The sequence below is a fragment of the Lissotriton helveticus genome, chromosome 5_1 (assembly GCF_964261635.1).
Source record: "Lissotriton helveticus chromosome 5_1, aLisHel1.1, whole genome shotgun sequence".
Classification (NCBI taxonomy): domain Eukaryota; kingdom Metazoa; phylum Chordata; class Amphibia; order Caudata; family Salamandridae; genus Lissotriton; species Lissotriton helveticus.
The window spans coordinates 1,044,026,698-1,044,098,786 of NC_136065.1; the positions used below are offsets into that span (position 1 = coordinate 1,044,026,698).

The window sequence follows — 72,089 nt, forward strand, 5'->3', positions numbered from 1 at the left end:
TTATTAAGCAAGGGCGATACATTATCGCCGTTTTTATCAACAGGAAACTGCAGCTAAAGCGGTGATAATGGGCTTGATAATATGCCCTTGTGAATATAGAAGCCCAGGTTCTGGTGTTAACCTGGACTTCTAGGGAATTCACAAGGGCATATTATCAAGCCCATTATCGCCGCTTTAGGGGCAGTTTCCTGCCGATAAAAGCGGCGATAATGTATCGCCCTCTCTTGATAATATGGCCCATAGTTTTAGTAAATACACATAACACACTGTATACACTTAAATCTATAGTGAATTAATATGTTTTACCTTAGTTCCCTTATTTAAATCAGGAACTTAAAGGACAGCAGTAGAATACCCACTTCAGTGTAATGCTGTATTGTAAAGTAACATATTAATTGGGAAATGGGTTAAAATAGGAAGCTTATGTATAATTTCACCCCTGTGGTTTGTCCACCTTTGCTAACTCTTGTGACTACCCATGCTTTCTGGTGAAAAAATAAATATCAGCAAAACTTCAGTGTGCCGCTCTCTCTCCCTTATAGGTTTGCCAGGGCCAACTATCAGAAGAGTAGCCGGTCCCAAGACGAATCCTCAAATCAGGTGAGATGGGATTATGAGCAAAAATAAATAAAAAGGCAGCACAACGCGCTGTTTACCGTAACCATGGATAGAAGAATTAACTTCTCTTTTTCTTTCTTTGCAGGATATCAGGAAGTCCAAGGAGAAGTGTCTCGAGGAGCCACATGAGAGACGCCCCGACGGAGGAACACGAACGCCGACCAACGCGGAAGTGAGGGGCCGCGACGCACTGGAAGTGATGTAAGGAGGTAAGAGAAAGCTAGAACGCGAAGCGCATTCACTCGGGAAAGGCAGCACTTTAACTTGCCCGATCTATCCCTGCACATGCTTCCCCATTGGAGGCCATCATTGTAGTTCTAGAGCCTCCGCGCCGGCAATCATGACACTTAGAGCTTAGTGTACGCAAAGCGCTGGGTAGAAAGGGTGCAAGTAAAAAACACGTAAGAGGGCGGCAGATGTACAGCAACGAGACCACAGAACAAGACAGGCCACAAAACACAAGGTTGAAGTATATTGCACAGAAAACATGCCGAGCACAAAGCACGCGCACCCGACTGCCACATACCACAGAGTACACGTACAGCATGCAACGTTGATATGGAAGTCATTCAGGCGGTGGTAGCGCATTTAAAAAGGGTGAAACACCTGAGTACACGTAAATCAAGTACCAGTAGAAGAGAGTACACAAATGTTAAGCACACAATACAAGGTAAACGCGGAGCACATACAACACCGAGGACACAGAATGGGTGAAAGAATGCATGGGCGTGGAGTACGTTAGTATGATGGGGAGAAAGGGATGAGTGGATCTTAGTGGACGAGAGCTGGGGATGAACTAGGGCAAGAAGGGGTGATTGATGGCTGGTGGAACAGGGAATGGAGAGTAAAGAGGGTGAAGGTGAGTGAAGGAATGGGCGTGGCTTTGAAGGATGTGGGGAGGTGGTAAAGGAGGAGATGAGGAATGAGGGAGGTGAAGTAGGGCAGTGAGAATGGGACGGGTAGTTAAAGGAGCGGGTAAATGCACAAGGGGAGGGGCGTGGAAGTGAGATGGGGAACCAGTGAGGGTTGTGGAGGCAAGATAGGATGCAAGCAAATAATTGGAGTGTCAGGGGCAAATGAGTACGGGAGGGCAGTGAAAGGGAGTACGGGAGGAAATGTGTGAAAGAGAGTTAGAATACATTTTCAGGGTGAGGGGTAATGGGGTAGTGCAAAGTGGTTTCGTAGAAGCATCGTGGGAGAGGAAGTTAGGGGTTGTGAAGTGGGCAGGAAAGCATCTACAGCTGTGGGGGTGAGGGAGAACTTAAGGGGATAGAGGGAAGCCAAGGGGGGGCAAGGCAGAGCCGAGGTAGGAATTTGTGAGCGGAAGTAAAGATTGAGGTAACATGAGTGGGCAGGGGGAATGAGGGTGAGGGGAAGCCATGTGGGAGCATTAATTGAAGATGTAAAGGGAAATCAAAATGAGAAAAGAGGTGGAAGTGAGAGAATATGGATGTGAAACTGCTGGAGAAGGTTGAGAGGCTGCGTGGGCAGAAGGAGAGGAGGGAGGCATGGTCAGAGAGGAAAGGTGGGCAGTGAGAAAAACAAGCGTGAGCGCTAAACTGAAAGCGACCGTGCTGTGTTTAATGATCCATGACGAGGAATGCAGCTGGGAAGCTGCACTGCTGCTAGCTACCGACAGCTGGATATCTTGGGAGCGAGGTGGGGAGTGAAAAAAACAAGCGTGGCCGCTAAACTGCAAGTGACCGTGTTGTGTTCAATGATCCACAACGAGGAATGCAGCTGGCACCCTGCACGCCCCTGCTCGCACCCGACAACGGGATGCCATGGGAGTGAACATTTACAGAAAAGGTGGAACATGCACCCGCCTTTGGCCAATTGCATGCTTTCATTTTTTAAAGCCACACTCAAAGGCCAATAGAATGTGTGGAAGTTGAAAAACCACACTGACAAGTTTCGAGAAAGTCTGGAGTGATTCCAAGAGGCCTCCACATAAAGCAGCGCATGGGCGCTGAGCTAGGCTCGACCTGAAAAAAGTTTTGAGAAAGTCTGGAGTGATTCCAAGAGGCCTCCCCATAGAGCAGCGATTGCGCGCTGCACTAGGCTCGACCTAAAAAGTGTTTTTGAACAGGTCTCCACCAGCGCGTGATTTGCTAAGGTTTCAAGCTTGAATTATGAACTAGAGCTTTTTCAAGGAAGAAAGATGAAGAGATATAGATAATACAAGGTAAGTTGAGTCCATAGGTTTGCACCATTTTATCAATCGGACCATGAAAAAGTCATCCTAGCTGATGTTCTGGCAACTCATGAGGGTGTGAGATGCCAAGGAGGATGCAAATTTACTCAGGACTCAAATACCTAAGTCTGGCTGACTTAGATGTTAGAGACAGAAGTAGCTGATAATTAGTTAGGCCTCAATAAATCTACATATTCCACCCTGATGCCAGAGAATGAGGCAACTGAGGGTCTCTATTATCCTTGTTAGATCACATATCCAAGTCATTTCCATGTTAATGTAGGATTCCAAAATGGCAAAGAATTGCTCAGGTCTTAGCTACTAGTCCACAATGGAGTGAGATACTTCTTTAAGGTCCATCCAAATGTGCGATGCTAGATGGTTGAGAATTGCTTGGGCTTCAGATACTAACATTGGTCCACCAGAATGTGATGTCTATATCGATTGAGTATTCACACAACTTAGTTTCCTGAACATGCATATCAAGACTGACTAAATACCTTGTTCTGTCCCTAATCCGCCCCTCCCCCCCTCCCCTCCCCACCAGCCATCCATCACCCTGTACGAAGCACTGGACTCTGATGTTAGCCAACTCCTGTGGATCGATTCTTGATCTTTGAAGGTAGCAGGGACTTGTGCGCTTACTAAAGTCTGTACCCAGAAAGTCCAGCATAGAGCGCCAGTCAGCCTCAAATACTGAGTAACTATTCACAATGTTTAGGGACAGTTTCTCCATCACAAGAAATTTCCAAATTTTCAGAAACCCATCACTGGTAGCAGGGATCATTTCTTTTAGCGCTACTGAATTATACCTCCTTTTCTTGGATTACATCTGAAACTTATTAGGCCCCAGGGCACCTAGGTTGATTTCTAGACTCCACAGCAGAGCAATGCCATATATTTTATCCAGCATTAATAACACCTCCTACCACTATTGTAGTCGTTTTGGACATCTCCAGAAGAGGTACACTTGAGTGTTGAAATCTCTCCTGCTCCTGGGCATCACTGACTCCCTCCTCGGACCAAACATGTATTCTTGCCAGAGTATGCAACATCATTATGCAGTCCTGTATGTCTTAGCAAAGATGTCTTCCCGCTCTTCCGAGATCAGCAACTCTCCAAGTTCCATTCCCATGCCCTTGTGCAGGTCCATTTGTTCTTCTCTTTGCTTTGAAGTAGGAGCATTACGCTTTCTGTGATCAGGTGCCCAGTAAGACTCCATCCCAGACAGGACCACACAAGAAGACAGTCTTCAATGGGGTCCCAAGCTTTGGCAGCGCACGAGGTCCGTTATGGCCTATTTTACTCATGATTACAGTACTGTGACTAGCATGTAGTGATAGGCTCATCGATATGAATAATGAACTTCATGGTATAAAGGTTGGTGGGTATGTGTGCCAGATATACACTGTCACCTGTAAAATTCTACATTGTAAGAGGTGTTTTAGACCTTAAATGAAATTGTACTGGGCTTCTGTGAAATACGTGCAAGTTTCATAAATATACAAAATAAATATAAATATACAAGCCACCTCTTTTCCATCTAGTCATATCTGTATCAGTTGCTGCCTGGTGAACTTTAGCAGGAGCCACAGAGGTGCTTATGGTGTATATAATATGCTCACCTGTGTACTGTGTACCCAGAAACCCTGCGTCTTCATTTCCAGAGGCTAGACTGACATTCTCTAATGATGCTCTTATGAAGATCAATATTGAAATTATATAATTGAAGCAGGAAGACCTGGTGGGACACACCCCTATCCTTGGAATATGACATGCCCACTAAGTGCATGTCTTGTAACTTTACTTTCACCACATGTATTCCAAGGGCCTTCTTTGGGCCTTAAAGCAAACCATACCACACAGGACCATTCTATGAACACTCACTGCCCCCCTTAAGGGGAAAACAACACACTGATAAAGCTCAGTTTCTGATAAAGGGTCTCTATTGCAATGTCCGCACCCTTATCAAATAGATAGTTGAAATATGAGACCTCATTACCAATCACAAACCTGATTTATGTTTCTTCACTGAAACCTGGCTCAATCCTTTGAAAACCCCATGTATTCAAATCGCCATCCCCACAGATTACAATTTACTCAGACTAGACAGAGTAATAAAAAAGGGGGGGGGCATTGCTTTTCATAACAGAGTGAATGTCTCTTGTCTAGATATTCTCTGCGAGGATGGTATTGAGCTTTGTATATTTAGCCTGGAGGTTACTAAGGGAGAACACGGGAAGGGTGCCTTAGTCTATCGTCCGCCAGGACCCCAAAAATATTTTAGTCATAAACTCATGGAATACCTTGCCCCACAAGTACTTGCTTAAAAAAAACTTTATTTTGGTGGGGAACTTAAATTATAATGCAGAGTTGACCACAAATTTGGAAACCCAACTTCTTGTCTCTGATATGGAGACATTGGGGCTATCCTTGAAGGTTACCAGCCCCTCTCACACTTCAGGGCGCACACTAGATCTTATTTTTGCAAATGTCTTGGACCTTCAAGTTCATTCTCCTCTTCTCCTAACTTGGTCAGATCACTTCATGCTCAGTGTTCAGGTGTTTCTCAATGCAATATAAACCAGTAGGAACAATAAACCACAAGGGCAGATCCTCCTTCTTCTCTAACTTTCCTTCTCAGAATACATTTCAGAATCCTCCAACATCAATAGTTCGCTCACACCTTTTCAGGAGTCCTTTACTCAGACTTTGGATATAATTGCATCTTTAAGACCCACTCACTGCAAGTCCACGAGACCCCCTGCTTTATGGTTCACAGAGGAACTTGAGCAAGAGAAATCACTCTATAGGAAACTAGAACAGAGATGGCATATATATCATGGGTACTCACAAACTTTATTGGGGGCCAAATTTACAGTGTGGTTTGTGGCCGAGGGCAGCACCTGTGGGGGCGGGGTCAGGGGGGGCGGGGCTAGAAAAAAAGAAACTGTGCCCATGAGGTCGAACACAGGCCCCTGCAGCAGACGCATTAGTCCACTGAGCCACCAGACCCATCACACACACGTCTGTCTGTTTCTGTCTGTGTGTCTATGTCTGTGTGTCTCTGTCTGTGGGTCTCTGTGGGTCTCTTTCTGTGTGTCTCTGTGTGTGTGTCTGTGTGTCTCTGTGTGTGTGTCTGTCTGTGTGTGTCTGTCTGTGTGTGTCTGTCTGTGTGTGTCTGTCTGTGTGTGTCTGTCTGTGTGTGTCTGTGTGTGTCTGTGTGTTTATGTGTGTTATGTGTGTGTCTGTGTTTGTGTGTTTGTCTGTGTGTATGTCTGTATGTGTGTGTGTGTGTGTATAGGTGTGTGTGTGTGTGTGTATAGGTGTGTGTGTGTGTGTGTGTGGCTGTCTCTGTGTGTGTGTCGCTGTGTGTCAACTGACCTTCTACTTTCCGGCACTACCCTGGTGAATGGGGAATGCGCCAAGGCCTGAGTGTCTCCGGTGGCGCCACTCCCCGGGCTCCCTTTACTGTGAACTGTAGGACTACCGGATTGCACAAGTGTGCTGACAAGAGCTGAAGAGTAGGATTGGGCGGGTGGGGGGCCATGCTTTTGCTCTGGACCCCAAATATGTACAGCTGCGGATTATGGACACACTGGGGAAGTCCTAAACCACGCATGCCTTCATTGCCACACCTTATTCGATGTCCAAGAGAGGACTGGCTAGGCATTGAAGGGATGACATGCACCGGCCTCTGCTGGAATGGGTTAGGGGCATGGATTACTGTGTGGAGTTGGAAACATTTGTATTCAAGGAAAGGGGGGGGCGCAGAAATATATGGGAATATGGGCCCCCTAGATGCAATATAATAGACCCATGTACTGATCACGAGTGGCGTGCACCGTTACTATCTACCTAGATACTAAGGGGCAGGTTTACAAGGCCCTTGCGCCACTTTTGCTTAATTTTTAACATGGGAAAAGTGGGGCAAGGGGCTTGTAAATCTGCCGCTAAGTGTACCTACATGTCACTGGAATGGGAAACATAGTTTGATTCAGTAGTGCTGACTGGTTCCATGTATATATCCTGGCACTCCGATGTAAGGCCCTCTGGTGGAAGTTTGGTTTAGTATTGTAGATGTTGTTATGCAAAAACTAAGGGGCATACTAGCAAGAAGCTGCGACGAATATCGCAGAGAGTGCTTAGAGCAAATATTTCCATCGCCACCTATCGCTGGAATATATCACCATGCTAACGCTATATTAGCAACAATTAGCGCCATGGTGATATATATTCCAGCGATAGCGGGAGGGAAGGGCCAACATCGTGAGAAAACCAGCGATGTTGCATGGGAAAGGTGGAAAACCTACCTGATACGACCCTGTGGTCGTATCAGCATAACCCACCCCCCCATGTTTGGTATTGCTAAATCATGAAATTAGCAGGTGTTAAAAAAACGGTGATGACTCCGGTTAGCGCGACTTTTTACGCCGCTAACCGGGGCCAGGGCCTCCTTGCTAATAGGCGATAGGCCTGTTGGTCGGGAATGCCTACTTTGCATTTCATTAGTGATAAATATCGCTGACATGAAAAGCGGAAACTAAACCGGTCGCTTTCGTCAGAAAGCTGACGCTAACTGCTGTTAGCGACAGCTTGCTGATAGGGCTAGAAAAATATCGCCGCTTTAGCGGCAAAAAGTGCCACTGAAGCGGCGATATTGCCGTTGCTAATATGCTCCTTAATGTGTTATAAAAAAATTGGAAAATTGGACATACTGGTACAAAGTACTGAAAGGAAGATTTAGAGAAGCAAGGGAGAGTAATGTCAGGGGGAGAATGTCCTTCTTCCTGGGAAATAAATAGATGTTTTGGAAAAGCATGATAAGCAACCAGATGAAGTTTTTTGAGTCTTGCTGAAAGTACATGATCATTTAACGAGGGAGCTCCTGAAAGGTGTGGCCCAGGGCCAGATCCCATTTTGCCCAAGCCTTAAAATGCCTCTGCTGGGATAGTACTAATGGAACGTCCCAGTCCCGAGATGTTCTCCATAGGAGGGCTCTGCCTGTGTCATCGAAGGGTTTTGCAGAATCTTTGAAGCCCCTAATAAAGCAAGGAACCTAAAATGTCAATAATTTGCTGCGCTAACATAGAGAAGGCCATTGTGTTATGTATATCGTGTCACTAATTGCTTGAAAACTAGTTTGGTAATGGGGATAACCCATGATCTTGGAGTCCAGTGCTTTGCATATTATCTGTGAACATTATTTGGCACCTATGATGGATGTCAGAGAGCATATTTTATCATTATATGTAATGTAAAAGGGATCCTCTCTATGGTTCTGGTAGTTGGATATTTAAATAGAAGCTGCTGAATAATGAGCACAACCACTGGACCAGAAGTGTGAATCCTGCTTAAAGACAGCAACTGACACATCATTGGCACCAGGGGGGGCTGCTGGGTTACTGTATGTTTTTTAAATGATATCCAAGGGTGGGCTTGACTTTTCTCTTGACACAAATTCTTCCACATTCAGATACATATACATTTTATTATATGTTCTTTCCAAACTTCTGGTGGTACGCTGTTGCACCATCTAGCAATGTTTTTTTTTCTATGTTGTTAGTATAAGTCCAAAACTTCCCTTAATCTTTGCACTTTTTTTAAAGCACATTATGGTGAAAGCAAAGCATAATAGGACATGCACACCTGGTATCATGAAGTAGTAAATCGACAGAATTAGATTCCAAAAATGTTCAGTAAGCTACATCGTAAAGAAGCCGAATCACCAAACAAAAATGCCACATCCCCAGCACGCAGATGTACTCATGTAACCTTGTTCTGTCCTAAGGTGCAGTTCTGGGTAACTCAGGGCCAGGCGTGGGGCCGCATGCGTATGCCATTCAAGTAAAGTGAACACATTCAGGCTCCAAAGAATAATGTAACACTGGCAGTGGCGGCTGCCTCGGAACTGGGGTAGACATCTGACCATTTTTTTTTGTTTAATAATTTTTATTAAGTTTTCAGAAAAAGAAAGACATTATTAAACAAATGAACACATTGTGAGTAAAATATAATAATTAATATATAAGGACAAACCATGAGCAAATAATGTGAAAGAGAGAAACAGGAAAGAGATGGAGATAGAGTAGAGAGATAGAAAGAAAGAAAAAATTAAAAGAAGTAGAAATTGAGACGTAGGCGCATATGTAGAAAGATGAGAAGTAAAGGGTAGCCAAAGTAGGTCAGATTTAATTTTCTGAGAAAGAGTAAGAGAAGAGACATGAGCAATTCTGTGTTCATCACAAATATAGTTCCACCAAGTTAACAATGATAATTTAGAGTTATCTTTCCAGCAGGACAAAATCACCTTAAATGCTAGAGCAATAAATAGATCAAACAACAAAGAAAGTAGAAGCATCCAAAGCAGGTGAGGAGGAACCTAGAAAAAACTTTTTGCATTGATAATGGAATATTACATTGAAATATTTTCATACATTTAGACCAAATAGATTGCCAGAACTTCAATACATTAGAACAATCATAAAGTTGATGAAGTAAAGTCCCAGTGGACTCAGAACAGGATCAACAAAGGAACGAGGAGGTAGGGGAAAACTTGGAAATACAGACAGAGTAATACAAACAGGAGTAATGACAGAACATCTGCCCTATTTAACCTTGCCTCAAAAGAGGAGAACCAACTATTCTCAAAAGAAACTCTGGAGGTTTTTCCCACCCACAAGAAATTGGTTATATGTGCTTGTAAATCTATAAAGAAGGTGGGCGGTAAGGGTTGAGAGTAATGTTGAAAAATATACAGGAAACCAAAGAGGAACACAACATTAAAGAGTGCACCTTTTTTTTTAAAGCACATTATGGTGAAAGCAAAGCATAATAGGACATGCACACCTGGTATCATGAAGTAGTAAATTGACAGAATTAGATTCCAAAAATGTTCAGTAAGCTACATCGTAAAGAAGCCGAATCACCAAACAAAAATGCCACATCCCCAGCACGCAGATGTACTCATGTAACCTTGTTCTGTCCTAAGGTTCAGTTATGGGTAACTCAGGGCCAGGCGTGGGGCCGCATGCGTATGCCATTCAAGTAAAGTGAACAAATTCAAGCTCCAAAGAATAATGTAACACTGGCAGTGGCGGCTGCCTCGGAACTGGGGTGGACATCTGCCCATTTTTTTTTTGTAAAAAAGTAATACAAACAGGAGTAATGACAGAACATCTGCCCTATTTAACCTTGCCTCAAAAGAGGAGAACCAACTATTCTCAAAAGAAACTCTGGGGTTTTTTCCCACCCACAAGAAATTGGTTATATGTGCTTGTAAATCTATAAAGAAGGTGGGTGGTAAGGGTTGAGGGTAATGTTGTAAAATATACAGGAAACCAAGGAGGAACTGCACATTAAAGAGTACACCTCTTCCTGCTGTCGAAAGAGGCAGCCTGGACAATTTCTCCATTTCCCACCACCCTCCTGTCCAGCAGTGGGGCAATATTGAGTTCCCAGTACCTCTGCTGGGTGAGGGCTACCATCATGCCTAGGTAGCGGAAACTATAGCCTGCCACCCGCAAACGAGAGTCAATCCCCGCTCTGTCTATCTCCCCTCATATGGGCACCAATTTCGACTTCCCTCAATTGATGGTGAGTCCAGAGGCTTCCCCGGACATCATCAGGATCTCCATAAGCCGTGGAATAGTGTCTCAGGGTCTCTGAATGAAGAGGAGCATATTGTCTTCATAGAGGGAAACACAATTTTCTCTTCCCTCCTTCCACCAAAAGCCACTAAGGGGGCCATTATGATTTCGGGCGGGTCGTCACCGCTCGACCGACGGTGGCGATCAGCACGACATTTACCCCCCACTATATTACAATGGCGGGGGTACAGCGGCGGACAGAAAGACCGTCCGCCGCTTTAAAGCAGGCTGGCAATCGTTACAATTGCCTGCCATGCGGTCCTGGGCCAGAATATGGTGGCGATGCCTAGCAGGCACCGCCCGCCATATTATGATATGTGCGGATATCGGCCTTTCCATGGCGGCGATGCCGCCAATGAAAGGCATGCGGTCTTTGGCTGTGGGTGCCTGTTTCGGGCCCCCGGGGTGTTGGGGTGGTGGGGGGTGCACTTGGGGGGTACTGCATACACAAGGTGGCAGGCACCGCGCGGTGGCCTGTCACGTAGTGCAAGCCAATGCACAGCATGTATCTTTTGCATTGCGGCGGGTGCTGCTTACAGCACCGAGCGCCGCATGTAAAATATGTGGGATGCGACCGCCAGTGTGGCGGTCGCATCCTAATGGGCATAGCGGGACCGCCACACCTCTGGCGATCGGTCCCGTTTACCGTTACAGTGTTTGTCCGCCTGCCATCGTAATGAGGCCCATAGTCTGGGGTCCACCTGGATGAGCTCTGCCAGAGGCTCTATCTCCAGAGCGAATGAGCAATATTGGGAGAGCAGACAACTCTGCTGATTGCCCATTTCAATAGGAAATCTTTGCAATAGGGCTCCATGGCAGACCCTCCTGCAAAAATCAGCGCCAGAGGGTAGTTCTAGTACCAAACTACTCGGCGTGTTTTTAATTTTTGACACCAAGACTTTTGTCTGAACATTCCTTGAGTCTAAGTAGTCAATTTTATCTATCACGAACACTTGAGCACTGCACTTTTTTGAGGGACAGTATGGTCAGAATCTTGACATTGATTCCCGGCACTATAAGGCCGGATGAGGTTTTTGAGTGATCATCAATTCCCACATGATGAAATTCCACAATGGTGGGCTGATGGGAATTGTTCTAGCCTCTGTTACCCAACATCTTTTGCCCACCTCTGCATCCTACTGTTTCACAGTCACCTGTACGGATACATACCCTTTGTAGACCTGGTCTGCTCTTCTGTGTGTTATGTATTGAGAGTAGGGGTTTGTGTAGACAGGTCTTTAAATATTCCCCTAGACCATCCACATATTTTGTTTTTGTAGAACTCAGAGATTCATATACAATAGGGCTACCCACTTCCTGATGCAAGGTCCAAAGTGTATCTTTCGAAGAACAGCCAGAAAAAAGGGCCAGTGCACTGTATCAAAGGGCTGCTCTATGTCGACGAGGAGAAGTGCAGGATCACCTGAGAGTTCAACCGAGTGGGGCAATGCCAAATGCAGTGGACGGAGACAATGCCGAGCGCTTCTGCCCGGCAGTATCACTGTGGCCAGCCACGTAGCCAACACATTTGCCAGAATTTTCACCTCAAGGGTAATTAATGAGATAGGGCGAAACGACCCACAGCCCACCAGTGTTTGTCAGGTTTAAGAATCACTGTAATGGCCGCTCCCTGGAGGTCTCGGGGGAACCTCCTGCAAGTGTAGGCATCCTTAAACAGTGCCAGCAGATGTGGGATTAATAAGGAGGCGTACTTCTTGTAGAGTTCTAATGGAAACCCATTTGGGTCTGGGGCCTTCCTGGAGGGCATTGAGAAGATTGCCTGTTGTATCTCCTCGATGATGAGCAGAAGATGAAGGACTCTGCTTTCCACAGCTAAGATTGTTTGTAAGGGAATATCGTAGATGATGGGATTGTCCAGCTCTGGAGCAGGCGGATCGCAGCGTGCGTACAGGGCCCGTACATGTGAAGCAAATTCTCTCACCTGTAGGTTCGGCCCCCTCAGAGTAATGCTCACTGCTATCTGCAGCTCGGCGACCAGATTGTAGGGACAATTGACCTTCGCCAGCCAGTATATTAGCTTACCTGCCTTGTCCCCCATCTCGTACACACAACCCTGGGAATTAAGCCAGCTTAGTTTTGATGAGTCTAAAAGCTTATGCCAAAGGTCTAAGCAAGCTTGGATAAGACTACGTTGCAAAGACAGTTATGGGGAGACCTGAACCATCCGCCAAGGCCAGCAATCATGTCCTCAACACGAAGCAGCTTCCTCTCCCTAAGCATGGTGCACCCACTTATATATGAGAATGGCCGTCCCTGAAGAACCTTTTTCTCCCAGAGGCAGTATCCTTGTTAATTTCAAAATATTCAGTGATAGCTTCTCTGATTCCCTCTGCAAAGCTGCTGTCCAGGAATCACCATGCGTCTAACTGCCCTAGTCCCAGCTCCCCCCTCAGTCCACCCTGACCGTCAACAATACTGGGGAATGATCTGAAAGACCCCTGGGTAGGATTTAGGTCTGTGTAACAAATCCTGCATCTGAGGAGGTTAGCAAGAACTATCTAGGCAGGAGCAGGTGCCATGGGATAGGGGGAGTAGTATATGCATTGCCACTTGGAGTGGTCCTGCAGCCGCCGGGCGTCTACTTAACCCAGTGTGTCATGCCAGGATGGAAGGTGCCTGGAATGAGCAGCACTTGAGGTGGAGGGCGTGTCTGCCTCTGGGTCCATCACCACATCACCACATCACGTGAGCCTGCAAGGCAATGGAGAACATGGAGGGGATTGCTGATGTACTGTGCGCAGTATTCTAAACCACAAAATGCTTACTATATAGATGCACTCTAGTGCCTAGGAGTGCAGTTGGTGGCATGTGGCGCTTTACAATGACCATCCAGTGAATTGCATTTTTTTTGCAAGATATGAGATTCATATTATACAAGTTGAAAACATATCAACAACTTTCACTACTGCGTGCTGAATTGGCTTACAGAAAAGGCCTTAAATGTTGGAAACTTAGACCAGTCCACCAACTTAAGAATGCCCTACAATCTAGGTCCCGCACAAAAGGCCTTTCATGCTATCTCCCCTGAACACCCTGTATCTACTCCCACCAAACCCATCACCCCATAAATCCACCTGGTTAAGGTAGTGAAAGTTACTAGATAAACAACTTATCCAATGAAATTAATAATTGCTGGGTGTATGTTCTTAGTTTACTTTACATGATGCTTAAGGCAGTTTCCACATAGTTTAGGAGGTGAAGGATGATGGGAACCCTATAAAGGCAGAAACAATCCTAGTGCACCTTGTAATTGTAAAATGCACCCCTACTAAGAAAAAATGCACTGTAGGATTTTCCAGAGAACTGACTTTCAGGACATCAGGCATAATAACATAACTTGGCGGACAATGATTGAAAAGTAAGTTTGTCATCATACTTCCAGGATTGAACCAACTGTAACACCAGATTAACCTTCCACAGGGTAGAGTAACTAGGTTTAAATGGACTTCCATATCTGCTTCCCTTCCGTAATCTGCATGCTAAAGGATGTTCTCCATCTGGCCTCTCATCAACTTTCTAAAGATCCCCAGATCTGCCTTTAAGGCGCTCCACCATGTAGGTGCCAGATATATTAGGAGGCGCCTGGCCTTCTATGTGCCTTCTAGAACTTTGAGATCGGCTTCTTTGGCTATGGCTTCTGTTTCTTCCATCAGGCGGGCTAGAATTGGAGGTCGCTCTTTTCGATGCTTGGCACCTCGATGTTGGAACTCTCTGCCCGTCTCTCTAAGGAAAATCTGCAATTTACTGGTTTTTAGGAAGGAGCTGAAGACATGGCTTTTCACCCAGTAATTTTCTTGTCCGCCCTGCATCTGCCACAGACTTTTTATTTCTCTGGTTTTTGTCAAAGCGCCGGGACACTCCTAGGAGTAGCCGTGCGCTATAAAAGATCAGTTTTAACATAACATATTACTGACCTATACCCACTAATAGTCTTCTTGGATTTTGGACCCGCACTAAGGAGGCTAAGAAATTCAAGCCCCCTGTGAAATCTGATGAAACAGGATCCATACCATGTTTCATGCACCACCCTCTCCATATCATTCAGGGTTATTTTTTTAAGCCTTAACTGTGCCCTGTGCTCATAAGGCCTTATGTTAGAAAGGCGATCCCGGGGAGGCAGAAGATGTCTGACTGACCACCCCTAGGTCCACCCCTCCGTCTAGAAGTAGCCGAGCGTTATCGAGAGGCCTCCTGGGTGAGGGTCCTCTCCTAGGATCGTACAGCAGAGTAACCACACCACTACAAATGGACACCACACAAGAGGATAAGATCTTAGGCTTTATCAAGAATAAAGGTTGCTTGTCTTCAGCGATATTTACAGGCAGATCGAGGGATCTGAAAAGTCTCGTAAATAAGGGACAGGGTAGCGGGACAGTCTCAGGACTGGTGAAGGAAGGGATACCCTGCGCACAGCTCTCAATCCTCGAGCCGGGGGGTTCCGAGAGGTCGAGCCGCGGCAGTGCCAGCAGGACTCGACAGGTGGTCTTTAACGGATAGGGGGCCGCGGCAGCGCCAGCAGGCTTCGAGGTGGTTTCGGCGAGGATGGGCCGCGGCAGCGCCAGCAGGCTCCCAAGATGGCTCAGCGGAGGTGGGCCGCGGCAGCGCCAGCAGGCTCCAAAGATGGTTCAGCGAAGATGGACCGCGGCAGCGCCAGCAGGCTCCAAAGATGGTTCAGCGAAGATGGACCACGGCAGCGCCAGCAGGCTCCAAAGATGGTTCAGCGAAGATGGACCGCGGCAGCGCCAGCAGGCTCCAAAGATGGTTCAGCGAAGATGGACCGCGGCAGCGCCAGCAGGCTCCAAAGATAGTTTCAGGTTTCAGGGTAATGAGTTCTTCTCGGGGTCAGCCGCGACAGCGTCAGCAGGGCTCTTGACTCCAGGATACAACTGCCGTCCTACTCCAGGGCTGGCCCAGATATAGGACTGGAGTCCTTTGATGTCCGGACCCTCGCGCCTGGGGGGTCAGAGGGGCCGGGATGGTGGGGTCCAGACACCCAGCAGGGGGGTGGAGCCAGCGCACAGGGAGGCCGGAGGGCGATCGATACCAGGCGTCCGGGGACGGCTGGAGAGCCATCGAAACTCCCCTCCTCTTGGATCTGTTGAGTGGCCACTCTACCACCCGGGGGGATCTTGGTGCCTCGATGTCGGGGCTTCGCTGGGGCCTTGGCCGGGGCAGAGGCCACGTGCTCGGGACGTGATGGGGCCAAGATGGAGTTGGGCGAGGCCTCGTGCTCGGAACGTGATGGGCCCAAGATGGAGTCGGGCCTGTAGGGGTGGTCCGGAGTGGTAGCCGGACCGGCAGTGTTGGGGCATGCAGGGTTCGCCGTGTTCCAGGGGGGAGAGCCGTGGTTTGCCAGGGTGGTTGCTCTCGTCGGTAGTTCGTGTAGGGTCGTGCCAAGGGGGCGACCGTGGCTCGATGGAGGGCCGATGTCGTCCTGGGCCCGCCTTGCGGGAGGGGTAGGACCACGCCATGAGGCCGGGTCCAACACCTTATATATGAAAGCAGGCTCTGAAAGTATTGTGATGTCCATAAACATTCTGAGAGGTTCCATGCTACCAGGGTCAGATTGCTATGGTGGTATGAGAAAATAGTAGCAAACTAGTGGATAGTCTATCAAGAGCTCCAGAAGGGAGGGCTACCAAGGCTGTGACATCCAAAGTAGTGCTATCAAGGTGACCTTGCCAATTATCTGTGAATTTGAGCCTGGGTAATATGGCTAACATGGGTATTATGGCGAAAAAGGGGAATCATAATGATTTCTGCCAGTCCAGTCCTAACAAAAAAAAGCAATCATTGCTAAAGCTTCTAGATCTGGCCCCCACTAAAATACCTCTGTAACTAAGCTGTTAACAAGGGCGCAAACCGGTCTATATTGAAGGGTTTTGAAAACCTCACCATCCAGATGCCAGTCAATGCTGTTGTACAGATTCCTTGAATACCGGTCCACCCTCATGTTGCATGGTCCCAGAAGATACTCTGCACTCAGTGCTATTCCCTGGTGGAGACAACTTCCAAAATGCCTATGCCATTTCCGCCAAGGGTTTTGATCTTGTGCCCTCCAGTTTGTTTATATACCTGTCCTGACTGCAGTCAGATTGTCCATGCGTAGGAGGACCACACATCTGAACCTGTCTTTTACCAGGCACTGGACTGACAGAAGCTCTGAACAGTTTATGTGCATTGACAGCTCCTTTTTTAGACCTTCCTCCAGTCGAGAAGGTGCCACACTGTGGGCTTTTGACCGGGTTGTCGAATAAGCTGACAGACAAAGGGGTTCTTGGTAACGAGGGTTTTATTGTTTTGTATTGTTTCCTTTTCTGTACTGGCACTCGATAGAAAGGTAAGGGGGTTTCAGCGTCCTCCGCTACTTGTTTCGCTGTTCCCAGTCGATAGAACTCCCGGTGTCTCCTGGGGTTTGTAGGCCTTGCGTCCGCCGTTGTCGACTCTCGTCAGGAAGACCCCGAGAAAGAAAAGAAACCAATATTTAGGCAACGGTAAGGCTGCTAGATCAGGGTAGGGAAGTGAGGGATCACACGTGTTCTCAACAAATACGAGATAATAACGGTGCCGGTAAGTGAGGGAGGGGATCGGTGCACAGAGGATCGCTTGTGTCACGGAGGTTTACTCCACTTACGGCCCGCCCACCCCGAGAACCGTGACCGTACCTGTTCTAGCCACACTTCGTGTGAAGTGTGGCTGGGCGATGCGCCTTCCCGTTGGCCTCCCGGCTTGCCGCAGATGTCTTCGTAGGTCCGCGATCCGCTACCTCTCTCCACTTCTGCCTCCATCCTCCACCGTTCTTCTCCCGCCTCAGCTTTCAGATGTTCCACGCTCTCCTCCTCTCCCGATCTCCTCCACTGCTCTCCCGCCTCCAGCCGATGTTGCACGCTCTCCTCCTCTCCCGATCTCCTCCACTGCTCTCCCGCCTCCAGCCGATGTTGCACGCTCTCCTCCTCGATTGACTCCTTCGGTTCTCTGTCCTCCGTCCTCTTCCTCTCTGCTCCTCGCTCGCGCCACCACTCTCCGCTACCTCCGGGTGTAAAACACACATGAGTCTCCGTCGGGCGTTCCTTTACCTCAAATTGGTGGGCGGGCTCGGGGTCCAACTCCGCCCAGTTAAAGTAACACGGCTCCTCTCTGTCCTGTGAGGGATTGCACCAGTCGCCAGCCGTTTTCCAGGTATCGGTGTGCTGTGCAAAAAGAGGGGACACAGGAAAAGGTAAGCCAGGAGGGCCCGAGTCCGGGTCCTCCTCGTCACACACACCTAGCTCCCCATTCTCAGAGACTTGCATCTGATTTTGATAGTATCTGGGGGCATAAGAAAAACGGCTTAGCCGTTCAAGGAGTCTACAATGTTTAACCACCAGTTTATCTCTTCTTTGCCTCCAGATCTAAGGGAACCATCTTGGAGTACTCCAGACCCCTTTGTAAGTGCCCTATTTTTAATATCTGTAGCGCCCCATAATAAAGGGTTCCCAGAAAGATTGCTTGAATGTAAGATGAAAGACGGCCCACTAGTTTTGCCAAACTCCAGAAAGGCAACATCTTCATCTCCTGCTTGATTTCCTTCAGCTTTGAGTGTGGGAGTAAGAGAAGTTCCCTGTATGAATCTACTACAAACCCCAGAAATTCCATCCTTTTTATGGGGTGCAGGTCAGACCTTTCTACATTTATGATGAAACTCAACGTTTTAATCAATTCTATGGCTGACTGTACTTGTACCAGCAGTAGGTTCTTTTTTTGACACATAAGAACAAGTTACTTTCGGTAACTCTTTTTCTGGAAGAGGCTGTATCTAACCTCAGAATGTTCACCTTACAATGTTCCCCCAGGCGTCAGACTAGGTCAGAACACTTTTTAGCAGTACCCCTGCGTGCCCGTAGGTGGCATTCAGCAGCTTTGTATCTGCCATGTTACTATTTCCACACCCAAAACGCGAATCCACAATAGAATGATAAATGATCAGTGTGCAGGAGCTTCAGAGTGACGTGCCCATTTTGCAGAGCAGGGACAATGGGAGGGTCGGTGGGGAATCTGCAGTTAGAGGCTGTACCATAAAAAGCGTAACAGAGGTAAGTAACTTATTCTTTTCATAGTGATTTCTAACCGCTGATTACTCACCTTAGAATAGATACCTAAGCAATACCTCCCTGGAATTGGGTCTGCAAACTGGCTCAAACCAGGAAATCCAGGAGGACCGAACAAGCAAAATGCCCATCCCAACGGTGCCCAAGCAGTTGTGTTTCATGAATGTGTGGAGAGATGCCCATCTAGCAGCATTGCAGATGTCCAAGACAGGTACTCCGCATGCTAACGCAGTAGTAGTGGCCTTGGCCCTGGTGGAATGGCCCCACAAGCCCTCAGGATGCTGCTTCTTAACCAGAGCATAGCAGATCTTAATACAAAGTACGGTCCATTGAAAGCTTTTTCTCTTTTGCACAGCTTTGCATTTTTTCCACTCCTGAAAAAAAGCTAATCTTCCACTCAGTGGTCATTGGCACGATCAGTGTAAAAAGACAGAGCTCTTTTATGATTCAGATGGTAGAGCCTTTCCTCAGCTGTGTAGGGGCTTAAATGGGGTGCCTATAAGAAACACCAGGACCAAATTAAGTCTCATTGGGGTATGATGAAAAGGGGTACGAAAGAACAAATGTTGCATACCCTTAAGGAAACATGTCACAACAGGTGACTTAAAAAATGAGGGCTGATCCAACAACTGCAAAAAATGCCAAGATTGCTGAAAGATAACCCTTAATGATGCCCAATGCCTTGCCGGGCTAATGATAGCACTAACAAGAACACCTCTGACAAGGAAGCAGAAAGTGTGTCAACATGACAGGAAGAACACAAAGCCACAAATGTGTTCCAGCGGCAGGCATATACACTCTTTGTTGAGGGAAGCCTGGCTGTCAAGATGACATTACAAATCTCAGGAGGAAGATCAAAGGCATTCAACGGTTGTCGCTCAATCTCCATGCATGAGGTGGAGTTTGCGCAGTTTTGGGTGCAGGACTTTGCCTTTCTGCTGCGACAGCAGGTCCTCCCGAAAGGGCAGTCTGATAGGAAGACAGAGGCTCATGCTCAGGAGTTTGAGATACCAAACCATACCTTGCTTACTCGGGAACCGCTACGATGACTTGGTCTGTGATGATCTTCTTGAGAACTCTTGGCAGGAGAGGTATCAGCAGAAAGGCGTACAGGAGTCCCAGGTTCCAGTATACACAACTGGAGTTGAGAGCAGCAATGGAAACTCCAGGGTGTAGAAGTGCTGACATTGCCTGGTCTTGGTGGTGGCGAATAGATTGAGCCAAGGTATTTGTGCCACCTCCGGAAGTAGATGCCACTTGTGATCCACAAGGCAACGATGGCTGAGTTCGTCCACCCTAGCATTTAGAGATCCCACCAGGTGCTGCACAACTCAGAATACGTCCTGGTGCGCCAGTCCCATCCAGAGGTTCAGGGCCTCCTGGCAAAGGATGGGACCCAACAACCCTACCATGTTTATTACAATACCACATGGCGGTTTTATTGCCCATGAACACCTGAACCAGCTCCAGAAGGCTGATCTGGAACTGGAATTCCCCTGGAGACTAGAGCCCTCTCATCTACACCTCTTCCAAGTAGCCGCCCCAACCCAGAAGTTACGCATTAGTCACCACTGTCAATTCTGGGAGAGGGGTCTTCCACTGGTTAAATTGCAGTTCATCAACCACCACTGCTGATCTTTTACAGTCTCCCCTCAAATATGGGCCAGGTTGCAGAGATTACCCTGGTGTTGTGCCCCCTGGGACTTAAAATCCCAATGCAGAGCCTGCATATGCTATCAAGCATGCTTCACCAGCAGGATGTAGGAGGTCATCAGACCCAGCAGAGGCAGTCTCACAAAAATTCAAGACTGAGGTTGAAACATAGGGATCATAGCCTGAATGTCCCAGACACTCTGCTCCAGATGGTAGGTGCGGAACTGTGTTGTACCCAGAATTGCTCAGATGAAAGGGAGCCTGTGAGAGGTGTGACTTCAGCACGTTCATAGTAAATCCCAGCGAGTGTGAGAGGTTTGCTGTAGTCTGGAGGTGGGTGAAAGATGCCTGGGCAAGCCTTCCTTCAACAGTCAATCAATGAGGTAGCGAAAAACTGGTACCCCTAACCTCCCCAGATGAGCTGCAACCACCACCATCACTATCATGAACATGGGAGGGGCACTGGTAAAGCCAAAGGGGGCACAGAGAACTGGAAATGCTGGTGGCACCCACTTGCTGGAAGTTATTGCCTGCCATTGGGACATGTGGTACATGATCCTGCAGCCAATGATATGACTGTGTTGTATTGAGGACCCATTAACGAGGTTTTGAGGCTTCAGCAGCCAGAGAGGACAGGAGACTAGACAGTACACTGTGTATGGATCCCGGGTCATCAATAGGATCCGCAATTCTGGCCACGAAAGGACTGTCAAGCTTGATGGCCTGAGGGTTAAGTCTGTCAAGACAGGCTACGTCGTCCCTTACCTTGTCCTGTAATTGAAGCCTCTTGGATAACGTAGATGTTTTCGCAGAGACGCAAGGGACCAACTTCCCAAACTACTAACTAAAACCTTACTGACTTTAAAATAACAGCAAGATTTGAAACTATTAATTGGGGAGGAGGGCTGGTACTGGACGTTGACTAGTTGGTTTGTTCTTGCTGTCGACCTGCGAAACAACAAGCACCATAGGTATTACTTAAACGCCAACCTCTGTATCTCCTAACTATCCTAAAGTCTAAAACATTTACCTTTCTAACCTACACCTTTTGAGAGAGAGGGTTTTGTTCTCTAGAAGCGCCTACCTGCAATCAGTGTTGTCTTGTCTTCGTCCAGTGTTTCTTTGTCTTGTCTTCTTCTGATGGTCAAGGCGTCAGATACTTCTGGTTATTTGTCTAGAGCCGTCCCTTGATGGATAGTGTCTTTGAGATCTACCAAACAAGAAACCAATTAAAGAGTGTTCTTCCATATGCTTTCTTCCAGAATTTACACCCTGACTTTCACTTACTGTATTGCTTCTTATTTGCTTCTTTATTTGTTCTGAAAGGATTCCAACTATTCTCCTTGAAATTGTCTTAAGGGGTCTGGTGCCTTGAAATAGAACTTTACCAAAAATATCTTTCTTTTACATCACAGAACATAGAAATTATATTTAAAAGTGTAAGCATAAGCGAAGATTTGCACAAGAACACAAGAAGACATCTAGCGCTAAACACTTGTAAAACTGTAAACCCTTTTACATCACAATAACATCTTGTAATGCTGAAAGTCTTTAATCACGACTTGTTCACAACTTGTTCAGGCTCTGAAGTCTCTTTAGTTAACTTTCCTCAGATTCACAGGAAAGAGTTGTCCAAAAATTAACCTTGACCTTTCTTGCGAGGGGCGCCTTGAAAGATTTAAAGAAATGTACTTAGCTCTTGGTTTCCTTTCTTGGCTGGATTTAGCAGTAAAGAAGAATCACCGTGGTCATTGCTGACTGCCTGATCTCCGTCGGTTCTGGCAAGTTCCTTCACGAGCTCCAAGGCACGATCCTTCTTCGGTGCAAGGCGGAAGGCAAAGCATCTTCTAGAAGGCTAGGTGCGGTTTAAATAGGGAACCGCACCCAGCCGCACCCAGCCGCGCACAGGCTACGTGCGTGCGTTATATATAACACACAAATTCGGGAGGGCCTGAGGGACATTTAAAGACCTGCATAGGTTGTATCCCCCTATACTAATATATGAACAACCTAACAAACCTATGGGTCTATCATCTGAGAATCTAATCAGGAATGCAATTATATCTCAGCAACACATTGGTATGCTGAAAGGAAATCAGAGACAAGGATTCTGACTCATGGCGTCATACAGAAGATGGTTAACCCTGTGTTAGCAAAGTGAAAAACTATATTCGGATTCCCATCAATATCATGTGTGATCAATATTATCATTTTGTCCTCCGTCCTGGGTCTTGTGTCTCTAGATCACCGAGACAGCTATAGTACCCTCCACGGACTCGTAGTTCACATGTACCAACATTTGGACAACCATAAGAATCTGATCTGATGGGTGAGTGCAGTGCAACAACAGAAAAGTGCGTGAAATTTAAAATACCACCAACATGTTTCAGCCTTAACGGGAAATGAACCCTAGGCTTTCTTCAGGGCCTCTGTTCTTATATCTAATGCGACTGCAAAACTAGTGTTGGAGGCCTCCCCCTGTCTCAGCCACGGCCAGAGGCAACGCCGGACAGAGCGGGGTCTCACTACGCCAGAGCCAGGTCCAGGACGAGGTGAGGTCGCTTCCCCGGGCACACTGGGTCCAACAGAGGTACCAGGTGCCGAAGGAGTGAAGTTTACAGTTTATGGAGATTTATATCCTTTACTGTTAATAATGCATTACAACAATATTTTCTTTTAATTGAGTTTTGTCACCAACACTAGTTTTGCAGTCGCATTAGATATAAGAACAGAGGCCCTGAAGAAAGCCTAGGGTTCATTTCCCGTTAAGGCTGAAACATGTTGGCCCCTATGCAGATATTTGTTAAACTGCAGTAGTAATGTTTTGCGCTGTTCTTGGTTTTTAGTTAGGAAGGGATCTTGGCTGAATAAAAATATTATATATGAGATTCTCTATCCTATTTTAAATTTCACGCACTTTTCTGTTTTTGCACTGCACTCACCCGTCAGATCAGATTCTTATGGTTGTCCAAATGTTGGTACATGTGAACTACGAGTCCGTGGAGGGTACTATAGCTGTCTCGGTGATCTAGAGACACAAGACCCAGGACAGAGGACCATATGATAATATTGATCACACATGATATTGATGGGAATCCGAATATAGTTTTTCACTTTGCTAACACAGGGTTAACCATCTTCTGTATGACGTCATGAGTCAGAATCCTTGTCTCTGATTTCCTTTCAGCATACCAATGTGTTGCTGAGATATAATTGCAGTCCTGATTAGATTCTCAGATGATAGACCCATAGGTTTGTTAGGTTGTTCACATACGTGCGTGCGTTCCCAGCCAAGTTAAAAGCCAAGTTCTGGAACAAAGGCAGGCACTTTACCTGTATGGACGCTGGCATCTTTATTCATATGCAAAGGCTTCCTTACAGATACAGAATCCCACTGCATTTTCGGCCTCACAAGGATACATGAAAGGCAATACAAGAGCAAAATAATTAGAAAGATGAGAAGTACTGAAAACACACTATGCAACTAAACCCAAGGTTTTAATCACACAAATCACACTGATACTTGAAGCGTGCTGGGAGCACGGGAAAGGGGTGGGTTTTTTATGGGAATAACAAATCCCCTTATTTACAGTGGAACTAAGGGCTGTTTTCTTTAGTGCTTTTTGGGGGGATATATAGGAGATTTAGGGGGGATGTATAGGTGATTCATGACAGTTAAGTTTGGGATTGTGGATACCCATTTGTGTCCCGGCCATGGCCACAGGAGGGGCAAAGGGCTGTTGCAGTTGATGGTGGGAACCCAAGGAGAGACCAATCAATGGATCTGGTGGTGACATGACTCTCTTTGAGGCACTCTAGCACCATATCAGCCATGTCTCCAAAGACGCTGTCAAAGGGTATGTCTAGCAGAGAAAATTGGACTTCCCAAATGAAAACCAGTGGACCACTACCCTACCAGGCATGGCGGCAAAGTGCTACTGTAAGGGGCCATGGTCTGCCTAGTGAGTCAGTAGTGTACAGACCACACTGAATGGTGAACACTGCATCCCAGCCATCAACCAATGCCTGGTTGAGAATGGCCCAGCCTTACTTGCAAAGCATGGGCAGCAGCTGCGCAACTGAATCCCAGAAGGCATGGGAGTTTCTACCCAAGAGGCAGGCAGTGTTCACTGTTCTCAATGCTAAGCAGGTGGAAGAGAATATCCTCTTCCCAAAGGTATCCAGCCTCTTGGATTTCCTGTTGGGTTGTTTGGTAGGAAATGTCCCCAGGTTAATCTTGGAGGAGGTGGCCTGTATGATCAGACAGTCCAGGTGGGGTGTTGGTTGATAAAACTGGGTTCCCAGGAGCGGGACAGTGGTAGCAGTCAATGGGCCTGTGCACAGGATTGCCTATGAAGGGCTTGGCCCAGGCCCCGAGCAGGATAAAAGTAAAGGCTTCATTAAAGGGGAGAAGAGGTTCAGTGGGTGCTACGCTGGTTTGATGCACCTTTGTCACCGAGGGCAGTGTAAGATCCAGGACCTCAGCTACAATCCTCACCACCATGGCCAATGAAGCAATCTCATCCGTATCCACACTAAGAGGAAAGACTAGGCCAGTGTCAGGAGAGGTGTCCAGTTCACTGGCAGCTGCCAGTTACTCATTCCAGTTATCCTCAGCCAAGGGCTCTTCCAGGGGTTCTGGATCACCATAGGGATTCTCAGGGGGTGTGGCCAAGAGATAGATGGTTGACAGAACGTGGCCTTAGGGAGCTGTCTTCCCACTGTTTAATACTTCACCATCCTGCACAATGCATCTGCTAAGGGCGGCCTAATTCTGCAGCATTGCCCCCATATGACCGGTGCTCATGACTGAGGGGTGCCCCACTCTCACTTCTGGACAGCTGAGAGTGGAGTGTGCCCGGGAGCCTGCCAGGTGACCTCGCTGGGCCCCGGAGGTCCCACCGCATCCTATACTGCCAGAAGAGGCCTGCATCAGATCCTAGGAGTCCTGCTTGGGGCCCACGGTTCCCCTGGAGCAGGCCCGTGCTCCTGCAGAAGAGACGGTGCCAATGACTTGCCTGGGCACGGGAGAGCCAAGAGAAGGGAGCGCACCTTACTAGCGCTCAAAGTGGTTTTCCGGCCAGTGGCCTCCCCCGCATGACATGTCGGCCCCCTGGTTACTCCAGAGGGGGTGAGCGGGAGGCCCATACCTGAGAGCACAGACCAGTAAACCATCCGCAGGTCCTGAGTGCTTCCTGCAACCTGCTTGGAGCACAGCTGGCGAGCCGCTGGGCACCAAGTGACCTGAGGTGACAGCAGTGATGAGAAGTGCGACGGTGCCTGTTCTGGACCAAGGTATGCTCAGTGATGATATTGGACGGAGTGCTCGACTGATGATTGCTCGGGCAACTCCAGTAGTGCCTCCAGAGGAGTAGAACACCTGGTAGGTCTTCCCTCAGGGCGACAGGAGTCAGGGTGCCCTGGGGGCTTGCAGACCTTGGGCATGGCTGGGAGGTCGCTGCTGAAGGAGTGGGAGAGCTGACGGTTTGTACACCTGGAGGTCCTGGGGGACCAGGCCTCCCTGACAGCCTCTGTGAGAGGGGGTGGTTACGGAACAAGGTCCTCCCCTCCTGGTACTGACTGCACTGTCCCTGCTGAGACAGAGGGTGGATGGCCTCCTGTGATTAGGGTAGCGGCCTAGCATCTGGACTGTCAATTTGGGCCGCTCGCTGTTCTTTCCTAACAGCACTCTTCATTGGTTCCTAGCCTGCCACAAGCCCCAGCCTGTGACTGACCTCTGTCCACTCGCTGCGCCCGGCTTGGACCCTTTGGATGTGGATGTTCTGCCTTGTTCCTCTGCCTACCCTGATACGCAGGCCCTTTAGCATGGCTCCTTCCCGCTTGAGTCCTCCTGGCGCGACTGAGAGCATTGAACTGTGTTGAGGGTCAGGAACGTGATGACCGCCCTGCCTCTGACGCACCACGGGGAAAGATAGACCTCAGCGGCATCAGTAGGGGAACACTATCATGCAAGCCCACTCATAGACTCACTCGCCATGAGTGATCAGGACCCCAGAGCGCTCGCCAGTGTGAAAAGAGGAGCCCTCTCGGTGGCAATCTGTAAGGCTATCCATAGCTCTAGGGTGGCTCTTGAGGGAAAAATAGCAGGTGTCCCCATCAAGTTGAATTTGCTGTGAGTTGATCTCCGCAAAGTGGCAGACAAAGTGGAGAATACAAAAACCAATATCTCATCCCTGCAAGCGGAGATGCGCCAACTTAAGCAACAGGTCTCCCAGCTGACAGTCATCTCAAACACATTGGAACATTGAGTTGAAGAACCTGATGGCTATTCACACTCAAATAATGTGCACTTGTTGGGTTCCCTGAGAGGGTAGAGGGACAGTCCACAGGGAGATTTATGCAGGACTGGTCGAAACATACACTGCACCCCAGAGACATGTCTGATTTCTTTGTTAATAAACGGGCGCACAGGGTGCTGGTGCCTCCTCCTCCTCCGGGTGTGCCACCAAGGGCCCTCATCGCTAGAATCCTGAATTACAGGGATAGAGACACATTCTTAATAGCAGCCAGAAAGGCATCCAGTATGTGATATGAAAAACTGAACATTGTGCTCTACCACAACTACACTCAAAAGTTCAGAAGCAGTGTAAATATTTTTGGGAGGTGTAGAAGAATTTGCGCGCAATGAACATTAAGTACATGCTCCTTTAAACCAGGAATGCTCTGAGTTAATGCAGCAGGGATACCACACTTCTTTGAGCACCCGAGGAGGTCTGGTCATGGTAGGAAATGTCAAACAGGCTCCCTGTGCTTCCCTTGAGTGCTACAGACCCCTTCCACACCACACTAGATGGCATGGAGGTAGAAAAGCCACGTCTGGAAGAGGCAGCAGGATGCCACACGTATTGTGGTTCAAGATGATGGCACCAAGGAGTCCGCAGCTGCTTACTCCTCATTAGTGCCTGAAAACTGTTCAATGGGTCTCCCCCAGATGGTGAGGAGATGGATACTCCTTCCCAATGCATTGATGTTGTCCCGGTACTGTACTTCCTTAATGGATTTTCGCAATCTTATTGATTGACTAAGGGACCCATTTGCTGCTTTCTCACCTTCTTAGGGGTGGGTGGCCATTTAATACAGATTCTATCCAGATGATGGTTTAGAGGCAATGTTAGCTTTTTTCACTGCATCAGGGTAATGTAAGTGGCCCTGTGACTCCCACCGGTTTCTGGGGAGGCCTACATCCCTAAGCACATCTTCCATAATAATGAGTAAGTCCCAAATCTGTAGGCTCATTTCCTGTAATGTGAGGAGACTGGGTACATATAAGAAACGTTACAGGGTTCTCTCATTTCTCAAACTCACGCTGCTGATATCATCTGCATGCAGCAGACTCACCTTACAGATACAGAGGCCAGTAGGTTGGCTAAGAAATGGAGGGGGTGGGTTTACTACAAAAATTATTGAACCTTCTCAAGTGGTGTCTCATCTGGATAGCACTCGTTGTTCCGTTTGCCCTTTCATATATATGGAGGCGGATATTGAGGGTCGTTACCTGCTGATCCAAGGTAGACTAGATGGAGTAGGCATAATTATTGTTAATACTTAAAGGCCCAACAAAGATAATGGGCAGTTCTATTTGAAAGTACAGGAGGTCCTTTTGCTGTCGCTGGACAACCAGATTGCCTGGGATGGCAACTTTTAGTGCGCCCTAGACAGGGAACTCGATAGGGACACCCTACGATACAACACTAAGTCTACGATGACTTCATTGCCTAAGAGGTTATGGCACACCTGGGGCTCTGTGATATATGGAGGGACACTCATCCCACCAAGAAGCAATGCACCTGCTACTCAGATGCACATAATACATACAGTAGACTGGATTGCATTATTTTATCCACAAGCCTGGGGGTTGGGGTCCTTACAATGGATCATCTCTCTCGCTACTTATCTGATCATGTCGTTGGCCACTTTGAGATTGGCTGGCGGAGCCCTGCCTGACCGCCTGCAACCTGGAGGCTCTTTAGATCCTTGACGATGTGGAGAGCAGGGAGACAGTAGCGGAAGAGTTGACAGATTTATTTCTGGTCTTCGACGAGACACAGGGCCACTGAATGGGAGGCAATGAAGGCTGTGGAACGGGGATGTCAAGTTGGCTTCACGTGTGGGTTATATGCATCCTTTAAGCAGATCTTGTTCAAAGGGAGGGTGAATTGACACACATGCAGAAGCTTCCCCTGGATGATGCAGTGGGGAAGCGGGGGGAGAAAGAGGCACTACATCCTACCGCTATTTCCTTCATAGGAAGGGAGACAACTCTGACTGGTTGTTAGCTTGGATCCTTCAAGTGGAAATTTTCATCTCCCCATACTTCACCTTAAATCCCCTCAGGGTAGGGACGTCTTTACACAGAGGGGTATAGTGGATTTTTTCAACTCTCACTTAGAATGGGTGCATTGTATGTCTCACCCTCCTAACCTGAAGCAAGACCAAGTGGCTGTGTTTCTGGCCCCTTTGCTTCTCCGGCGATGGGGGGAGGTCGCTGTCATCGAACTCGAGGCCAATCTCAGGACACAAGAGGTTCGCCTGGCGCTGTGCCAGTTGCCCAGGGGAAAAGCGCCGGGCAGTGATGGCTTTCCGGCAAGATTCTATCATGCTTTCTTCCCCTCTCTTACCCAGCGCTTATTGAAGGTATACTTGGAGGTCAAAGACTCTGGTAAATGCGCCTCATCCATGAGGGAGGGCTACATCTCTATGATGCTGAAGCCCAGGGCAAAAGGCTCAGACCGTCCTCATATAGACTGTTCACGATGATCAAAACAGACACAAAAACACTTTGTAAGGCACTGTTCCTATGACTACGTCCAGATCTGGCAGAAGTCTGCCTGAGGGATCAGGGTGAGCGACGTCACTCACCTGGTGTCTCTTTACAGTGATGATACCCTTGTTACTCTCTCCCTCCTTTTAATGGGACACCTCAATGCCTTTGGGGAGACATCCGGCCTTCAGAATAACTTTGAGAAATCTTTGGTCTTTCCTTTGGAAGAACTTCTCTACCGAGACCTGGAGACTTTACAGCCCTTGCCTCTCCATTGGGAGATTCATTGTTTCCATTATTTTATTTTTAGGGGGAGGGCAGGTTTCATCTGGGACCAGGGCTGTTCCTACAACAGGCCAGTCTCATTTCTATAGTTGGGGGCTTATGGCCCTGCTTCCCCTGGTCACATCCCATGCATTTTGGGGGCTGCGGGGAGCACCATTTGGTTTCTCTCCTCTATAAGGCCATGACGGCTGATTGGACTTGCACCCAAGCGCCTGCACGTGCAGCTTGGAACAATGACCTGTGGGTACATTTTGAAGCTGCACAGCGAGTGAGAATTTGTCCATTAGTATGATCCATCTTGAGTAATGCTATGTCCAGACACATTCACTTCCATTTCCTGCACCGCACATACATAACACCTTTGCTCTTTCGTAAAAAGAACCCTGATCAGCCCCTCAGCTGCCCCTGATGTCGGAGTCCTGTTGCTTCTTCTTTGCATTCGCATGGAGTGCCCACCCATGCAGACATTCTGGATGAAATTGGTGCCACAGGTAAGAACAGGAGTTCTGTTAGATTTGGGGGTCTCTAGTTGGCACAGGTAGGTACTTGTGACAAATAGGGACCCTTGCCTCTAGTCAGGGTAAGAGGGTACACACCTAAAATAACCTCGGCTCACCCCCTTGGTAGCTTGGCACGAGCAGACAGACTTATCTCAGAGGCAGTCTGTAAAGCATTTGTGACTACATACAGTAACCCAGTGACAACACTTCAGATGGACACCACACAAGATTTTATAACAAAAATAAGTATACTTTATATAGATTTACCACAAGACCATAAACAACAAAAATACACAATACTGTTACTTTAAGATGGTAGTTTTAGCTTAGTTAAGTTCAGTTCTTAAGATGCAACACTTTGCCTCAATGTACCTTACGATGCGTTGCGCTTTCACGACAGGCAATGTCGTAGCAATGGGAATGCAGCAAAATTCAGGTGCAAAGAAATAAACACGTGAAGATCTTCCAGATGCGGCACGCTACTCCGGGATGCGAGAAGTTCTCGGTTCGATGCGTGGACTGCAGCGGCGTCACCCTTGTTCAGAAGTGTAACGGCAACAGCTTCAGCTGCAACACCCTTATCCCACATTGCGTGAAGCTTCCGCACGATGCGACAACTACTGCGGTGACATCCTTGTTCAGAAATGCGATGGCAGCAGCTCCGACGGCATCGGGCTTCTCGGGGAATGCGAGGCGCTTTCTACGATGCAATGCTATGGGACAGTTCCAGCGGCGACACCCTTGTTCAGAAGTGCGACGGCAGCAGCAGCGACAGGCTTCTTCCTCGTTGCGAGATTTCTTTTCTCGATGCGGTGCAGTGCGACAACTCCAGCGGCGACACCCTTGTTCAGAAGTGCGACGGCAGGCAGCAGTGACGGCGACATGCTTCCTCTTCATTGCGAGACGCTTCCCTCGATGCGGGGCAGTGAGACAACTCCAGCAGTGACACCCTTGTTCAGAAGTGCGACGGCAGCAGTTGCGACGGCGACACGCTTCGGCTTCGTTGAGTCGCGCTTCCAGCTCCTTGCAACCGCAGTTCCTCAGAAGGCCCAAAACAGCAGCAGGCATTTCCAAAAGAACTCTGGGGAGCTGGGGGTTGAAGTCTGTTGTCCCTGAGACCTCAGCAGGAGGCAAGTTCTTTTCCAAGCCCTTGGAGATCCTTCACAAATTGAAAGCAAAGTACACAAAGTTCCTTTCTCCTTCCTTTTGCAGTAAGGCAACCACTGCAGGCCAATCCCATAAGCAGCACTTCAGCTTAGGAATAGTCTCTCCTCGTTTTTTCAGGTTCCTCTCCTCAGTAAAGGTTTCTTCTTGTAGTCCAAAAGTGATCTAATTTCTTGGGATAAGGGTTTCAATATTTATACCCCAAAATCCTTTGTTCTCTGAGGGGAGAGGGGCCTTTGCCCAGTCCAAACCAGTTCTGAAGCACCCTGTTTACCAGACTTCTCCTTTCCTTCGACAGTGAAGGGCAGAAACATCAGACGCCCCACAGGAGGTGGAGCCAGCATTGTGGAAGGCAAGCACAGCCCTGGAGCACTTTGTTGTCAGGACTCCTTCTCTTTTTTCAGTGTGCAGGGCAGAGACATCAGCCGCACCCCAGGAGGTGGAGCCAGCATTGTGGAAGGCAGGCACAGCCCTATTCAAGGTTCAGGTGCAACTCCTCCCTCCCATCTAGTTACAGGTCTCTCTACTCACCACTGTGCTGACTCATCCTGTCTCTTGGAATCCACCAGCCCTGTCACTCACAAAACCAGACATAGGAATACACAACCTAGCAGAGGCAGGCTTGAAATGTTGGCAAGAAAATACCTACTTTCTAAAAGTGGTATTAACAAAAACAGAATATTAAAACCAACATTACTAAAATATGCATTTTATTATTCTGAGTTCAGGCATACTAAACTCGAACTTCTACCATGTTCTCTGAATCAATTAGGATTATAAAATGTAATAATTCTAACAGCCCATTCTGGCCTATGGAGAACAGGTAGCCTTGCAATAGTGAAAAATGAAAATGGCTGTAATTCACTATTAGGACATGCCACACACACCAGGGCATGTCCTACCTTATACTTACAATGCAACCTGCCCTTGGGCCTACCATAGGGGTGACTGATATGAAGAAAAGGGAAGGTTTAGTTACGGGCAAGTGGGTGCACTTGCCCAGTCAGCATGACAGTACCAGACTGCACGCAGGCTCTGCAATTGCAGACCTTAGACACATTTTACAAGGCTGCTTCTGTGGGTGGCACAACCAGTGCTGCAAGCCCACCAGCAGCATTTGGATTTACACGCCCTGGGCACACTCAGTGTTCTAGACTAGGGACTGACAAGTAAAACAAATAGCCAAACATGGAACCACTGATTAATACATCAATTTACAATAGGGTGCACTTGCACTGTGGCACTGGACAGCAGTGGCACAGTGCCCAAAGCATTAACGCCAGCAAAAATACATAATGCAACAGCAACAATGAAAGGGAGACCCACGCCAATGGTGCCAGGTCTAACAAGTTCCAATTCCACTTACTGAGCAGCCCACTGTTTGCTTCCTGGGAGACATCCTTAGACAGAAAGCCAAGAAAGGTGTGTTTACATTTTTACATTTGTTACTGTTACTAGCTATGGCGATAACCTGGATGCGTCAAGGTGATCCCAGCTTGGAGCCCTGGACGACAAATGTGACTTGAATAGGTGGCGGCAGAGGAGGTGGGGTTAAAAGTAAAAAAGAGTAGGCACGATGCTAAAGTGGGGGAAGATCTTGAGGTTTGGGGGGAGCTCTTTGTTGATTTTCTGGCCCTTGAGAGATCTAGGCAACACTCCTCCACGGATGAGGATGATTCCACAACCTCCATGGATGCCTAAATGTAATTACTGATATGTCTCTGCTAACCTGGTAGGACTGGTGTCACCCAAGCTATACCATTGACAATGGCAAATGAGATCGATATAAGTATGATGCTAATTTATGGATCTGTTAACGTATCACTGGCTGAATCTTCTGTGCATAGTTGGTGATGGCTGTAGCTGACTCGTTGGTCTATTGTTTGTACTGTTACATTGTACAAAGTCAATAAAAAAAGTTTTTTAAAAAACCACAAAAAAATAGGGATCCTCAGATCCTGCCCAATCGTATTCTTCACAGGGCCTGTCAGTAAAGGGAGACGCTATATCTGACCTGGATGTTCTTGGTCCATTTGACACTTGAGTTGATGTCGGATAATGCTGGTCGGGCTCTGTATTGGAGTCGTGTATAACAATGGGGTAGGCACCGCCAAGCGGTGAAGCAGCACCAGGAATGGCGCCACTGGAAAGGTCTCCAGGAAAGGTCATGGACGTACGACTGGAGGGGATCTGGATCCAGGAAAGGAGCCAAAGCGCCCAACTGGAGCCAAGTGCGAACCAACCAGCGGGAATCCAGGTGGGGCCTGAAGGTGCTCCAGAGGGGTTTGGCTGCCCATGTATGAGGTTCATGACCTCATAAAAATCTTTAAGCTATGCTGGGGTCGCTCTGGAAGGCTGTAGTAAGCTGGACTTGTTGCAGATGTCCCTACCCGTTTTGCCCCCATTTGAACTACTAGATGCTGTTTTTTTGACGTTGACCGTGCACTGAAGCATGCTAACCAGGCTCCAATGCCAGCGTTCTTTCCTCTAAACTGACATGTTCAATTGTAATTCAATTGGCAAGAACGTTAGCATCCTTGTAAGTCCCTAGTAAATGGTACCTAAGGCACCCAGGGCATGGGTACTAAAGAGGGTCCCTATGGGCTGCAGCATGTATTATGCCACCCCACAGGACCCTCACAAAAACTACATGCAGACTGCCATTGCAAGATGCGTGGAATGGTGCAAACTATTTTTGAAAACATGATATTGCACACTCCCTGTCTACCATGCCCAAGCACACTGCATATACTATATGTAAATCACCCCTACAGCAGGCCTTAGAGCCCTACACCAGGGTGGATTTATATTATATGTGAGGACATATCCGCATGAGCAGATATGGCCATGTGATGTCTCAGAGGTCAGGAACAATGCCTGCTCTGGAGGAAGGTGATCATATCTAATCCAGCAGGATGGCTAGTGAATTGACATACCAAGGCCAGAGGCTTTAAGGCCTCTTCCGCCTTTGATTTGTGACCCCGGCTTCCTCCAGACCTGGAGAATGCCGCCCCCTGTTCTGGGGCCCATTTGGTAACAAAGCAGGCCGGAAAATTAGCTAGTTAGTAAGCGTGTCAAACTATCAGACTAGGCACACCCCTAAGGTGGGTCACCTGCAATGGGCAATCAACGAAGGGTTTCACCATCTTGTGTTTGGTGAAACTAAGAACTCTGGATCAGGTTTATGGTTTATGGCAGCTCTCCACAGGAAGTGGTCATATAGGGGGTTTAGTCACCCCAGGGACAGGTAGCCTATTGGCTACTACCTTGCACTCCCCTTAACACCTCTAAGTTCAGTATTTAGGTGGTCCCTGACATCAGGGACCCAGATTTGTCTACCTGGGAACCAAAGAAGGACAGAAGAGAGCCGTCACCACGAGATCTGAGGACCTACCCTGTACTTTGCGCCAAACCCTGCCTTGCTGCTGGTACTTCGACAATTGCAGTGACCAAGCACGTCGAAATGCTTTGCATTTTCCTAAGCCCATGGAGGACTGTCCAGTACTTCAACAACAAAGCAGCATCTCCATTGGGGTGTAGGAGCCATTCCCCTGTAGCTGGAGGAATCAACCAAACTTACACTGTACATCGACTTGCTGACCATCGGGTCCACAGAGGTAGCATCTCGCCAGTAAGAAGTATTGCTGTTCCAGGAGGTCAGATCCATTAAACTGCTGAGTTTGGAGATGCCAGGCCCTCCAAGAGTCGCCCAGCACCAATACCCTGGGTACTGGAGCAACCAGGCCTTTTTGTGTGATCACGCCAGACACCACCGATGGCAAAGCAGCGGAATAGGGACTTCAGGATCACCGAGACCAACACCAATATTTTCCTTGCTGTCTGATTTTCTCTCCCTCTCCAGGTCAGCAAGACAAGTAAGAGCCTCTAAGCATAGCAACCCTCTGACCACAACACCTCTGCACCCAAGCCCCCCCCCCCACCACAGCGCAGGTTCACAGAAACCGATTGTGTCCCTGTGCTCCAAAGACCCTCAAGAGCTGAGCCCTCCTCCTGGGTTCTGCCGGACTTGTCCCCAAGTCCCCACTTGCAGCCTTTCTTTTGCAGGTGCCTTTGCCATTGACTTTACAGCATGGCGCTCGAGGCTACCAACGCCCCCGACCACCTCTACACCCGGACACACCAGGATAGGTAAACCGGAACTGCTGGATGTTTCTTGGACCTTGATATCCTCCGAAACCATTTGCAAGTGTACCTATGCAGTGTATGTTTCTCCCATAGGGTAATATTACCGTGTTTGAAGGCTCATACCTCAAAACCGTTATGTGATTGTATTTTTCTGATACCTCAAAAATCGATAACACCGAAAGTAGTTACCTGATTCCTATTATCTTGGGGTCTAAAATTAAATAAAAGTTTGTGTTATTTTTCTAAATCGGTCTCGTATTTCTTTTTGAATCTGTGTGTCATTTGTTGAGTCTCTGTGTACAAATTCTCAATACTCCCCTCTGAAAGGCCTAAGCTCCTCGCCCACACTACCACTAGAAGAGCACTTGGGATTATTAAAGTAAGCTCCTGTAAACCAATAAGGGTCATCTGGACTATTTGCATGGTGCAACCCTACATGTGGTACACTACATAAATTGCCGGGCTTTGCGGCTGATGTGTCTGAATGGCCCTAGATTTGTGGTGGTGTTCCCCCGCCTTGTCCAATGGCTTGAACTGGTGTGGCAAAGCCAAAGAGAGCTTTAGTTTCGGGTTCTTCTGTTTCTTTTTCTTGTGGGACTTACCCAACAATGGTTTGGAGCACAACGATGACCAATAGGAATGAGACCAAAACTGGCCGGGAACCTTCCTTGTGGTCGGAACCTGAAGTGGTGCTCAGTTGTCCACTGCCGGGCAGCCAGGAGCTTCAGGGCACACCACCAGACAGCGTTCGGGTTAATTGCTTGACATTATGGGCAGGTCTAGGATTTGAGGCCAGGCACCACAAGCCCACCAGGTGGGGGTCTGCCACATACATCTGCCTGTGACAGGAACCACAGAGTTTAACCCCCACAGATTTTTTTAGGGGACATCCTGAACGTATACTGGGAGCTTAGCTCGAAAACAATTTCAACAAAATGACGAATAAGGTAATCCAAGAAACAACTGAGGTAGCTCTCTCTGTATCTGCACTGATGACACGGAAAGAAAAGAACTGATGTCAGCGCCCTGGGGTGGCACCTATATAGGCACCGCACACTTCACTCCTGGTACAGATGACACTGATGCAGAGCTGATTGATGCGATCTACCGGCGCGCTAAGGTACTGCTCAAGGTTTTTCAGATCCAATCTGACGCCTGGAGAAAATTCAAAGGTAAGGAATCTGTGTCTAGTATCAGATGAAAAATTAAATGCCAAATAAAGGTCCCACTGCAGCATGACAAATGGAGTTAGCGGGGACCAGCCCCTTAAAAAAACACATTACAGTACGTGACTTGAAGAGCGATTCCTGGTCAGGTAAACGCCAGAAGGCCAAAAGGGCAGAAAGGTAACTTCTAGCTGTTGCCACAGCAAAGCCTTAGTGGGCCACTGACTAAACGAACAGGAGAACATATGATAAATGAACTTTTAGGGAAAGAGGACCAGACAACAATCTTCTCCCAGCATCCTGCATAAAACAATTTGGTTGAACGGTGCCTGGTTGCCAAGATGACACTAACCCCTTCGGAGGAAGATCAAAAGCCTTCAACTGTTTCCGCTAAGTCTCCACGCATGGAAGTGTAGTTTGTGAAAGCTTGGGTGTGGGACCCGTCCCTGCTTCTGCGATTCAGATCACGATATAGGCCCTAGTTCAACCCTTATAGCAGAAGAAGACACAATAGTAGACCTCAGCAAATCCATCGAGTTTGTAGCCACCTCAGCCAAGAATGACATTGGTACAGCAAAATTTGAAAATCTTCCCGATGTGTATGAGGTCAGCAAAGATGTAGTAACAAAGAAAAGTGATTACACAAAAAAAGTCACTTATTGGAAGTACCCAAAACGAAAAATATAAATGTGACTTGTGTGGAGACATATTAGGAACTTTTAAAGAACTGAGAAAACATGTCTCCAACAAGCACAAGGGCTTCTATCTAAAAAAATACTGTTCAAAATGTGACAAAGAAGCCGAATATCACAATATTGCATGCCATTATGCCAAATGTAAAGGAAGACCACAAAAAGGAGAGCTGCCATTCCTGTGCAGCTTCTGTGACCTCAGATTTGGAACAAAAATTGGTGTTTCTCAACATGCTCGGCATGCGCATCCAAGAGCGCAAACTGAGGCTAGACTAGCAGCTCTAGCAAGCAGCAAACCGTCAAAATTATGGTCACAGGAAGAAATACTGCTACTAGCAGAATTGGAAAAAGTATATGAAAATAAGAGGAATATTAATGCGCTGATGGTTCCGCATTTTGACAACAAGAACAGGTATTGTAATGATGTTTGTGAAACAATTTCTCATATCTCAGGTGCATGTCCTAAAACCAAGGACATTAGGATAAGAAGACATAACAAAATTCTGGAATTGCTCATTGATAGAGCAAAAAGGTGTGGTTGGATGGCATATAGGGAACCTCATGTTAAGAATAATCAAGGAGAATTACGAAAACCAGATGTAGTGTTTACCAAAAATGGTACAGCCGTAGTGATTGATGTTTCAATTTGTTATGAAAACTCTCAGAATTCCCTTGAATTAGCTTTTGAGAGTAAAGTGAATTACTATCAGGATCTGTCACAGCAAATCAAAGATCTCACAAAATGCAAAACTGTTGAATTTCATGGCTTTATCGTAGGATGTCGTGGTATCTGGCCTCAATCTAATGATGTTGTTCTGGCTGATTTAGGTCTACAAATGGCATTTCCATTCAAGAAAAATGTTTGCCTGACTACTTTAAGGGACACTCTTAAAATGTGCCAAGTATTCATGGACAATTGAGTGTCAAACTTATACTGAGATGTACACTTTCTTACAGCACACATGTCACCCTTATAAAACATAATGTTTTAACACATAGGTTAATATAAAAGTTAGTATAGATGTGAATTTTATAGATGTGAATTTTTCTAGATGTGCTTTTTCTAATTAGATGTGCAATTTGTAGATGTGTATTTTTGTTTTATATATGTGTGCTTATAACAATATAGATATAGTGTGTACATCGTACTTTTTTAAATGTCTTGAATGATGAATAGGTCTCAAATAATCACATTCACATAATTATCACACATTGATTGTTGATGTCCTGCTAATTATATTTTAATTCTCAGAACTGTTCATAGACAATCTTAAAATTGTTGGAATAGTACTGTAATGTGTACTATCTCTGGCCTATACGTGATCCCAGTTCCAGTGAGGACAGCGTTCAGTGTGGCTGTACTCCGGAGCGAAAGAATGTTGTATTGTTGGAAGCAAAATCAAATTGACGCTAATGGGCAGCATAATAACCCAGAATGAGCCACCGCGAGGATGTACGGATTAGCCAAATGCCTCGTCATCTAATTAGAAGAGACACGAGAGGTGTAGGATAAGTGGAGGCCCTCGGGCCGTCGGTGAAATACCACTACTCTTATAGTTTTTTCACTTACCCGTGAGGCGGGGGGTGAGCCCCGTGGGGCTCTCGCTTCTGGCTCCAAGCGCCCGGCACCCGCCGGGCGCGACCCACTCCGGGGACAGTGGCAGATGGGGAGTTTGACTGGGGCGGTACACCTGTCAAACGATAATGCAGGTGTCCTAAGGCGAGCTCAGGGAGGAACGAAACCTCCCGCGGAGCAGAATGGCAAAAGCTCGCTTGATCTCGATTTTCAGTATGAATACAGACCGTGAAAGCGGGGCCTCAGGATCCTTCTGACTTTTTGGATTTCAAGCAGGAGGTGTCAGAAAAGTTACCACAGGGATAACTGGCTTGTGGCGGCCAAGCGTTCATAGCAATGTCGCTTTGTGATCCTTCGATGTCGGCTCTTCCTATCATTGTGAAGCAGATTTCACCAAGCGTTGGATTGTTCACCCACTAATAGGGAACGTGAGCTGGGTTTAGACCGTCATGAGACAGGTTAGTGTTACCCTACTGATGATGTGTTGTTGCAATAGTAATCCTGCTCAGTACGAGAGGAACCGCAGGTTCAGACATTTGGTGTATGTGCTTGGCTGAGGAGCCAATGGGGCGAAGCTATCATCTGTGGGATTATGACTGAACGCCTCTAAGTCAGAATCCCCCCTAAAGCGTAACGATACCGCAGTGCCGTGGAGCTTCGGTTGGCCTGGGATAGCCGGCTTCTCTCGGGGGGCCGCTGCGTAGAGCCGCTCGCTTGGGGACCGGAGTGTGGGCGGTAGGGGGCCGTCTCCATCGCCCTTAGTGCACCGCATGTTCATGGGACACCCGGTGCTAAATCATTCGTAGATGACCTTATTCTGGGTCAGGGTTTCGTAAGTAGCAGAGCAGCTACCTCGCTGCCATCTATTGAAAGTCATCCTCAGCCAAGCTTTTGTCTCTCCGTGCGTGGGTACCCGCGGATGCCTCCCTCCACCACACCCAGGTGTGGGACCCTCTGCCGCCGGGCCGGTGGGAGGGACGCGGAGGGGGTAACACGGGTCCGTGGGAGGCTGCCTCCACTACGTGCCCTTCGGCATTGGGGCCTCCCCCTCCTGTCCCTGCCCTACCGGGGTGCGGGGACGGGGGCCACAATCCCTTGCGGGTCAGCAGGGTGACCAGATGGCCTCCCCTTCCCGCTGCTCCCGGGCAAGTCGGGCAGGGAGGTGAGCAGCAGCCACCCGGGGGAAGGAACCTCCAGAGTGGCTGCCTTGGTGCGCCCGGCCACCCTCGCCGGACTGCAAGGGCGACTGGGTATGACAGCCTCCCAGGCCATCTGGGCGCTGGGTCGTCCCAGGCCATCTGGTCACCTGGCTGCGCGACCAGATGTCCCTGCGGGCAGGGTGACCATATGGCTCTGCGGGCAGGGTGACCAGATGGCCCTGCGGGCTGGGTGACCAGATGGCCCTGCGGGCTGGCGGCCGGGTTCACTCCAACTTTTGTCCTTCCCCAGAGTTCTGTATGCCCCCACTATGTGGGGGCTTAATAGTCGAGAAAAATGGGCTCCCCGGGCAGGCCGTCGGGGAGTGGACGTGGCCTGGGCTTAACCCTCCTTGGGTCCGGCCAAGGGTCCGTGCGCTGGGGACGGGGCTCCACCGGGGCCCAGGGAGGCTCTCCCCGGCCTGGCTAGGGTTCGGAAGCTGGGACCGGGCCCGGGGCTTGAGCTCTGTCCGGCCGGCCCCGGTGTGCATGAGCCCCCCGTCCTGCAAACCATCAGAGGGTCCGTATGCTGGGGACGGGGTTCCACTGGGGCCCGGGATGGCTCTCCCCGGCCTGGCTAGGGTTCGGAAGCTGGGACCAGGCCCGGGGCTTGAGCTCCGTCCGGCCGGCCCGGGGTGCGTGAGCCCCCCCGTCCTGCAAGCCATCAGAGGGTCCGGGCGCTGGGGACAGGGCTCCACCGGGGCCCGAGGAGGCTCTCCCCGGCCTGGCTAGGGTTCGGAAGCTGGGACCGGGCCCGGGGCTTGAGCTCTGTCCGGCCGGCCCCGGTGTGCATGAGCCCCCCGTCCTGCAAACCATCAGAGGGTCCGTATGCTGGGGACGGGGTTCCACTGGGGCCCGGGATGGCTCTCCCCGGCCTGGCTAGGGTTCGGAAGCTGGGACCAGGCCCGGGGCTTGAGCTCCGTCCGGCCGGCCCGGGGTGCGTGAGCCCCCCCGTCCTGCAAGCCATCAGAGGGTCCGGGCGCTGGGGACAGGGCTCCACCGGGGCCCGAGGAGGCTCTCCCCGGCCTGGCTAGGGTTCGGAAGCTGGGACGGGCCCGGGGCTTGTGCTCCGTCCGGCTGGCCCTGGGGTGCGTGAGCCCCCCGTCCTGCAAGCCATCAGAGGGTCCTGGCGCTGGGGCTCCACCTACTTGCTCTCCTTACTCTTTGTAAAACGTCCCGCTACGTTACAGCTATGTCTGTATTTTTGCGTTAACATTATATACCAGTCTGCACGTCCATAGAGGCAAACACCTCCTCCCATTCAAACCATCTACATCAGAGGGTCACATTCACACGTTCTGAACACAAATCCTACCACATGCATTCATTAGAATTCTACACTCAATGCCCTTGCTATCCGTAACTGCCACATTCTAAAAGCACTACATCGATATGCTTACTGACACTCCAACATCCTTAGCTCTCATATCTCTAATGCCTCATAAGGAAATCACAAGAGCTACTACCCAACCGGAGCCCCTTGCCATCTAGAAACCCCATCCCAATGGGAAATCCTAGAAATTATAGTCAGCAAAGAGTAGCTCTCTTTATTTGTCCTATGTTCCACCCATTTTGCTATGTATCTTTCTCAGCAGTTGACTTCACGCAGTTTGCTTGCAGCATCAAATGGTTACTTATTGTGGTTCATTGGTGTTTGTAATTCTATTTATGGAGTTGACAAGCACTTTGGTTTGTTTCCTCCTGTAGGTGGAAATCAAAATTATTTTCTCTCTTTACTATACCGCAATGCCACCCGCCCATTCCTGTGCGCTCATGTCCAGCAATAACTTTCTTTCTGACATCCTGCACTTGTTTCTCTATAAATGGCCTTCTCTAGTGCACATTCCAGTTGGCTTATTTGTACCTTTAATTGAATGGTAGTCCACTATGTAATTCTAGCTTTAATTATTTGTGTCCTGCTGCATCCTCAAATGCTAAATGTATAATTGGAATTTTGCAGTATTGCGCCGTAGCATTTCAGATTAATTATGGATCTGTCACAAATACATCATACATTGCATAATCTGCAGATTTTAATAAAAACTCTTCTGCTTCTAGCTTCAACGGATCAAAAGCTCCTAAAAACACAGCAACAAGTGGTGCTGCACAGTGGAAGGTACTGCACAAAGTTTGGCTGATCAATTGTCAGATGCTTATTGTTGTGTTTGAGTGTTACACTAGTACTAATTAGAATAAACTTTTGCCCAAACAGTACTAACATTGGTAAAAATAACAAAAAGACAAAGTAATACTTTTAGAGAATGTGGTGCATTACACCACATAATGTGCCTATTCTTGCTGCATAATATAGTCAAAGTGCTGCATAATTGCGTCCCACGCTACCTCCACTATTCAATACCTGGCAACACAGCACCCAGTATAATGTGCTGGATGGCAAAACACTTTTAAGGTCCCAAAGTCATGATCTATTGGCTATGCCAATGCTTATTTTGTTTCAACGGTTGCCACATGCAGTCTCGCTGTCTTCTCTGCGTGGTGGTAAATGATTTGCTGCATAGCAATTGACTTGAAATAGTGCATGTATGGTTTACTTCAGATCTTGTTAAAAAGTTTTTTTATTATGTCAGTATTGTAAACATATGTCCCATGGGTTACTAATTTAACACATTCATCTATTGTACCTTTAATAATTATCTTTGTATGGCATTGTTCAAATTGTACTTTCAGATGTATTTTGGAACCAAGAAATGTATTTCACAAATACAATTTGAAAAGGAGCATAGGGCCAGATGTAGGTAGCCCTTTACCGGTCGGTGACGACCGAAAATCGATATTTTCGTCCGTTACCGACCGGTATTGAGCAATCGAGATGTAGGAGACCGAAAATCGCCCAAATCTGTAAATTTACCGAATCGGTAAAATACCGAATGGGAATATATACCGAATTGGTAAATTTACCGAATCGCAACGGTTTGCGATTCGGTAAATTTACCGAATCGGTAAATGTACCCATTCGGTAAAGTTACCGATTCGGTAAAATACCGAATCGGTAAATAAGAAGTGGTAAAATTGAAGATTGAGATGTAGGTAAGCTCTGAAATACTGAATTTGCTTGAAATTCAGTATTTAAGAGTCGGTATTTACCATGGATTGAAATCAGGTGGTAACCAGGTGCAGCCTACAAAAATGGACCCAAAATGCAATTCTGTTTGCACAATGGCAGCATTTTATGTCATTACAAGACGGCTACGGCTACAGGAGGAAGGAGAGAGGGAATGGCAGAGAGAGGAGCAGGTCTACAGGCAGAGGGTCACCTTGTTCATGCTTACAGAGGCAGAGATACTGCAGAGGTACAGGTTGGCCCCAGACACCATCTTGGAGCTCATCAGGGACCTCCAACCACTGTTGCAGCACACTACCCCAAGGGCATATGCAATTCCACCCCATGTGCAGGTGCTGTTCAGCCTCCACCTGCTTGCGTCTGGGAGCTACCAGAGCGTGGTTGCTGCGGTAGGTGGGGGGACCCAGAGCAGCCTGTCAAGGTTTTTCCACAAATTCCTTGACGCCATGTTACAGAGGATGGAGCATTACATATATTTTCCTGCTACCCATGCTGAACTGGTTCAAACAAAATCTGACTTTTACCAGATGGCTCGATTTCCCAATATAATTGGCTGCACTGCATAGATGGCACGCACATTCCCATTTGTCCCCCTGCTGCCACAGAATATATCTACAGCAATAGAAAGTCAACCTACACCATCAATGTGCAGGTGATTTGCAATGCAAAGTGCGCCATCACTGACATTGTGGCAGAATTTCCTGGGAGTACCCACGACTCCTATATTTTTCAAAACAGCGGCATCTATGCACGGCTGACTGTAGGGGAATTTGGTGAAGGATACCTCCTAGGTAAGACACAGTGTCTGACCCCCATAATACCTATTGCAGTAAGAAGTACATGTATGCATGTGAGTAATGTATTCCCTTTTCCTTTTAGGAGACAGTGCATATGCCCTCCGCTCATTTGTACTCACCCCCTCCTCAACCCCTCAACCCCCAGCCAAAGGAGATATAACAGGGCCCACAAAAGCACACAGAATGTCGCTGAACGGACCTTTGGTATCTGGAAAAGCAGATTCAGATGCTTGCACAAGTGTGGAGGTGCAAGGCAGTATACCCCCATCACCTGCTGTAAGATAATTGCTGCCTGTGTCATGTTGCACAACCTTGCTGTTAAGAAGGGTACTGAGGTGGAGTTGTCTGACTACGAGGATCATGACGACGACATTGCTGTGCCTGAAACACAACCTGCTGGAGTGTCAACACCAAGTGATGGCAGATACAGACGTGAGGAGATTACACGCAACTATTTCTGAGTAAGTAATGAGACACAGACAGGTTGTGAATGAGAAGAACGTAATTTAATGTTGCCACAACGTTCATGCACTGAAGTGCAGCAAAATAAACATAATAAACGTGGGGACTGTATGTCCTGGGTTACTTCACCCACACCGGCAATGTCACTTGCGGCCACGCTTCCCTGAGCCACTGGGATGTTGGTCGCTGCTTTCCGCATGGCCTGCAGCCTCAGCTGGGCACCTGCTACTCCTACGTGGCTCAACTACAGCGCTTGCTAAGCTGCTGCGGCTACTGCTGTCGTCTGCCTCTGCCACATCCAGGGCAGGATTCTGTGCAGTGTGTGATATGATCATAGCCTCCAGGGCACTAGTGATCCTGGCCATGCCCCTGGTTACCTCGGCCGTGTTCTGTGTAAGGCTCTCCTGCATATTAATGCCTCTACGGCATAGCTGGGATGTGGCAGTGGCCAGATGATTCATGGCCCTATTGTGGACACGGGCATCCCTGCGCCTTGTGTGTTCCAGGCTGTCCAGTTTTGAGCAGAGCTGGGTGATGGAGTTGCTCATTTGCTGCATTCCTGCTGCAATGTCTGCATTTGTTTTTGCTACTTCCCTATTAGATTCAACAATGTCTCTGATGCCCTTCCCCATGTCTCCTATTTGTTCATTTAGGACTCTAAATTGGCAATGGCAGGCCTGAATGGATTTTCCCAGCATCTGTTGTATGCGCACCATGCTCCCCTCCAGCCCACGGAACACAGTGCCATCTCCAGGTCCACCTGCAGTGCTGGATCGGCGTTGCCTTCTGCGCAAGGGGAATGGCTCATTGGTGGACTGCAGTGCACCAGGACTCACATGTACAGTGGCTTGAGCCTCACCCTCTGCTGCCTCCATTACTGGCAGTGGGGCCACGACTCGCCTCCTGGCTGGTGAGGTTGCAGGTGCAGACAGGGACAGTGATGGGGAGGTTTCTGGTGAAAAAACCAATGGAGGCGATTGTGAAAGGTGTGGGGAGTGCGGAAAATCGGGGGTCTGTACTGTTTCCTCTTCATGGGAGATGGCAGTCGTGTCTTCTTCCTCCTGCGAGGCTTGTACCTGGCTTGGCCCTGCCTCCTCACTCTCCTCCCTCGCTGGTGCAGTCCCTTCTGTTGCTGTGGGTCGACTGCCTGATGTTGCCCCTAGGTATAAATAAGCGTATGTCAACTGAGTGCTACTGTGTCACAGTCACTACAATAAATGCTTTACACATTTTACTTTCATTTTTCTGCATTACTTTCAGTGCCTTGCTGATGTCTGTGCAGTTACACATGGTCTTACATTAGCTGACTACATTTCCCATAATGCATTGCTCCTGTATAGTGCTAGCAGTACTGGACTGGGGTTGGCCTGTCCACAAAGGGTAAAGGGAAGCAGCTTGGTATGGGGTGTCATGCTGCGCATGCGTCTTACCTTTACTTGAAGCTCTGGCTGAGCTGTCCACATCTCCAAGTCCCACAACACTGTCTCGCTCGATGGTTGAGGCCACCAACTCCTCCAGGTCAGTCAGGGGGGGCGCTGGGTTCCTGCCTCCACCGGTGACACCAGCCTGCTTATGTATTTCTGACATCTTCTTTTTGGTGAGGCTCCTGATGTCATAAAAGCGTTTCTTCAGATCCTCAAGATACCTGCTTGTGACTCCCACTGCATTTACCTTTTCTGCAATTGCAAGCCACATTTTGCGTTTTGGCAGACTCAGGTACAGTAAGGGAGTGCCTGCCAAATAGTTGCTTATGGACTCTCACAACCTCCTCCACCAGTACCTGCAGCTCCATGCTGCTGAACTTGATTTTTCTTTTCCTCTCCACCTTCTGACTCTCACTGCTGCTTGCCATTTTTCTTTAGGTAAACTCCCAACAAAACTCTCCCTGCTGCTCTGTGTCTCTGCTCAGCTCTGACTGCCTCTCCAGAACCTTCTAATGAGTTGCAGCTGCCTGGGATGCCACTTCCTGGTAGGGGGGGGGGGGTAGCACCTGATTGGCTGTTTTCATTAGTTTCACTTTTGCTTGCTTTCCGATTTGGAATTTACCAATTCGGTATTTACCGATTCGGTATTTACCGATTTGGTATTTACCGATTCGGTATTTCCAATGCTTTTCTATGGGCCTTTTGGCCCATAGGGATGAATGGGAAATACCGATTCGGTAATTACCGATTCGGTAAATACCGATTCGGTAAATTACGAAAGTCCGATACCGATTTTTACCGAATCGGTAATGAATACCGATTTTTTTCCCTACATCTCATTTACCGATTCTTGAATACTGATTCGGTAAAATTCGGTATTTAAGAATCGGTAAATGACATTTACCTACATCTGGCCCCTAATCTTTTGTGCATACCATGAATATTGCTTCGGTATATGAATAATTATTTTGTTACTATGTTTCACATATTTCTGGCTACAATCTAATCTTTGGTTCTGTTTGTGTCTATCACACTGGTGTACTCTAGGTAGTCACTGTTTTGGGTTTGGCTCTTCCTTCATTTATTGCATATTTACCTATAATTTTTTCACTTGTTGTTTTGAGAGTTACACACAGTAATGTTTTTACGAATCTTGCCACTGTCTTTTTTCCTACACAGGTGGGTAACATTCAAACTAAGTTTTATCTTTATTCCTTGTGAGTAAATGGTGTTCTCCTCTGGAGAATCTTTTAAAGTTCATATTTTTACCTTTTTTTTAAAAACCTATTTGCTTCTTTTCTTTCTACCTTGTCAGGACTCTTTCATCCTTGAAATATGTATTTACCCTCTGATGAATGTTTTATGAACAACCATTAACCCCTTCGGTGCTCATGACATAACGGTTCCGTCATGAGCTACGGTTGAGCTGTGCTCATGACGGAACCGTTCCGTCATGACCATGCCCGTTTTCATTAGGGCTCAGCACCGGAGGGGGAAACGCGGCCGCACGCAAGGGGTTAATCAATGGATAGTTTATTTGTTGTCTTATTTTTTCCTTTTATTATTTTACCTTCTTTTCTTTCTTCGCTCTATTCTGTCATTACATAGTATGCAGTTACTGCATGTTGGCCCTGATGAAGCGACTATTGTCGTGAAACACGTGTTGACCCGTGATGTTAATTTAATTTAATTTAATTTTAAATAAATACTTCTTTGAAGTTTTCCATCACTCTACTGTGGATACTTATTGAATCACTAAGAAGACCTCACAACCTAGTTGCTTTTTACGTTTGCACATGGATCAGAAGATGTGGGATAACTATAGCATCCTCGCAGTTTTCCACTAAAAAATTCTGGCATGTCAAAATGCATAATCCCTTTAGGTTGAACCCGAATCGTTCTAAACCAAGGAAAATCTTGATTCATTTTCTGACATATACTCTGAAAGAAAAAATTCCGGCTGCTGCTCTCAAAAAGAAAAACATGGTAGATGGAGTTAAAGTCGAGGTAAGATCTGACCTGGCACTAGTGACTGCTAACAGGCAATGGGACTTAGGCAAGCGGATTGAGCCTCTTAGGAAATTGGGCGCTACGGTTCAATTGAAGTTTCCGGCTTTCCTAAAAAAGTTATGTGGCAAAATAAGATGTATTTTTTTCGATTTGTTGAAGAGGTGGGCAGTTTCTTGGAGCAATGTAAGGCGGAGTGTTTGTAACTACACTAGATATTGATCTGCTAAATTGGGTTAAGTTTAATGAGCAGATCTCGGGCAGGCATATAATCATTATTTACCTTTATTTTTTCTGTTTATCCGTACCGTTCACTGCAGACACCCAAATGGCCTTGGTTGGGTTTTCCGGGGTAGGGGTGGCACTTCTTGGGGGAGGGGGTACTTGGGTTGGGTGAGGGTAAGGGTAAGGGGAGAAAAACTGAAAAAATCCTCAGAAGTTTTATTGTCGTCAGGTTTTATGACGAAGTTAGCTCAGGGTGTTATGAGTGGGGTTAACTCAACGAAATTGAGATTCCTATCTTGGAATGTAAACGGGCTGCGTTTGAAACCTAGGAGAGAGTTAATGTTGAAGTACCTGGAGGATTCTTTGGCCCAAATTATAATCTTGCAGGAGACTCATTTGTCTGGGGCTGAGAGTAAGGAACTCTTTTTGGCTCAGCAGTGGATTGCTCATTCATTTTTTACTTCTCAGACGGCAGTTACGAAAGGAGTGGCAGTTCTAATTAGGCAGGGGGTTAATATTTCAGTTGAGGGAAAAGTGGTGGATGTTAGAGGTAGATGGTTGATTGTGAAATTAAAATTGGCAGGGGAAATGTTCACCATTATTGGTTACTATGGTCAGAACCGGGACGATGTGGGTCCTTGAGATGAGTAGGCCAGGGAACTATTAAGTTTTCCGGGTAAAATAATTATGGCAGACAATTTTAATACGGTGTTGGACCATAAGTTAGATCACTCGGAAAAGAGTAGACCTTTGGAAAACTCTAAAATGTTGAGCAGACTTAAGACAATGATCATCCAGCAAGGTTTGTGTGATATATGGAGACTGAAGTCAGACCAATAGTTAGGTAACACATTTTACAACAAAAAATATAACCATAAATCTCGAATAGATTTTTTTCTGCTTGACTCTAATCTTAGGGATCGTGTGACTCAGGTTGGCCATGTCGGCGTACATCTTTCCGATCACTCAGCCATCTCATTGTCTTTGGAATTAGGGGTCGGCCTGTCGGGTTCAACCTGGAGGTTAGATCGTACGGTCCTCTATGATCAGGAAGCCGTAAAAGTTCTGAGTGAAGAGACTGAAGTCTTTTTTGATAAAAATATGGGATCAGCTAGGATAGAGACTGTGTGGGATACTTGCAAGGCTTTTTTGAGAGGAAGATTAAGTGCTATGGGAGCAAAGAAAAGAACAATTTATATAACAAGGTTTCAGAACTGGAGGAAAAAATGTGTCTACGTGAGGCTAGTATTGTAAATCATAGCAGTCCTGAGACGGATGAACGGACACTACATGATTTGACAGAGCTAAAATCAGATTTGGTGGAAGTGTTGACTCAAAGAGTTAAGGAGAAATGGAAGGCCAGTCAACTCGCACAGTTTAACTATGGTGAGGGGTGTAGCAAACTCTTAGCCTGGAAAGCGAAAAAGGATCATGTCCGAAACCAGATCAAGGAAGTAAGAGTAGTGAAGTCAGGTCTAACTATTTCAGATAGCAAAGGAATAGCGGAGGCCTTTCATGATTATTTTGTGAAAAGTATATAAGGAAGATCTTAGCCCAGATAAGCTAGCGTTAAAGGGTTGGTTAGAGTTCTTTGAGCCACTATCAGATGACCTTTAGGAGGTATTAAACCATGAAATCTCCCAATCAGAGGTGGAAGGGGTCATTAAAGGGAGAAAGAGAGGTAAGGCTCCGGGCCCGGATGGCCTTCCGGTCGAAGTTTATAAATCATTGATAGATATCTTTGCACCAATTATGTGTCAACTATTTAATCAAATCTTTTTGGGTAAGGCTTCACTACCTTCTTCATGGAATTACGCAATTATTACACTAATACCAAAGCCAGGGAAGTCACCAAAGTATATGGATTCTTATAGGCCCATTTCGTTATTAAATTGTGATTATAAACTCTTCGCAAAAATTATGGCCGATAGGTTGAGTATTGTCATTCCAAAGTTAGTTCATGAGGATCAAAAGGGCTTTATAAAGGGTAGATTTTTGAAAGAGTTAACGTTCACGCTTATTGGTGCAATAGATATGGCCTCGGTTTATGATCTTCCCTTGGCGGTTTTTGCACTTGATGCCGCTAAGGCGTTTGACCTTGTAAATTGGGTATTCTTACAGGCTTTGATAGAACATCTTAAATTAGGTCAAAACTTCAGTAGCTCTCTTTTATCTTTATATCACTCCCCTACCTCTTGTGTGTTAGTTAATGGGATATTAACATAGCCTGTTATGATTACCAGACAAGGGTGTCCGCTGTCACCACTATTGTTTGATCTATATATAGAGCCCCTAGCCTGTAAGATAAGAGCTACAGAGAAGATCCCCCCATTTGAGCTGGAGGGTTGTTCTAAAAAAATTGGGTTATATGCGGATGATATAATTATCTATACCCCCAAATTTAAACAGTCAGTGGAAGGTCTTTTAGAATTGACAGAGGAATCTGGGGCTGTGTCAGGCTATGCGATAAATGAAGATAACCGAGATTATGGCCTGGAATTTAGATGTCGAGGGAGCAGTGTGTAAACCTGAGATGAGATATCCGGGGGTGAGGATAACGCACGACATAGGGGATCTCACTAGGGTCAACTTTTTAAAAATAAAAAGGGAGATAACTGCTACTCTTCGAGGGTGGGCACACCTACCGCTGTATTTGTTTGGTCGCATGAACTTGGTAAATATTATGATTTTACCGAAGATAACTTTTTTGTTTGATACAATTCCGCTGGCATTTAAGAAAGAATGGCTTGCAAAACTACAGAGTGAGATTAGCTCTTTTTTATGGGCTTCAAAAGGGCCCCGTCTCTCCTGGAAGAAGCTTAGAAGAATACTGGTTAAGGGTGGATTAGCGGCCCCTGACTTTCAAATCTATTCGTAGGCCTTCCTATTAAAAAACTGCAGAATGTTGTTGGGTACCCCGACTTTTTCAGTGATTGGTGAAATGTTTGGTGCAATGCTTAGAATGAGTAATTATAATGAGCATGGCTACTTGTATAAGTTCGCGGATCCGATTTTCTTTTAAAAGGTCAGGTTAAAGGTTCTAAGAGACTTGGAAGAACTCTGGTTTAGAATTAGGAGGCTTTTAAAAATTCCATACTACAGTCATATGGCTCGGATCTGGGTTGCTCCAGGGTCACCTCTCTGGTCAAAGGATGCCTTGGCTACACCACTAAAAGAGGCTGGACTTCAGCGATGGAATGAGCTATTTCCAGATGGCAAGTTGATTTCCTGGGGACATGGCGAGCAGGAATGGGGCCGGAGCTTTTCGAGGTTTAAATATTTGCAGATCCAGAGTTGGGCAACCGAAATAGGGAACTTAGTTGGAGTTTATAACGAATTTGAGGAGAAGCTCTTTTCAGACTGTTTGTTTAAAAAAGAAGTTGCCCTCTGGTATTGGCTGATACTCGAGATGGAAGATGGCCCCTTTATGCTTCCTGGGTCTTTGTGGGGCGACTGCTTGCCGGAGATCGTGACAGAAGATCAATGGCAAGTAACAATGGCTATGTTATATAAAATAGTCAAACCTGCAAATTTACGGCGGAATCATTTTTTTACGATTCACAGGGCGTACTGGTCTCCCCGCAGACTCTCAAAATTCAAGACTGGTGGTGTCGTGATCTGTCCAAAGTGCAAGAGCCCCAATGAAGACGACCTACATATGTTTTTGTTTTGTCCGAAGATAAGAGAATTTTGGGTGGCCGTGAGTAGCTGTTTGTCAAAAGCCTTAGGCCAGCAGATCGAGGTAAGCCCTGAACTAGTCAAAACCGGGAGACTGGATCTGCAAGGTAAGGGCACTGATGACAACGCTAAACTTATCTTTTATTGCTGGCCTGGAGAGAGATATGTAAATTATGGGTTTCTCCGATATCTCCGACAGAGCTGGATTGGTTACGAGCCATGAGATTTATTGCCAAATTAGATATTTTGGATCAGATCAAAAAAAGGCACAGATTTTGGTCACCTTTTTTGTTATGCTTTGGGTGAGGGAGAGGGTTTTGTGTATGATTTTTGTTAGCTAAACAACATAAATCCAATGATTAAGCCTTCGCCTATCTCGCTGGTAGAGTCTCCCCAGGCGAGGGGAGATTGGAGGATAAGGTGGCTATGATCTGGAGGAAGACTCTTTTTGTTCCTTATACAAGGTGGTCATTTCGGGAGAAGTGTTTAACTCTAAATAGCATTGCACAAGCTTTTTTCTCCTATACAGCCAGTATTTGAGATAAAAAGCCCATGGGTGGTTCCGTTGAGCAATGGGTGGCGAGAAGGCCAATGAGGATAAAAAAATATTTTAAAAACAAAAACAAAAACCTTGCAGCGCTCTACCTAGATATTCTTAGGGTTAAGTGCCAAAGGGATATACTTGGTGTTCAGTTTTCAATGCAACAGAAGGAAGACTACAGGACAACAAAGGTAAGTGGACCCAACTGATACAACAGGAGCAAAGTAGACTTTTTGCCCTGTTGCTCATGAACAGTACCCATACAGGAACTCTTAATTAAACTTCCAACTGAAAAATACACACTTGAGCTGGCCAGAGAGAGCCTCTATGTGGCAACATACTGTCCATCTACTCTACAGTTTCTGTGGTCCAACCTCCCATGAGCCTCTGGCTGATATTTAGCTGTAGTTGTCTACTCTGTGGAAAAGGATTATTTCTCGTAAAGTCATGTCCCATCATACACCCTCTTCAGTCACGTCCCCGAGCCCACCATGCCGGAACACGAGCACACGAGAACACGAGCACACAAGCACACGAGCACGAACAGATCACGCGCTGATCATGCGCCTCACGAGGTCGCACACGCACTCTCCTTCCCCAAGAATTCAAAAGTTACATCCTTATGCTCAGGGCGATTCCGAGAACTAGCTTCCTCACTCAGAACAGTACATTCCTGTGGTCAAGCCGATGCCGAGAACAAGACCCCCCCCATTTTGTAAGCATTTCCCTATAATCAAGCCAATTCCGAGAAATAGCCCCCATTCCGCCAAACCACGGCTACCGATTCCGAGAAATAGCCCCCGTTCTGTTAAACCACGACAACCAATTCCGAGAAGAAGAGCCCCCGAATGCTGAAACACGACAAACAGACATCCTGTCACGACCATCTATCTCTTATCTAAGGAACCAGCCTAGTGTTATTTCTCCTCACCTTTGCCTCTCTTGTGCTTACTCATTCTAATCATGACTCAGCCTTATCCCTTCTGCCATGTTTCCACTTTTTATGACGCTGCCTCCTTTTATAGTCATGACTTCTGTTTTATTGCAACATATGATCCGGGCCTACATGACTTCTGTTACATTCCAACATATGATCCGGGCCTGTATTGAAGGGAAGTTCCTACCTCTTTTCCTGTTATAAATACTGTGTGTTCAGATAATAAAGTTAGAGATTCTTCCGATCCTCCTTAGGTGACGGAGCTCTCCCTTAACTCGAGTTACTGAATAAAGACCCTGAATTCGAACCACCACGGACTCTGCTCTTCATACTTGAATCTATTATTTATGTCTAGAAATTCTGATCAAGGTAAATTACTAAAATATTTACCACAGCAAATTGGCGCCCGAACAGGAACTTCCCTTTCTCCCCACACGCCGGTGATGCGGACCTAGACCAGTCTCTTCAAGACATCGACGGACTTCCAAGTGCACACTGCAGGGTGTTCCTGCATGAACTCCTTCGTGTCCAAGAGAGGCTGGACCGAGATCTGAGCATCCATACGCGGCGGTGAGGACGACAGCGGAAGTCTCGACCCAGAGCCCGAAACCTGTGAAGATTGCCGAGTCCGAGGTCGTCTGAAACCCGACCAGTCCCTGTCCACGAGCACTGCGTAAATCAAGTATCCAGATCTTCAAGATCTTCAAGTTCTCTGCACCTCGGTGAGTACTGCTGGGAGTGTATCAAAACGGGTTCTGATCTTTCAGAGCACGGTAAAGACGGGTTCTGATCTTTTCAGAGCACGGTAAAGACGGGTTCTAGGCCTCTAGAAAACGGTATGTTTGTACTCTGATACTCAGAGTATATCGAGTTTTTTCAAGTGTAAGTTTTAGTTGTATCTAATACGATGCCTTTGTTCTCTAAACTGTGTAAACTGGGTACCCGGAAGGGGTTACTGGAACAATCTGTACCAGTCCCCCCGAAGGATACTCCTGGTTACTTTATGTACACAAAGTATGGAATTGGTGCCATCTTGTATTTGGATCTTTGGGAAGGTTATACTAAAGATTTAGACATTGCGATCAGATGGCCAAAGAGTGGCACATGGGATTTGAATTGTATCATGGCGATTGAAAAAAGGTGTTGGGAAAAGAAAGCAAGACCCTCGATGTTAGAAAGCGTTGATATATGGTGAAAGGAAGCACATCGAAGGGAACAGAAAGAGCAAGGGAAAGTTGAGAAAGCAAAGAGAATGTCAGAAGAAAGTAAGATGAAAAAGTTACAGGATCAGAATGATGATATTTGTTTTGAACAAAGGAAAAGAGAGGCCTCAGCCTCTGCGACGGGTATATATCCTGTCCTCTCACCCAAAATAGAGTCAGAGGTTAGCTCAGATTCTAGTATCCCTACAGCACCTCCACGTCCTAAGGTTTCTCCTGTACCTGATGATTTTATTACCACCTATTTAATGGAACCTCCTCCTGCTTTCACTAATCAGATAACAGCCAGAAGAATAGTTACCCAGACGGAACCCATCCCTGACGCTTCAAGTAGTGTTCTACCTATGTTAGAGTGCGATTATGACCCAACCCCAGGGGAAGGTTCACAAGCAGATATCTCCCTTCGCCTACGAGAAGCTCTAGAAGGTATACGAGAGGTACCGAATGTCACAAATTGCCTAAACAAGATTTACGAGGCTCTTCGAACAGGAGAAAATTTAGAAGCTCTACAGGAAGCTATCAAAAATAGACCCATAGCGCATAGGAAAAGTCTCTCACGATTCATGATCACCTGTTTTATCAGAATGATAGCTGGTGCAGGAAAAAAGAGTTCCTGATGATTTACTACAACTAGATCAAGCAGTAGTTGCAGGAAATTACAATAAAATAAAAGAAATAGATCTTTTTATTCCACTGTTCACGAGCAAGGTTTCTGATTCCCATAGAAAAGATGCCCTTACTCAGGAAACTGAGAATGAAAGCGAAGACAGGGAAGAAGGAACCTCTTTTCATGGTGCAGTACGTTCTCGTATCCCTCGTTCTCAGGATAATGGACAATTCAAACTTAAAACTAAGAAATTGTCAGCCCCCACAGATAAGTTGTTCCAACGTACACAAGAAGCTCTAGATGATTGGATGGACGACGAGCCTCCACTCATCACACAAGAAAAAGAACTCGCTAGATCAAGCACACATTGGGTATCTCAATACTCTATATATGGCCCTGATATAGTTGCAGCGCAACAGCCACTGAAAGTCAGCAAGGAGATGTTGAGGAGTCACGGGACAGGAGGCTGGGTGTCCGTGGCAAACATAAATAGCCATGATGCAATGTCTCCCTGGCCATGGTGAGGTAACCATGGGCCAACTGTAGTGCCACATGCAGCACATGTGTTGTCAATGGACATTTCCCTTTTGATTTAATTTACGCTGCATCATGTTTCTGTTACATTAATCAGCACCAGTCAGGTGTTAATGGACATTAAACCCTTCCAATGCATATCACCTTGTCATGGCCCTTTCTTACCTGTCTCAGAAGTGATGCCGTGTGATGTATGTCTGCCTCCTTTGCCCTTCTGCTGTGTTGGGCACATGTGCCTGTCGTTGTTGGGGGGGGGTTGCTGTGCACGTAGCTCGTCCTCACCGTACACCTCTATGGGTATCCCCCTTCTTGTTGCGATGTTATGCAGGATGGCACAGACAGCTATGATCTGGCAGCAGTCACTGGGTCGTACTGCAAGGCACCTCCTGTCTTGTGCAATATTCTGAAGCGACTCTTGAGGATGCCGTATGTGCACTCCACAACATTCATTGTGCTGATGTGTGCTCTGTTGTAGCGCTGCTCTTGTAGTGTTGCTGGGTTGAGGTAGGGAGTGAGTAGATACTCACGCAAGGCGTAAGCGCTGTCACCTGCAGGATGGGGAGAGAATGGTCAGCGGCATGAATGCAATGTTACATGTGGGGATGGATTAAATGATGTTGCATCAATACGTGCCTAGTAGGTGTCAAACTCCAAAATCGCCGTTGATCAGGCGCCTGTGGATGCCACTGTGACGGAAGATGTATGCGTCGTGTGTGCTCCCTGGGAATTGGGCTACGAGGTCCGCTATGATGTGCTTGGCATTGCACACAACCTGCACATTAATGGAATGGTATGACTTCCGGTTGCGGAAGATGTATTCGGTGGCTGAGGGAGGGCAGATGGGGACATGGGTGCAGTCGACACACCCTATCACATGGGGGAATTGTGCCACCTGGTAGAACTCACCCTTGGTGCGGTTCAACTGTTGGGGGGTTGTGGGGAAGGTGATGTGGCGACGTATCAATGCTAGCATGGCATCCAGGAACCTGTGAAAGAAGTGTGATAGTGCGCTTTGCGACACGCCTCCGGCTTCTGCAATTACCCCCTAGAAGCTTCCAGATGCCAGCAGGTGCAGGCTGCATAGGACCTGGACATGGGCTGGTATTGCGTGGGTCCTACGGGTCTGGTGCTGCAGTTGTGGTGCCAGGTCTGCTATTAGACGCATGATCATGGCAGGGCTGAGTCTGTACTTATCGTACACCTGCTCCTCTGTTTGCCCCAGCAATGTGATGCGCACCTTGAAGACTCTTTCCTGGATCATCCTCCTTTGCTGGGCCTGGGCATTGATTCTCCTCCTCCGAGCAAGCACGTAGGGGGCAGCCATTTTGGTTGACTAACAGGGTTTCCAGGGTCATTTTTGAAGGGTTACTGATTGTCAGCACCTGTCTGAATGTTTTTTTTTTCTTCATTCGGATAACTTTACCTCCAGTTTGAGATTCCCCTTATTTTGCTCATGCTAAATAGCGATTATTGAGGTTTTCGGTATTTGCGAATTTTGATGCATTCCATTGCGATTCTTTATTAGCGATTCGGTATTTCTGGGGCCTGCTTTGGTTTTCGTTATTTACGATTGGCTGGTTAGCGATTCGGTAATTTACAGAGGGGATTTTTTTAGCGATTCTTTAATATTTACCGATTTGTGTTGATGCATTGCATTTGGGGGTTTTGCGGTCGGTATCGGCCTGTTTTACCGAATCGCTATTTTACCGGGAGGTATTTTGCTTGATGCATCTGCCTGCATGGCTTTTAATTTTTGTAATAATTAATTCTTAAATAAAAATTATTGTAATTTGTAATGGCAATAGCTTAAACTTTTGTAAATAACTGTTGAAGATTATGTTCAGTGTATTTTATTGTGACGAAAATCCAAGAACAGAAGTGAAATATTAACATCTTTGTTACATTTGTAATAAAGCTTGAAACATTGAGAGAATATATTTGAATCAGTTGTTGAATGGTTGCACAGATTGACGCTGTGGTGGTGCTGAGTGATGTTGTGATGGCGAACGAGTGATGCTGTGGTAGCGCATAGTGATGTTGTGGTGCCCCTGAGTGATGCTGTGGTGGTGCTGAGTGATGCTGTATGCTATGCTATGTTTTGTTTTACTATCCTATGTTTTGTTTTGCTATGCTATGTTTTGCTATCCTATGCTTTGATTTGTTATGCTATGCTATGCTGTGTTTTGTTATGCTAGTCTATGTTTTGTTATGCTTTGCTTTGTTTTGCTATGCTTTGTTTTGTTATGATATGCTATGTTTTGTTGTGTTGTATTATGCTATGCTTTGTTTTGCTATGCTATGTTTTGTTATGCTTTGCTATGTTTTGTTGTGCTTGGTATGCTATGCTATGTTTTTTTTCACAACGAATTTTTTATTTTCATTTAAGTGAAAGCAGAGCAAAAGGCGTAGTTCTCCACAATCAGGAGAGCGCCACCAAACAGTGCAGCGTAGTGTACACACATCATAAAAAACCAAGGAATAGAAGAAGAAATCAAAGTAAGGAACCCCCTCCCCTACCCCAGTCCCCCCCAACAACTCCCAATGCCCAACACCCCCACTACCCACCCCTTATCCCACCCTAACCCAATGCACGTGCAGTAGACACTTAGTAACATCGGTCGTAAGGCATGACACTGCAAGGAGGCACTCAGGTACCATTGTCTATAACTCTTCCTCTTGCACCTCTGGGGGATCGAGAAGCAGCCCCCTGTACTCCGCCCATCTTTTCCAGATCTTGAAATGCTTATTGGGGCAGCCCCTCGCCTCAAACACAGGTCGTTCCAATCCCATATAAAAATCCAAACCGGCCTTCCATGCACCCGGGGGGGGGCCCGGGCACTCTTCCATGCTCTGGCTAGATCTCGCTTGGCCACTATTAAGCCCAGTAGCAATAAATGGCGCTTGTAGATGTTCCCACCCACGCCTTCGAGTACATGGAGTAAACCCAACCGGTGGGTGCGCGGGAGGGCCCACCCCAAGACCTCAGACAAGCAGTTCCATACACCCCTCCAAAACCCTATCAATCTAGGACATGACCACACTGTATGCAGCAGTGTACCCACAGCCGCGCCACACCGCAGACATTCCGACGAGCCAATCAGACCAGCCTTCCAGAGCCTCTCTCGTGTATAATAAGCCCTATGAAGGTACTTGAATTGAATGAGGCGAAGCCGCATCGCTATCGCGGTTCCACGCGGGGACTCCAGGGCCTCCCTCCAGTCATCCTCATCTAGGGGGCCTATGTCAGCCTCCCAAGCGGCTTTCAATGGCAGTAAGGTGGAAGAGCAGTGGGTCACCATCGTCTGATAAATGCGAGAGATCTTCTTGTCACCAAGGTCCCCCATGAATATCTTAGCTTCGATGGGGCTAAACTCAGGGAGCGAATCGAGGTTCGCGACACTGGGCGCGAGTGCGTGCCGGAACTGCAAATATCGAAAGAACTGGGTCTGGGGCATACTGAACTCAGTGCTAAGGTCCTGGAAGGACTTAAGAGTAGTCCCGGACATGACCTGTCCCAACGTCGATATCCCAACTGCATCCCAGCCATCGAACCCCGAGAGAGTCATCAGGCTGGGGAGTTGACCATTATGCCACAACGGTGTCTCCGCAGTCAGCCTACCCCACCAACCCATACGACGCAACGCCTGCCGCCACACAGCAAAGACCACCCTCGTGACGCATGGCAATACCCGCCGCAGCCGCGCCGAGTAGAGCACCGTGTGCAAAGTATGTTCGCCCATCAATGAGCGCTCCAGGGCGTATGCCGGATCCCCTCTGTCGCCATACCACCACTCATTGAGTATGAGCAGCTGTGAGGCCTGATAATATGACAACAGATCTGGGGTGGCCAGACCTCCACAATACGTGGAGAGGAAGCACGTCTTCAGGGCCACTCTGACTGCGCCCCCAGCCCACAGAAAACGACACAGGGCAGAGTTAACTTGCCGAAACCACTGGGGAGGGATGGGGTGGGGGTAGTTCTGTAACTGGTACAATAGACGGGGAAGAGCCACCATCTTAAATATTGCCGATTTGCCGAAAATGGTTAACGGCATCCGAGACCAAGTTTTAACATCCTCTTGAACTTTATCCCACACAGGCACAATATTACGCTCCCACGTAACACTGGCGGATTCAGAAAGGAACACCCCCAAATACTTCAGACCGTCAGTCGCCTGCCGTAAGCCTGACGCCCAGAGGCCCACCTCCGTCCTGCCTCCCAGCACCCAGAGGGTGGACTTGCCTAGACTCAAGCTAAGACCCGAGACTTCTCCAAAGATCTTCATAATTTCCAACACTCGGGGCCCCGAGCGGTCCAAGTCGGTAAGAAAGAAGAGGACGTCGTCCGCATACAAGGCAATCCTATCCATAAGGGTTTCGGACCAAACAAAACCCCGAAGCTGTGCGTCTATGCGAACCCAAGACGCTAGGGGCTCCATAGCCAGCGCAAACAAGTACGGGGACAACGGGCACCCCTGACGGGTCCCCCGTCCGATGGAAAATACCTCCGACGTGGCCCCAGCGATCCTAACGGACGCCGTGACATCCGTATAGAGCAGCGAGACGTACGACAGAAGCACCGGGCCCAGGTTGAGGCGAGAAAGAAGCGCGAAAAGGTACGTCCAGCTGACGGAATCAAACGCCTTACGAATGTCTGCTAATAACAAAGCCGCCTCCTCTCCCAGGACTCCCATCGCATCCACCGCCGCTTGCGCTCGCCGGATATTGTGCCGCGTCGCCCGATGGGGCATAAAGCCTGCTTGGTCCGGGTGGACTAAGTCCACCATATAGGGGAGTAAGCGATTCGCTAACGCCTTCGCTAGAATCTTGGCTTCTATATTCAGTAACGAGATGGGGCGATACGAGTCATGTCTATCAGGGGGTTTGCCAGGTTTTTGAAAAACTACGATTTCGGCGTGGCACCAGTCAGGTGGCAATCTGCCCCGCTCTCGTGCCGCCTCCAGAGTAGACCGGTAATGGGTCCCAAGGAGAAGCTGGAATTTCTTAAAAAATTCACAGGGGTAGCCATTCGGGCCCGGAGCTTTACCAACATTAAGTTGGCCCAGTGCCTCTCCAAGCTCCTCTGCCGTAAGCGGAGCATCTAGGTCCCGTCTGGCCTCGTCAGACACCGCCCGAGGGGGCAGGTCGTCAATAAATTTAGCCACGTCCTCAGCGCTGAGACCATCTTGTGGGGCGTATTGTGACCTAAAATAATCGGCGAAACTCGCTGCAAGGTCGGCCGGCTCCGTAATCGTCACCCCATCCTCGCCAGTGAGGCCCGGCAGCGTGATCGGCTGGAGACGCTGCTGACACAACCTATGGAGCATGGTACTGGACTTGTCCCCCCACTGGTATATCCTGCTCCGCGTGGCGAGCCACGCCTGTTTGGCCTCGTCCATCAAGAGAGTGGCATAGGACTGCTGCGCCTGGAGAAGCAGCCGCACCGCTACCTCATCCCCTCCACCCGACTCCGCTGTTCCAGGTCCTCCACGAGTTTGGCAGCCGTAGTGGTCGACTCCCGACGTTTACGGCGGGCTTCAGCACACCAAGCAATATCCACCCCCCTTATAGTGGGTTTCATGGCTTCCCAGACTACTACAACGTCCGCATCCTCTACTAGGTTTTCTCGCCAGTAGTGTGCAACAGCTTCCCGCAGGTGTTGAACATAAGAGGGCTGCTGGAGATGCCACGAGGACATCCTCCACCGGAAAGGTTGCCGCTTCGTAAGAAGGTCTATCGTGACTGAGACAGGTGAGTGGTCCGAGAGTCCCCTCGGAAGCATCGCAGCGCTGCGTACTCTACTCAGACAGACGGCGGGCATAAACACATAATCCAACCTCGAGAACGAGCCATGCACTGCAGAGACATACGTGTATTCATGCTATGCTATGTTTTGCTATGCTTTTGAATATTTTGTTGTGTTTTGTTAAGCTATGCTATATTTTGTTGTGTTTTGCTATGTTTAGTTATGCTATGTGTTGTTGTGTTTTGTTTTGTTATGCTATGTTTGGTTATGTTATGCTCTGTTTTGTTATGCTATGTTTTGTTTTGCTATCCTATGTTTAGTTTTGCTATCCTATGCTTTGTTTCATGCTATGTTATTTTATGCTATGTTTTGTTATGCTATGCTTTGTTGTGTTTTATTATGCTATGCTTTGTTTTGCTATGCTATGTTTTGTTATGCTATCCTATGCTTTGTTTTGTTATGCTATGCTATGTTCTGCTATCCTGTGCTTTTTTTGTTATGCTATGCTGTGTTTTGTTATGCTATGCTATTTTTGTTATGCTATGCTGTGAGGGTAAGTGAGGGTGTGTGAGGGTGAGTGAGGGTGAGGGAGGGTGAGGGAGGGTGAGGGAGGGTGAGGGGGGGTGAGGGTGAGAGGGTTGTGAGGGTGAGGGTGTGTGAGGGTGAGGGGGTGTGAGGGGGTGTGAGGGTGAGGGGTTGTGAGGGGGTGTGAGGGTGAGTGGGTGAGTGAGGGTGAGAGGGTGTGGGGGTGAGTGAGGGTGAGGGGGTTTGAGGGTGAGGGGGTGTGAGGGTGAGGGGGTGTGAGGGTGAGGGTGGGTGAGGGGGTATGAGGGTGAGGGGGGGTGAGGGAGGGTGAGGGGATGTGAGGGTGAGGGAGGGTGAGGGCGAGGGTGTAAGGGGGGGTGAGGGTGTGTGAGGGTAGGGGTGTGTGAGCGTGGCGGTGTAGTAGAGATAGCTTCGCATGTGACTTACTGCCAGCTCTCTTGTGAGGTGTACAAAGACAGAAGGTAAAGAGTAACACACAGGAGCTGATTAATTGCACACACACATCTCAGGAACTGTGACTCCCTCCCTCCGCAATTTTGCAGTACATAAAGTAGTCCATTTGTATGCGAAATCCGAAGTGACCGAACCATTAAAATTACAAATATTTCCCAAAGGCTCAAAGTATTGGAGACACCAGGAGTATAAAATGGTTTGCCAGCGGCGAGGTGTTTCTGAAAAAGTATAGTGCTTTTCGGTGCGTTGCAAGACCCTGAAGTTAAAATGTGAAGTTTTTGGTCACATTTTTTAATGCTGCTTTTTTAACCCGCCCACCCCCAAACATCCGCGCAGAGGGTCCAACTCGCATGCTAAGTTTGCTCGATGGATGTGGTATTAACATTTTCCCAGGGTTGCTTTAGGGTGCCAATCCGCAGGGCCCTTCACTGCCGCCACGGCTCAGTAAATGAAGATGCTCACAAAGGAGACAGAGACACGAAAAGTGCACCGTTGGGCACAGGGGACCGGCCGTGTTTTGAAGACAGCAGGGCTGAGGCACTGAGTAATATTGCTATCAGGCTATTCTCTGCCACCCCCGTTTGCACATATCTCAGGGCACTGCAGGGCCCCCGAGGGCTGTACCCAGCACCCACGCCCGCTAGCTCCCTCCACCAGCACCACGTCCATCTATCGATGCTTTTGCACAGCAGGCCCTTTCTGGGACAGCCCTGCTCGGTTGCCATGGCTGCAGTGTGCTGCCAGGGAGGTTGGAGAGCTCCTTGCTGCTAAGGTCGCTCCTTCCTCAGCGGCTCCGAGATCCCAGGGCGGACCCCGAAGAGGTTAAACTGTGGCGTATGGATGGAAGGGTCCCCTATTCGTCAGGTCCATTTTAAAAGAGCTGATGGCCTGGTCCAACTCAAAAAGGCTAGATTTTTGTGTAATGCATGCGCACAGAGAACATACAAAGAGACCGGCACACCTGCAGACAAGGGCATCAACGCATACCCACCAATCAAGACCAGTCATGCATAACTTTATGCAGCATGAGGCACAGGGTGGTATGCCTCAGTGCGAAAATGAGTGATGTACTTCAGGTGAACCCTGGGTGGTGTTTCGCACAGGAGCACTACATTCTGTGCATTAGAGAAACGTGGGCCGCTGTGCGACAGGCAGATACTAAGTACAGTTCATGGGCGCAGGTCTGTGTGCATTATAGGGCCACAGGCAGGTTTGCAATAGGGGGTACTGGGGAGAGGATGTGGCGTAACGGCCAGAGCTGCCTACTTTGGAACAGGGCAGAGCCTCGGCGGCGGCTCAACATCCTGTGATTCTGGGCAAATCATGTCATGTCCCCACACCTACAAAAAAATTAAATAAAAAGCAACGGCGCCCCAACCTCCCCCTCAAAATGGTGCACATTACACCGACGAACACCGTTCCACTCATTTTTGTAGTGCACGTTCTTTTTCTGTGTGACCCTAAGCACTACATCAGGAAAATCCAACTTAACATCCTCTCTAAGCAGCCCTTATTGTTTTATTCACGCAGACAGGGCAAACCTTGAAAACGGGTGACTACGTACCTGTGTATGAGAACAGAAAGCAGCTGCACATCCGGGCTGGGAGGAGGACCTGGGAGGGCAGGGGCTACCCGCGCATGCACGGTATTTTTAACTTTTGTGGCGAAGAGGGCGCCCCGGCGCCAAAGTGGAGGGCGGGAGCTGAAGTCCCAGGAGGGGGCCCAGGTGAAGACCAGCGGATAGCACTGTGGGGCTCCCATGCCCAAGGGGAAAGCCCCGCTGTGGCTGCAGAAGAAGCCCTGGGTCAGAAATGGCATCGAATGAGGCTGTCAATGCAAGTGCGGGACTCCCATAAGTGAGGGAAGCCCGCGTGTGCCAGGTAATGCGTGTGTGCGTCTACGCGTTCACAACTTGCTTGTCTAAGCTGTGGGGGGGTAGGCGTGTGTGTGTGGCTGTGTGTGTGTGCGCACGCATGTGTCTGCGTGCGTGCGTGTCTCTGTGCGCGCGTCTGTGTGTATGTGCGCGTGTCTGTGTGTGTGTCTGTGTGCGTGTGTGTGTCTGTGTCTGTATGTGTGTGTGCGTGCGTGCTGATCCATTGTGACTGAACAGCATGCCGAGATCAGAGCGCGTGTTCACGCGCGCAACCTGATCCGATTCCGGCATGCTGCGCGTGCCCATCTCTTGTCTCCTAGGAAGCACAGCCGTTAGCTATAGGTCTCGCGGCAAGAAAGCGCTTCGCGCTGTAATCGCCTGGGCGAGACCTAAAAAAGATCATATAGTCTCTGCGGAGCTCACCTTCATCGAATATGTTCCCTCGGCCCTTCTCCACGAGTTCATCCCAGGACCGAGAGCGAGGAGAGGTGATCGAGAGAGGAGGAGGCGAAAGAGAGAACACAGGGCGTGGGCAAAGAAACATAGAAAATGGAACATAAGGGAGAGGAAGTGAGGGGGAGCAAAGAAGAAAGAAAAAAGATGGAGAAAAAGGGTGAGAGAGAACGGGAGGGAGCAGAAGCAGGAAGAGAGAAATTCTAGTGACAGGAGGGTAAAGAGCGAGGTTCAGAAACGAGAGTGAGGGGGGAGGGGGAGAAAGAGGGAGGTGGAGGCACAGAAAGGATGCGTGTAGGGGAGAAGGACGCAGAGAGGAGCCACGGCAGAGGAGAGGTCAGAAAGCATGGATGTGGGAGAGAAAACAGGAAACCAAGTACTGTACTGGAAAGCGCTGGCTGAAAATACAAAAGCCCGTGAGTGGTGCACGTGTGAAAGAGAGGGGGAGCAGGAGGTGAGCCCAGGAGTGGTGCGTGCGCAGTCTGCTCATTTTCAAGCACTGTACTTGTGCTTGTGGCGCGCCCTGCCCGCTCCCGTAAGGTGGATGCCGCCACAAGCACAAGTGTGTGCTTGAAAATGAGCAGAGCGACAACCAAAGGCCCTCCTATGCACGCGCTGCATAGGCGAAACCTAAAAATGTGTAGCCCTGTGACTGGCTGCAAGTCATTCACTAGACTCTAGCCTGGGATTGGCTGAGGGGTCCTAAGCCGTAAAACGTTTCTTACTGCTGGAGAACAGAGCTATGGGGTAGGTCACGGGATAGGCTCCCTTCTATTATTGGATTCTAAAGAGTGGTTACAGAATGCATCCCGGGCATTCTTTCCCTCAGAGGACCTTGAGAAACTTCATGGGACAATTCTAAGAGGACTATACAATTCCAGATCCTAATCCCTACATCCTGCACATGAATCGATCCCTTCCTTTTATTTATTTTTTGGAGTTCACTGTATAACTTTGTGATCTAGGCCTTGGGCAAACCAGATCATATACTTACTTTTATTTAATGTATTGAAGCACCTGGTGCCTACGAGAGTGATAACAGCCCAGTAGACCTTTCTTTGCAGCTCGCAAATCTTCCACTGGGACCCCTGGTAAACAAAGAGTTGCAGCAGGGAAAGCGGATTGAGTACCCTTTTTTGTCTAATTCTGCTTGCCAAGCAACATGGTTTGTGGATTCTGGGCATTGATTCTATAGTCAGCTCAACTTGTTTTATGTACCATGGACATTGAACAAGCTGAAATGACTCTACAAACAAAGCTCAGAATCAGGAAAACAATAACAAGCATTTACAATGCAACGGTCTCGGCATTGCAAAAGTTAGAGCTATTAGCAGTGTAAATGAACGCGAGTTTAAGGTCTTGACATTGTAAATGACAAGGTCTTATATTTATGTTTTAAAAACTAAAACATAAATAAAAGTCATTGTCATTTACAATGCCAATAGCTCAAAGTCACCTAATGTGTATGGCAAACTACAGTAGCCTCCTGACGAGTGCCCTTTCACTTAATTTTTTCCAAATGAAAGCCATGGCACTTTTTTTTTACAAATTAAGCACGGGTGGTGTCCGTGTCTGCATGGCAGTGGTGGTGTCCGTGTGTGCACGGCAGTGGTGGTGTCCGTGTGTGTACGGCAGTGGTGGTGTCCGTGTGTGTACGGCAGTGGTGGTGTCCGTGTGTGTACGGCAGTGGTGGTGTCCGTGTGTGCATGGCAGTGGTGGTGTCCGTGTGTGTACAGCAGTGGTGGTGTCTGTGTGTGCATGGCAGTGGTGGTGTCCGTGTGTGTATGGCAGTGGTGGTGTCCGTGTGTGCATGGCAGTGGTGGTGTCCGTGTGTGCATGGCAGTGGTGGTGTGCGTGTGTGCATGGGAGTGGTGGTGTCCGTGTGTGCATGGCAGTGGTGGTGTCCGTGTGTGCATGGCAGTGGTGGTGTCCGTGTGTGCATGGCAGTGGTGGTGTCCGTGTGTGCATGGCAGTGGTGGTGTCCGTGTGTGCATGGCAGTGGTGGTGTCCGTGTGTGCATGGCAATGGTGGTGTGCGTGTGTGCATGGCAATGGTGGTGTCCGTGTGTGCATGGCAGTGGTGGTGTCCGTGTGTGCATGGCAGTGGTGGTGTGCGTGTGTGCATGGCAATGGTGGTGTCCGTGTGTGCATGGCAGTGGTGGTGTCCGTGTGTGCATGGCAGTGGTGGGTTCCGTGTGTGCATGGCAGTGGTGGTGTCCGTGTGTGCATGGCAGTGGTGGTGTCCGTGTGTGCATGGCAGTGGTGGTGTCCGTGTGTGCATGGCAGTGGTGGTGTCCGTGTGTGCATGGCAGTGGTGGTGTCCGTGTGTGCATGGCAGTGGTGGTGTCTGTGTGTGCATGACAGTGGTGGTGTCTGTGTGTGCATGACAGTGGTGGTGTACGTGTGTGCATGGCAGTGGTGGTGTCCATGTGTGCATGGCAGTGGTGGTGTCCGTGTGTGCATGGGAGTGGTGGTGTCCGTGTGTGCGTGTCCGTGTGTGTAATGAAGGAAGTGATGAGGCGTACACACTTAGGCAACTGAAAAACAAAGCAGTGCCTCTTTGACTGGATTGTCATCCGTTCTTTACTGTAAAAAAAAAAAAAGCACTTTAATGCATATGAACTTACACCAACAGTTGAATCGTCTACTCCTGGGGGGGTGGGGGGGGAAGGGGGGCTGTGTCTCCGCAGTGCGTCTTCTTGGTGCGTGGAATCGCGGCGGCAGAGTAGAAGTCTAGCCCCATGTTGTTGTTACATAGCAAACGCTGCAGGAGCAACAGTAGAAAGTACAGTACAGACCAAATGAGTCCGGGAGGAAAACAGAGGCATGCAACCGCCCGAGCAGCCCTGCCTGCGGTGTCACCCGGCCTCAGGGAGGGGCGCTGGCTGCATGTCTGCTGCTGATGGAAGAGGAGGATCAGGCACTGACAACCACCCTATGGGGAGGGGGGGGGGCATCGGTAGAGACTTAAACCGTTTGCGCTGTATAAACATCAAAAAGTCCAACAAAACAGCCATCAACTGGCACGCAGCTCTAGTCTTTCCTCGTGCCCTCAGGGGTGCAGCGGAAGAAGTGGGGCCAGTCACTGGGAAGGGAGGCTGGTTTAGGGTCAGACACGTCCTCAAACATTGGCCAACCACAGTCCTGTTAAAAGATGTCAGAGCCCAGATCCCAGCTGTTCAGAGAATCCTCCACCAACATTCTATAGCAGATGCATTGCCAGCTTCGGAATGTTCCAAAAAGCGGAGGGATAGGGTAAAGGGAATATACTACTATAATAAACCAGGGAAACTGTTGACCAAAAATACACTAATACAACTTCTTCCTCAATCCGAAATCGAGTCGCACTTCATTCTTCCCTATGCGTGGGAAAGCAATTAAAGAGATCGTGTGTCATTTCCAGGCAACATCTGTCGTCTCCAAAGTGATCCCAGCAGATGCTTTCACTGAAACTGTCAGTCTGTAGCCGAGTTTATCACCTCCCAGGGCACCCTTGGACTTAGAGAGAGCAGCTTTCTCCTACTTTTTACCCTTTCCCTTTTTTTGGACACACATCCGAAGACGGGCGCCATCAGCTGCCGATGTTGTCAGCAGAAGTAACGTTTCGTGCAGGCGGTGGGATTAACAATAATGCGGCAATGCCCCCCTCCCGCCAAAACAATATCCAGATCACAAGTTTGTGAAAATATTTTAGCTCACATTTAGTACAAACAAAAACACGAACACATGGGTCTCATACTAACAATGAGGTACGCGTTGCCACGTCATTTAACATTGCATAAATCAATATGACAGAACAGCCCACTCAACTTGCAGACTTGCATCTAAAAGCCTTGCTAAGGTGCCCAGACCGCAGGGGAGCACCAAGAAAATAAAATACCCTCTAACCCCCACTTTCATCTATAAATCTACCACTGAGTGAGGGAGGCGAGCGATTCCCGTATTTTTAGGAAGCTCCCCGGAGAATGTTCACTTAAAGAAAAGCTCCTTTCCTTCCTTTCTCTTTTCCGTTTTTCTTTAGTTCCCACCAACCTACTTTCCCTCCTGTTTTGTATTTCCTTCTTTCCATTCTTTTTCCTCTCTGCTTTCCCATTCTCACTCTATTTGGCTGTTACACTCTCTTTGCGCTTTTCATCATTCCGCTTTCATGGAGCCTCGTTACCGCTGCGCGGACGCTGGGTGTTAATTCTGCGGTCCCAGAGGGTTCCAGCTCGAACCCAGAGCGTCCCCAGAGAAATGAAATATTACTGAATAAAGCTGCTCAGAGTTGAAGTTAGTAATTTTTTATCCAATTCCCTGGTGATTCCCTCTTTGAGCTATAAGTAAATACATCTGCTCTCAGCGCTAGCGCTTGGAAGCCTCGGTAGTGAATCCAGCTCCTCCCGCAGACTCGCTTCCTTCCTCCGTGGGGTCTTTGCAGGCGGCGGGGGCTCGTCCTGTACCCGATGCACTTTGAAGCGGGGATGTTTTGTACTTTGATGAGATGCACAATTGCGAAAATGCTAAAATAACCCTGTAATCCTTTAAATGCTGTAAGTGCCACTGCGGCATCGTCAACATGCCTCTAGCCAATTACTGCCGCGGCTCGAGCGCTTCGGGCTCATTAAAACACCGGGTGGTCTGAAGGAGCCGCATACTGCAGTGACGTCAGCACTCAAAAGGGAGCCATTAACGGGGCGGTCATCGCGAGCAGCATTTGAAAAACACAAGCCAGCACTTCTGAGTTTGCCTGCGAGGCGGATCGATGGCGAGGCTCACGCTCTTCTGTGCATGCGCGGTCATTGTGGCCTTTACCTTGATGAGACTCAGGAGTGACACATAACTGTTCTTCAGCTGCAACGAGAGGTTATTAGATCCTAGACGAATACTTTACACGACCTCGTCCCACCACTCCTAAAGTGGCTGCTCGCACAGTGCACCAACATCTCTTACTCTCAGGGCACAAGTCCTAAAAAGAGCACGGAAGCGCTTCCGGGTCGCGGCGGGCAGCGCGGCGGCCCCTTCAGGTCACTGAAATGATCCATGAGAACATTACAATATGAGTGAACACGTTACAAAAGCAGACATAAAGTTACATGAGGCAAAAGTGACAATTGTGAGCAAATAAAATACAAGAGGAGCAAACGATACATTACAAGAGGAATAGACTGGGACCTCGGCGAGAGGGAGGGTGTGGGGGGCGGGACTTAAAAAAAGAGACAGAAACGCCCACGGATCGCATCAAGGCGGGGAAAATAGTAATTGACACACATCTCTTCCAATGGCTAGCCTCCATTTAGGAAACTAGCCAATGGAAGAGAGAGTTAGAATAAAGCCCCACATTGAAGTCATAAAGTCTCGGGCTCCGCCCACACTGCTTAAGCAGTGTGACGCTAGGCCCGAGACCTAAAAACGATGTTGCAAGGCAGACTTTTTGTGTTACTCTGGTTATGAACTTGGTTTCTACAGCCCGTTTAGGTTGTACTTTCAGCAAGGCAGCCCAGCTCACAGGTCAAAGCATGGCTGAGGACTGTGGAAGTCCTGTGAGCGTGAGCATAATCAGGCAGGGTCAGTGAGTGTGGGGAGGAGGGTCAGAGAGGTAGTTAAAAGGAACAAAATGGAAATGCATTATTTTGGGAGTAAAGCTCAGCAATCGCTTCAGAATTCAGATGCCTGTGTTTAAATGGAAGATCACGGAGTTAAATCCTGGTTGGTGCACATGGGAAGAGTGATGTGAATTCATATTGTAGTGGCCCTATCCTGTGACAGGAATGCAATGAATTATCTTATAATCATATACATACAGCAGACCGTAGAATACGCAACTGAAAAAATGAAGTGGCTACAGACACTATAAGATCAGCTGCTGCAAAAAGTGCAAGAATGATCTGAAATAAAGTTTTTTTCTAGTTGTGTTTCTTTTCTTTCCCCACAATCTCCCACCCTAACCTATCTCCTTGGGAATACCATGGCATGATGCGGTCCTCAGACACCACCTAGACAACATTTTGGCCCCTGAAAAAATGTTTGTGGAGTAACCATGGTTTATAAGTTAGTTGTGGTTGGGAAAGAGACGCTACAGCACAGACTATATTCTTCATAAAATACATCTGAAATCATAAGATGTGATCAAATCTGCATGCACGGAAGTCTTGCTCGCTTTCAGGATGTGTAAAATAAAATAAACCATTCAGCCATAACTGCCCGTCTCCTTGTGAAGGGCCAATTCGCTGGCCAGGGCCTTTTGTTGAGCACAAAAATTATCACCTTCCTTACTTCAGACGTGGGAGACGAAATAATTTTTTTTGCTATAGTCCTCCTTTTTAGCTCCTTTCCAAGTCTTCCCAGTATGTTTAAGACCAGTTTTCACGCAAAGTCAAAGTCATTTACCTTGTTTTTATCTCTTTCTCTATCCCCTATATAAAGCCTGTTCCAGTTTCTAAATGTTTTCCCACGATTAAGCAGAATGCAAGTTACACTCCATCACCACTGCGTTACTACTGCAATATTTTCAGGGGTGGACGCCATCCAGTACAAGAGGTAGCTGGAGAGAGAAATCCAGTAAATGTTGTAGGAAAGTGCCACTTTTTTGCATGGTTACCCTCCTAACCTTTTTGCCTAGAACTGATGCCAACCCGACTGAAGTGTGTGCTGGGATCCTACTAACCAGGCCCCAGCCCTTGTGTTCTTTCCCAAAACTGTACCTTTGTACCCACAATTGGCATAACCGCTGGCCCACATGCAAGTCCCTTGACAAAGGTACCACTGGTGCCAAGGGCCTAGTGACCGGAGAGAGCCTCTTAGGGCTGAAGTATGTATTATGCCACCCTTAGAGACTCCTCACCTGACACATACACCCTGCCACTGCAGACTGTGGGTCAGAGTGACACCCCAAACACAAAAGTAGACATGCCTAGCAAACACTGCCTGTGGCATCGGTAAGTCACGCCTCTTGCAGGGTGCTCTGTACCACAGGTGAGGGCATAGTTGCATGATCACTATGCCCCTACATTATCTGTGCCATTCACAGACTATGTAAGTGCTGTAAAGCCATTTTGAAAACATGGGCTGGGAGTTGTCATAACGAACCCCACAGCTACATGATAGCTTTACTGAAGACATGCGTTTGGTATCAAACTTCTCAGCACATTAAACCCGCACTGATGACGGTGTCGGATTTAATGTAAACTGCACTCAGAGAACATCTTGGAGATGCCCCCAAAAACATGACTAGCTCTGGTGTGGTTCCTGATTGGCTACCCGACATCTTCCACCACCAGACAGGTTTTGGAACCCCTGGGTAGAGAGCCCTCCGCAATCTGGTTCTGGAAACAATGCACATCCTGGCAGAGGTGTCATGCCTCCTCCCCCAGGAGGGGAAGGGTCCACAAAGTGGTAGCTTCATTTGGGTGCAAGAACCAGCGGGAAAACCTAGCCAGGAAGGGAGGTGTGCCCACCTTTGCCAACCCAACCAGCGAGGGAGGCGAGGTGAAGCACACATCTCAGTCCCCTCTAGCTTGAAGATGAGGGGACTCAGCAAAATTAGGAAGAGGAATATGCCCCCCTCCCACAGGAGGATGGCATACTAGGGGTTGTAGACACCCCAAGGAAGAGACTGATTGGTCTTGCACATACCTGTAATGCCCCTAAATCCAGTATTTAGGGGCACCCCTAAACCTTACCCTATCAGATTAAGAGACCTACGAAGAAGGACCGAAGAGCTGTGCAGCAGTGAAATGAGAAGACAACTGGCTTGGCCCCCATCCCTACCGGCCTGTCTCCTCCTCCAGCGATCCT

At 47.9% G+C, this 72,089-nt stretch overlaps 1 pseudogene; it reads left to right on the plus strand.

Annotated features, from left to right (window-relative positions):
• The first annotated feature begins 38,395 nt into the window (after positions 1-38,395).
• Positions 38,396-39,425, plus strand: LOC144756758 (28S ribosomal RNA; annotated as a pseudogene).
• The last annotated feature ends 32,664 nt before the right edge of the window (positions 39,426-72,089 follow it).